The following is a 60,948-nucleotide window of genomic DNA, read 5'->3' as shown; positions in this document are numbered from 1 at the left end:
TCAAGGTCAGATGAGACCTGCCAGTTGGACATGTACACCTGACAGTCCTTCCATTAACCGAATATAACATTCCTTTTGAGATATATAACTTTGTGGTACTATTTCATAGATATCTATACACTTGTATGCAAGTTATTTTCTTGAAACGAGAAAAATACTTTGAACCCCCAATCCTAAACAGTTAGGATAATTTCCCTAAAATCAACCCCCACCTTCCTATTGTGGTATGGAACCTTGTGGTATAATTTCATAGCAATCTATGTTTTCTGATAAGGTATAAACATATTTTTTATTTAGTAAAAACCGTCATAAAGGACAATTACTCTAAGAAGTAGTCGGACAATTTCAGCCACGTTTACTCAAAAGTTTAGATCTCGTCTTATTGAACATTTTCTGCTTATTTAGGTTTCCATTTATCTACTATTGTTTCAAGATCATATTTAACAAAAATGATAAAATTTGTCATATATGGATAAAACTAAAAGAAGTCGTCTGACCATTTTGATGTGAATAGACAAAATGTAGATCTCATCATTCCTATCATTTTTCCTTGTCAGGTTTTCCCTATTCATAGTGGTTTTCAAAATAATAAACATGTATGTAATTGATGTAAAATAACATCTGCATTTCTTCATTAAACAGCTGAAAATATAAAACAAAACACCATAACTTGCCATTCCCAATTTTTATTTCTGTATCATTTAGACAAGCACTCATTTTACTTCTTACAAACATTACACAACTTTTCATAAAACAGTCACATTAATTTCTCTTACAAAAACACATTTTTTAATTAATAGTTCATGCTTTTAAAGCTGTTAGACCATTTGAAAACCTTGCAGGTACTGTAAAATTGAATTTGGTTTTAAAACTTCTATTCACCTTAGTATTGGCTGTAATACTTGTTACTATACATAATTAAGACTGCTGAAAGCCTGCAGCAAAAACAACAAAGTGATCTTTTACGTTGATGAATAAAAAAATAACGAGGTTGAGAATGTCAGATGGGTTCAATTACTACACTGTGGATAGAGCACTATTGATCACTCACCCATATAAAATGTTAGCATGTTCTATGAACAAAAAGTATATAATTCTATAGAAAATATTTAGTTTTCATTCAATTTTGTTTGCAAGTGCTCTTACACACCTTATCCTGAAAATTTACACAATCACTGGAGAAAAATGTCACCCAGGCACATATGCTTCACATCTAATCCATGTACCCATAATTATTGTTCAATATAAAACACGTCTAGCACTGATGAACAAGTCTCAAATTGACTGATTACCACTAGTATGTAAAACGGAGGTCAAGGCCATGTGACATATGTGTTGACTACAAATTCTACTCACAACTAATCCACATATCAAAATATATATAATGTTGGCTTATCATGCATACTACTGAAAACATGGATAACCAGATTTTATATAATATATATAACCTTATATTACCCCTTCATATTGCGGTCGAGGTAAAAAATAAGGCAAGAATGTGTCCCTAGTACATGGATGCCCCATTTCGCACTATCATTTTCTATGTTCAGTGGACCGTGAAAATGGGGTAAAAACTCTAAGTTGGCAATAAAATTACAAAGATCATATAATATGGAACATGTAAGTTTCAAGTTTTCTGGACTTCAACTTTATCAAAAACTACTTCAACCAAAAAGATCTGATCGTGAACTACCTCCAAACATGTTTCTTATTATGTGTTACAGTGGGAATAGGAAAAGAGGGGCGAAAGATACCAAAAGAAAACTGAGGGTATTTTCAAATAGTTACAGCTACTGAAAAACAGGAAGTGGTACATTTTTTTCTCAAATACCATATTTTAATTGCCAAGACAAAATTGATGCTTAATGTACTCTCATTTACACTGTATATCTTCTATGATGACATGAAAATATGTTTTTCTTTTATAAATTAAAATCTATAATTCAAAAAAGATGTTAAACTAACTTATCATAATTTTTTATGGATTTTCCATCATGGTATCAACTGCATTCTCAGAAAGAGTTATCTTATCAACCAATTACAACAAGTAAGATATTAAATTTCTGTTTTTATAAAACTCAGATCGGGACAAAAGTTTCAAATAAATGCTTTATAAATCTATTTTACACTGTATATCAATGAACAAATGCTTACAAACATTGTTTTAACTGCCATTTATACAAACATTACAAAAAATGTACGATACATATTACAAGCATCCAGAACATACAAAATTTAAATACAAATATACTTTTTAACAACATAATAGATGCTTCCTTGTCAAATGAAATCAGTTGTGTATACATTTTCTTGAAATATTATTTTTTGACAAGTAATATTGTCTGTGAGTATTTTATTTCTGTTCTTTTATTTGACCATAATTCTGTTGAAAATTGGTAGTTTGGTACAAACAAAAATTAGTAAATCCACAGAAATCAGTTTCAAAATATAAAGTTTACATACAGCATACAATTCAACTTAAGGTGGTACCCAACACTTTCACTAAAATTAATTGGCTCGTTTAATTTCATAAAATTTTGTCAAAGTATTTACTTTGAGACTTTAATAAAAATTTAAAAATTTAATTTTTTTTGAACCAACCGTTTTGTCAGAAAAAATACACTGGTTATATAGCAATTTGACAAACACCAATTTTGATCATTGAGAAGCTTAGTATTTCTTTTACAACACAATGTAATTAAAACATTTAGCTGACTTTACAGAGTTATCTCCCTGTATTGTTAGGTACGGGGCCAAAATTAAACGAGCCCAATTAATTGTTTTTTGTCAGAAAAAATACACTGGTTATATAGCAATTTGACAAACACCAATTTTGATCATTGAGAAGCTTAATATTTCTTTTACAACACAATGTAATTAAAACGTTTAGCTGACTTTACAGAGTTATCTCCCTGTAGTGTTAGGTACCACCTTAACCTTAGATTTGTTATTATTGGGTTAGAGTAATCAAAAATACCTGTAAAAGAATAAAACTACTGGAATGTTTTTGGCAGAGGAATGACATTTTCTAAAAAAAACATGTATTTTCATTTTATAAAGGCAACAGTTAAGAATTCTCCTTTTTCAGAAAATGAGCATGATAAAAGTTCCATAATTTTTTTTCAACTTTTCTCTCCAATTTCAAGCAAGTAAGTTGGACCATAACAATCATGAAATTTTAATAAATTCAGTAGATGTATTTCATTACTGTGTTGAAAGTCTTTTGTAAAATTCAGAATGAAAATAGGGAATATGTCAAAGAGACAACAACTTGAACAAAGATTAAATAACAGCCGAAGGGTCTTCAACACAGTGCAAAAATCCAGCACCTGGAGGTTATAAATATGGTTTAACATTGTAAAGATGCATTACATAGATATAAAATTTCAGGAAGTCATCAACTAATTTGTACAGAACACTGAACGTTCATTTGTTGTAAGAATGGCTTCTTAATCTTCTATTAGAATTTGTAAGAATGGCTTCTTTATCTCCTATTAGAATTTGTAAGAATGGCTTCTTTATCTCCTATTAGAATTTGTAAGAATGGCTTCTTTATCTCCTATTAGAATTTGTAAGAATGGCTTCTTTATCTCCTATTAGAATTTGTAAGAATGGCTTCTTTATCTCCTATTAGAATTTGTTTAAGTATAGTCAATTGCTCTTGTGAAAATTTTAAAATGACATGAAAAAAAACATGATTGCAATATTTATAATTGACTAATATAAAAACAAAATAACAGAAATAGCAAAAGACAGCTGTCATCTTAGCATATGGCACCAAACGCTAACAACCAATTTTTATAAGGTATAAAAACACAGGGAAAACATAGGCTATATAACTTCCTTTGAAAAATAGAATACATTATATATATATATATTCCTATGTTTGTACATAGAAGTACTGATTATGATTGTTAAAAGTAAAGAAAGAAAAATAGATACAGACATTTTGATTTTTGTGGAGATTTGATAGCAAACAATATAACACTTTTACTCTGATAGTATGAATACTGAGAAGGAAGATATATAATTTTGGAGATTAATCTTTTTGGAAGTTTATAAAATTAAGAATGGAAATGGGGAATGTGTCAAACAGACAACAACCCCACCATAGAAAAAAACAACAGCAGAAGGTCACCAACAGGTCTTCAATGCAGCGAGAAATTCCTGCACCTGGATGCGTCCATCAGTTGGCCCCTAAACAAATATATACTAGTTCAGTGATAATGAACGCCATACTAATTTCCAAATTGTACACAAGAAACTAAAATTAAAATAATACAAGACTAACAAAGGCCAGAGGCTCCTGACTTGGGACAGGCGCAAAAATGCCGCGGGGTTAAACATGGGACAGGCGCAAAAATGCGGCGGGGTTAAACATGTTTATGAGATCTCAACCCTCCCCCTATACCTCTAGCCAATGTAGAAAAGTATGTCTTTTTATAGAAACAATTATGATTTATAACATAAGCCACACATTTGATGTTCACTTTTTATCCAGAATCACTTCTTGAGATCATTTGAGATATTTGGAACAAATATTTAATGTTGCAAAACTACATATACATGTACTGATATGATAAGTAATCATAAATTAATTGTTGTAAGCATAGTAAGATTAAGATTTTTTATTCTTAAAATATTAAAATTTTTATAAAAGTAATATACAGTGAAACATGTGTAAATGAATCCTTCAATCTGATTGCCATACATGAATAGTTGTTATTTAATCTCTAAATACTGATAATTTATCAAATTAAAACACAATTGTCATTTCGAACCTTCCAAAATTAGACGCTTAAACAAAATCAGATACAATAAATCAAACTGGTGACTACAAAGAGAGATAAAATTGAGAATAGAAATGGGAATGCATCAATGTATATTTCACCAAATGCATACAAAATGCATGTTAGTTTACTTGTATAAATTTCTCACTTCAAGTCTTGCACATGCAGGACATTAGAAACATTACAAAAACAGGGTGAATGTAGAGTGTAATCCTCATACCATTAGTTAAATTAAAATGTCTAACATATACATATATATCTTGACAGCTAAGCTATCATAAACAATAAACACTAAAGCTACAAAACAACTATAATTGTGACTAGTATTGAACCTATTACTACATTAAGTAGTTTTTTTATTCAATTTTCATACTTTATTCAAGATAAATCCAGGCAAGCTTAATTTTCATAACCTTTTAATATTGTATAAAAAGGATAGTCATGATAGTAGAGCAGTCAAAAATTGTCACAAAGTTCTGTGAAAATAGTCTTTTTAAACATATAAAATAGATGAAACCGAATTAAAAAAAAATATATCTAAAGAAGAAATTAAAATTCCTAAACATATCTAATATAATATCTATTCATAAAGTCCAATAAGATACATCATATATACACCAACTAACAATGCTCCTATTTCTTTTATAGATTGTCCTAGCTTGGTATCTTCCAACAATTCAGGAATGACAGATACTGTTGCAATGTATATAAAACCTCCTGCTGTGAATGGGAGGATCCATGCTACAGCTGCATCACCTCCTCCTTCAGCTAGAAGACTACAAACTGTACCCATCATAGCACCAATTGCTGTACTAAATTGTAACAACATTGCCTGTTAAAAAGAAAAAAAAAATTTAACTTGTAGGAATTTTTTTCTCACATTAAACATTTAAACAAAATTTTAATATCTTTATACAACACAAGTTAAGTCTATAGTCTCTTAGTATGAAACTGTACTTATGTTTTCATTTTTAACATACTATGAGGTATGGGTACTGCTAGTTAATGATCTATAGTTTTTAACCTCTATGTTATTTGGTTTCTGTAGAGAGTTGTCTTATTGACAATCTTACCACATCTTTTTTCTTTGTATTGATTTACAGAAATAAACGTGTTTCCTACACTGATTTTCAATGTATCTTTTTTATGCAGTTCTACTTATTCCATCACGTCAATGTGCCTGTCCCGAGTAACTCAGTAAGGAACTTCATCAGTGGTCATCATTAGCCTGATTAGTTATGTTGTAATTTTTTTTAGTTATTTAGGGTTTTAGGTGTTGATCTAAAATCTTTCTTAGTCTCTTTGAAATTCAATCAAAATTTGTAAAGCTTGACACTTTGAACAGACACTTGTCTTCATGTATTGTTGACTAGAAGTTATGATTTTTTTTATGTTGTTGAGTTGCTGTCTCATTGATGCATACTGGTACCCCACAACTCCTTTTATTGATAGTTCATCTTCTGCACCATCTTATAGGTATGCAGTTCAATTATTCAATAAAAAGATGCTTATCAAACTATAAAACTAATCATGCTAATAAAAAAAGAATTTAAAAAATCAAGATAGACACATGGTGAAGTTTGTATAGTTTTTTATCATGTTTATCCTGCATACAAATTTGAGACACTGCACACGTTAAAGTGTTAAATGTTCACGGATTTCAATTTTGCCAATTTCAGTAAAACAAAATGGAAAATACATATTTCTCCTCAAGTCAATCAAATCTTTACAAGAAAGATCAGAATTAAGCACAAGAAAATGGAAAATAAAATCTAAAATTTCAAAATTTAAACTTTACAACTTTATATATTAAACAATATTTTCATAAACTAAATGTATCTTACATGTATTTTACAATATACATGTATAATACAAAATACATAAAAATTATAAAAAGATAGAATACACCTAGCTTAGTTATGTTTTATGCCTGTTCTTAAGATGTATCATGGGTATGGGCACTTCAAAAATTTTCTTTTTACAAGATAAAGCATTTTTGGGGTTTTTTTTCACAAGTAATTCAAATATATGACAAAAGTTTATATGATATTGTTTAGATGTACTTTTGTAGTTAAATTAATAATTAATTAAAAACATTTTGCCAGAAAAGACATGAGATGTACAATTTAAAAATTAATGGTATTATGATAAATGTGAATGAACGTGTATGTTGTGGTTGCAGAGCATATTTTGCTACTGCAAAGTGCTTTTTATGTATATTATAAAAAGCCAGAAATGTTCAAATATAGGTATACTAAGGAAAGAATCAAAAATAGAAAGCAAAAGGTACCTAAAAATGAACTCAAGAATGAAAAGATTGGCTGAATTATAACTAAAATTTATATATAGAATTTTACCAGTATACATGTATGTTATCATTTAGACAATACAACAAGCTGCATTTCTATGAAATTCACAAATGTACATATGGAGCCATAACACTTATATACTGTACCTTTCTCTTTGTGCACCCAGACTTTACTAAGATAGCGAAATCTCCAATTTCATGTGGTATCTCATGTAAGAATATAGTTATAGTGGTAATAATTCCTATATTTCTACCAGCTAGAAAAGAAGCACCTATGGCCAAACCATCTGTGAAATTGTGAGCAGCATCTGCAGCAAGGTTTAAATAACCAGCAACTTTTATGTCTTCAGGTTCTGAAAAAAAAACATGAAATATAGACAACAATTATTTGAAAACTAATAGATATGCAGTTATAATTCAATGTTACAGCAACTTTCTATTATATGAAAACAACGAGGTCCAATTAGCCGGCATGAAGGAAAAAATAAGAATCAGAAAATTCAACTTTATATATCAATATATACATTTTGTAGAACAATGGCTTTTATGCATATGGTCATGATGGTGTTCATGATGTTGATTAAAAACTACACCATTCCAAGCGCTTTTGTTTTCCACATAATTAATATTACCAATAATTAACAAGTTCTATGTCAAATCCAAATTGAAACTGATACCAATAGTATATGTCATGTATGTACAATTTCAGAGAGATCCATACACTTACTATGTGTACACACAATAAAAAATGCAAGTTAATGTACGGAAACTACAAAAAATATTATTTTTACCCCTTTTTGGCCTCTAATTCCCAAACAGTTGGTGCAATAAACACCAAAATCAATCCTAACTATTCTTTTGCACCTCAGTGTCTCAGTGGTATTGAACCGTCTTGTAAAATATCATAGACTATGATAGAGATTCATACACTTAAACTAAAGTTATTGTCAGGAATTACATGTAAATATATGTCTTCTGATGACCAAGCCGAAAACATTATACATGTACATGTATTACGAAAGCAAAAAATATTTTCTGCCATATAAAAAATATTAGACATGAAGATCAGGCCTAAATTAAAATATTGTTTGTTTGCCCTTTTCCGACCCTATGTTATGAAACAGGGTAGGTAGGTACAATGTAGGTAAAATATTTTATTTTTTTCCCAAACAAAATAATTTGGCTCGGTATATTTTTTGTCATGGGTAGGCAGTTAGGTACAATATTTTATTTTATAGATACAAAATCTGCATAATGTCATTTTTGTCTGTTTTGCTTTTGCTAATAAGTTTCTGGGACTATTAGTATAATAGTCCCAGGAAGTTTTGAAAAAAAATATCATGTAGAATGTGAAGTTAATTCATATGCACAACTATTTTGTTTTCAAATATCAAAATATAGAGCTGTGCCGCATATTTTCAACATGTATATGCCTGGAACTTTGAGAGTTCAGTTTAACTTGCACTAATATTCTGTACTACGTACCTTGTACGCTTACCTCTACTTAAAGGTTTTCTGTAAGAGATAACTTTGTCCTGGTAAAATATGTCCGGGCAGACATACATTACTAGTAGAAAAAGTCCCTAGAGTGTTTAAATTTTTGTGTGTGCCTGGGTTTCCAATAAAAATGCTTCAAGACTTGAACTCAATTGTCACGTATTCTACATCGCATTTATAAATGATCTGTTTGGAAAACTTGGGCGATTTTACTGCCAAATATTCTCCTTGTCACCTTTGGTTCATGTCAGATATAAATAATATAGCAATGCTGGTCGAAGGCATCGTTAACATAATCATCCTGATCTACAGATCACAAAAGGCCATCCTTACATAGCATAAAACGTCCGTTTACAAAAAAGTTTGTACACACGTTGAAAATTTTGTATTAAAAGAACTTTTTTGTAAATGAACCGTCCCTGCTTTTCAAGTATAAAGATACAGAGTAACGTACGTCATATCATGTTTTCAAAGCGTTCAACATCGATTTCAAACAAATGCTTTGAAACTCTAAATGGAAGTATTCATGTCAAACGCTCACGTGATACCAAATGGACTAGACCTTATACGGTAAAGAGAAAACCTGAGGATTCCGGTAAAAAAGTTTTGAGCGGGAAATACAAATATAAGATTTTTGGTAGGAAGGAAAAAACAAAATAAAATAAAATCTTGCAGGTAAATACAAATAAAAGATTTTCTGGTGAAACGAATTTATAGGGTCGGTCGGTAAAGGGCAAACAAACAATATTTTAATTTAAGCCTCATGAAGAAGGGAAAATGCACAAATTGCCAATAAATGATTTTTTAAGCATATGAATGAAGTAATATGTCTTTCAACATACATGTAGTTATATAAATAATGTCTACACATAATGAAATTTAGAGATATTCATCTTTTAACACAATTTGAATACATTTTAATAAGTTGATACTAGTTTGTTATGGATGTATTGAATGAATTTACAGTGGTAAATGTTAGCAATGCCATTGGTACGAGTTACCATTGCCATTGGTATCAGTTTGAAATTGTACGAGATAACGATAATTCAACTGGGGCAACGTTAACTTTTAAATGTCATACATAGGAATTCGATATTAATCTACCTGTTACTTGTTTCTCTTCTGTCTTTTCAATTTTCTTCTTTGAATCTTTAGTTTCTTTTCCTTTTGCATCTTCGTCACCTTCACCTTTCTTTTCGCTTTTGACTGGCTTTGGTGGTGCATGGCTGTGAGCATGTCCTCCCTTTACATACCTCACAAATTTTTCAACCATCAGGAAAACAACGATTCCAGCAAGGACCCATAATCCAACTGTCATATCGTGACCATGCTCATGTCCTCCTTCTCCATGAGAATGCCCATGAGAATGTGAGTGTGCGTGGTCACTGTCTCCATGTGAATGGGGCGATACTGCATGAGGAATTAGATGTAAAAATGCATCACCAAGAAGACCACCAGATGCAAAGCTGAGGAGAATTTTCAGTAAATTTTGATTTTTAGCATCATATGCATTTTCTAATGGAATGAACAAAAGAATTACAATTGGTGAAACACTGATTAGAGCTGTGGCACCACAAGCCTGTAACCAAAGAACCAACCCTGTTGATTTTTGGGATGACTTTGTAGGTGCATCATGTGTGTGTCCATGATCGTGTGCATGGTCATGTGTATGTCCATGATCGTGTGCGTGTCCATGATTGTGTGTATGTCCATGATCATGTGCATGTCCGTGATCATGCTCTACGTTTGCTTTCTTTGAATATTTAAAGGATGGATTGGGCTCATCTTGCTCATCATGGGAATGAGCATGTCCGTGGCCGTTGTGTGCGTTAATGCCAGACCTCAGTAAAATTGCAGACAGAATAATAACAAAAGCAATTGAAAATAAACTGCGATGGTTCCTTTTAGCCCTGTTCATCTTCTAATCATTCAAAAATCTGTTTTCGTATGTTCGAAAGTAGACGTGGCTTTTTGTTTTGGAAGGGACGCAACTCTTTGCCGGCAAAATTTACTGTTGCTAAATTATGTCTTCTCATCCCGGAACAGTTTCCAATTTAAGTTTTAAAATACGATCGGAACTTCCTATGTTTATGTTTCTTTTAATTTTTATACGACTGCAAAAAAAAAAAAAAAAAAAAATTGGGTTCGTATAACTTCTATTCCATCTCAATCCTCAATCTTAAGGTCTATTGGCACAAATTGTCCCAATCGGTGCGGTTTTCCTCTCTGGTGCGTTTTCCATCTAATTTTATCATGTTTTTATCTTTAAAATGGCTATTTTTTAACAAAAGAATAAAATACCAACAATCAATTCTAATGTATAAAATTGTAAATGGACTAACACCTGATTACTTAGCAATGCTAAATATTGTTGTTGTGCAATTAGAATCCTGCATCTCAACACCACAACTTACGATCTGTCTATAATAAAGATCTATTTGTTCCAAGACCAAATACAAATTTTTGTAAAAAAAAAATCTTTTCATGAAAGTATATGGCTTCAGATTTATTTCAAAAACTCCAAATCCCTATTAATATGTTTTATCTACAGACCTCCTGATATGCCACAATCGTGGCCTAGTCACGGAATTTGAAAAGGAAGTCGAGAAGGCAAACGAATTAGAACTAGAAATGCTAATAGTGGGTGATATCAATATAGATTTTACACTGACATGTGGTATAAACTATTTCTGTCAGTTATTAACAGGCACGCTCCTGTCAAAGTAACTTCAAGGAATTAAACATATAAGCCAACCAGATTAGCTTACAGATGAGATAAAAGACGCCCAAAAGAAAAGAAACCATTATCAAAGCAAGAGGGATTGCAATGGAAAAAAAATCGTTATTGGCGCAACAAACGTACTAAATTAATGGAAACATCTAAACAGTCCCATCTCAAGCAAGCAATAGAAAAAACAAAAAACCTAAAGAAATTTGGGCTTTACTCAAATATTTAAAACCCAAAACCCAAAATGAAATTCCATCTACCATGAATTTTGACAATAAATAGTACGATAATATGCAAAATATATGGTTAATCATTTCAACACTCACTTTACAACAATAGGTGATAAATAATATCAAGCAAATAAATTAAATGATTATAATGTTCAAGCCGATAAAATACCCGCTGGTGTTAGATTTACGATTCCGTTTATTAAACTAGACGAAACTAAGAAATCACTTTCTAAACTAGAAGCATCAAAAGCAACTGGACTTGATGAAGTTGGTCCGTTTTTCATTAAATTGTCATCGGAAGCTTTAGCCCCAAGTATAAGGTATTTTTATCTATATCTGTCAAAATATTATTTGTTACATAGTGTGCTAGTGACCTAATACGGTATAATATATGGGGTCAGTAAATTCCATATGGGGTGAGAAGCTCGAATCCCCATATGGAATTTACTGACCCCATATATACCGTATTACGTCACTAGCACACTATGTAACGAATTTATCTTACTGACTGTCTTAACGTGTAAAATTTAGACTAGTGACCTATCAAAGTGAGCAAGTTTTCAATACAGTTAGCATTAACATGGATTATTAGTTACATAGTGTGCTAGTGACCTAATACGGTATATATGGGGTCAGTAAATTCCATATGGGGATTCGAGCGTATTTTCGCTCCCACCCCATATGGAATTTACTGACCCCATATATACCGTATTACGTCAATATCACACTACGTAACGAATTTATCTTAACGACGTCTATCTTAACGTATAAAATTTAGACTAGTGACCTATCAAAATGAGCAAGTCTTCAATACAGTTAGCATTAATATGATGCCACAATGACAACTTGTTAGATTTAAATGTGTTTTCTGAATTTATTTCACTTTATCATCACTTTCTACGTCTGTTGAAACCTTTTAAGATTTTTTATCAGAAATAAATTCATAAAATACATATAAATCTAACAAGTTGTCATTGTTGGCATCTGTTTTTGTAGGATCAAAGGAAGTGGTTTCTTATCCATGTTAATGCTAACTGTATTGAAAACTTGCTCACTTTCCCATGATAGGTCACTAGTCTAAATTTTACACGTTGAGACAGTCGGTAAGATAAATTCGTTACATAGTGTGCTAGTGACGTAATACGGTATATATGGGGTCAGTAAATTCCATATAAGGGTGAGAGCGAAGGTATATATGGGGTCAGTAAATTCCATATTGGGCGAGTTCGCTCTCACCCCATATGGATTTTACTGAACCCATATATACCGTATTAGGTCACTAGCACACTATGTAGCTAATAATATTATTAATGAGAATGAAACTGAAAGATATTTAATGTGAATAAAATCATTTACATTATTTTATTATATTTAATTCAAATACTAATTCCTTTATGCAATAGAGATGTTCAACCCATATAGTTACCTACATTTTGACTAGTACATGCAAAATAATGGTACTTTGAGTACACTTTAATCTTAAGTTTAAACTGGTTGTAAATTGATAAGCCACTAATCAATTTATGCTTTTACAACACTTAAAATCTGTTACAAATTATTCAACCTTTGCCAACGAAAAGGATGCCATTTTTTCCATACAATTTTATCCATAAATTTCAAAATATTGGCATATGTTGAATGAACCATAGATGTAGTACACATGATATTACATCTATGAATGAACCTATGATGGGATGGCTGCTGTTAGCCTGACTTCGTGTGTACATTACATAGGGCTAAACATGGGGTAAACTATACAGACTGAGTCAAAGAAACATGATGGATGTCAAAAAAATAATTTTTCAGAAAAAAATTACCTTTTATTATTTTCTATATAAGTGTTGCATTTTGTCAGTTACAATGAGAATGTTAGAAGGTTGGAAAAGGGAAAAAGATAAAAACTCCATGTTACGCATTTTCTTCTAAGGGCTATCTACTTCTATTTTTTAAATTTCAAATGGCTCAAAACTACCAACTGTCCATTTCGATTCACCTTTAACGTGTAACTGTATAAAATAGCTGTCGTGTCTGTATTCAGAACAACCACAAATTGTTTATTCATTTAAATTTAATTAATTATATAATTATATGCTTGAGTGAAAACATCAACAAAAACTAAATTTTAATGACAAAACTTCATTATCATTCAAGTCTAAATATGTACATAACGTTTTCATAATTAATTACCTTAATTATATTTCTTTTCACATTATGATACAAGATGAGAACTAGTTTTATTTATATTTTGGTAAGTACTTCAAACTGTAAAGACGTTGATTTTTTAAGATGAAGTTTTTTTTCTTTAACGCATATAGTAAAACAGCCTTTATTTGGAACTATTTTTGGTGAAAGAGCTATACATGTGAGTATGCATTTTATACAAGTCGTGGTGTTTTTTCTCTTTCACGTCATCAATTGCGGTTTAATGCAGTCACGAGTAATGTAATTGGCGTTTAAGAAACATGTAAGGTTATTGTTCGTCAAAAAATTAAAAGACCCTTGTACTTGTATATAAAAGTCTTACATGTAAACACAAATAACACAAATTTTCAGTTTCTACGGCTATTGTTACAATACGTGTTTTTTTTTTTTTTTTTTTTATCATCAGCATCTGCAACAATCTACGATTTTTTGCCAACCATTTCTTTCAACCCTTAACTAACCCATGCCTGCCAACTGTCTCTATTTGCGTGGGATTTCCCCAATGAAAACTCCCAAATGGAGATTTTGTAAGAGCAATTTTGTCTACTTTTTTAAACAGTTAATTTTACAATTGTTTTAGGCAGTTAAAAGTATGAAGAGGCCCAAAAAAAAAACTACATCACCATACATTTGAAGCCCCCTCTTGACGTTTTTGTAACCATATCTTCGAGCCTAAAATTATATACTTGTACATTACTTCATGCATGTTTTTGTGTTGATAGATTTTCAGATGGGTCCGGCTGATGGACGCCTACGGGTGCGGGAGTTTCTCGCTGCATTGAAGACACATTGGTGGCCTTCGGCTGTTGTCTGCTCTATATGGTCGGGTTGTTGTCACCTTGACACATTCCCCATTTCCTTTCTCAATTTTATTACCGAGTTTATATGTATTTTATTCCAAGGGTTCAATCTTCAAGTACGGTTGACTTTAGAAGGTTTTGACAGATTGTTTCCACATCACTTTGTTTTTTTTTCTCCATGTTTAGTTTTCACAACTTTTAGCTCTAAACGTTTTAGGGCACTATCTTTCAAAAGCCACGTGTTGCTCAAATTTGATTCTTTCTACATGTTCTTCCACCGCCAAATTGGTGGTTAAATAGTGGCATGATTTATTAAAAACGGACATAATGATGACATAAGTTTATGTGTTTTCTATTTATAATATCAATTAAGTTCCTACAAGTGTTTGACTAGTCATACACTATTTTAGGATCTTTAGCTTCATATTAAAATCTGTTATTAATTTTTTGTTTACTAAATAAGAATAAATCATCACTTCTATTTGAAATATGCAAAGGTATGTTTTTCATGAAACACAATTCGTCTGCCACGCTTAATACAAACCAGTTTTTTCTTTTGTAAAACATGATTATGATATGTATTCTTTCATCATGACAACCCCCTCCCCTTCCTCGGCAAAACTCAGTTCGTCAATTTATGTTCTGCTATCTCTATATTGAATTTTTGTCATTTTGAAATAAATAAATTCTTAGAGCCTTTTCTTTATCTTTACAAAAAAAAAACAAAAACGCTTATTCTGTAAAATTTTCATGAAAATGATAATTTTTATGAAATTATATGATTTCCTTATTCTGTACATCGTTCATTTCTGTAATCAGTATTGCATTCTATTATTCTGAACAGTTTCTATATATTTGCATTTCATTATGCCCTATTGTTTATCCGTTTTTGGTTATTTCTCTCTATCCATTAATTTTTCTCTATTCTGTAAACCCAAACTATAGTGAGACCCTCATATATATATATATATACGCTCAAAATAATGGGTCTCCTCGGAAACTGGTAAATGCCAATTTGGAACTAAGAAATGTCAACTTTGAATTGAAAATGACATCTATTAGTATCAATCTGATGAGTTAAACCTTTTTCGACTGATTTTTGTATAGTTCGTTCTTATGTTGTACTCTTACATCACTGTCCCAGGTTAGGGGGAGGGTTTGGATCCCGCTTACATTCTTAATCCCGTCACATTCTGTATGTATGTGCCTGTCCCAAGTAATTCGGTGGTTATTGTATATTGATGCATGTGTTTAATATTTGTTTTTCGTTCCTTTTTTTGTATATAAATTAAGCCGATAGTTTTCTCGTTTGATTTTTTTTTACATTTATCATAGATAACTATGCGGTATAACAATTATTCATTGTTGAAGGCCGTACGGTGACATATAGTTGTTAATTTCTGTGTCATTTGGTCTCTTGTGGATAGTTGTCTCATAAGCAATTATACCACATCTTCTTTTTTAAATCAAGTTAGAAATTTCGAACTTCAGCTGAAAGTTTTAAGAGCAGAATGTTTCGGCGTAAACAATCTGTTGATTACTTATTTGCACCCCACCTGATACGCTAGAACCTGGACTTCCATGACTGTTTACTAAGTCAATGCTATGTCATTTGGTCTTTTGTAGAGAGTTGTCTCATTGGGAATCATATCACATCATCTATTTATCGGTATTGTTACACAATCTTTTAGACTCATTGCCCTGATCTCCATGGATCTCTGGGTAAAACCACTTACACATCATTTTCTAAGGTCGCGTCTATGTTTTTTCTAATAGTAATAATAGTATGTTTATCGTTTCTTTAATTACAGGAAGTTTTGTCAAATGAGAAATACATGTAAATTGTTGTCAAAGCATGACATCTATGTTAAGCATGTATATGTTTAAACATTTGACACACATTCACCTTTACATGGAGTAATAAAAACGGATGTTTATTTGTCATGAAAAACACGCGTGACACTATTTAGGTACCTTTCCCAGATCTCTTGGGTTCACCGTGTTTTTTGGTTGGGTATTTTTTCAATATTTAACCACTGTTCTGTCTTTGTCCCTTTTTTCGGGATAACATATCATGTATGTGACAGACAACAATCGCGAGTCATTCCAAAATAATATATTCATTTCCCAATGAAATACAAAATTTACGACAGCACTTGCTTCATACAAAATGTGATAGGGTCACTGCCCCAAATCCAATTACAAAAGGCTCTAAATTCTTATATATTTTCAAACATGTGTGTTTTTCTTGGATTGATATTTTTTTGTTTTCGAGTTTGGAATCTTCTAACATTGTTGATTTTTTGGCCATTTGCAATGGTTTTGGTTTTCTATTTAAAACTCTTTGCAACTTTAGCTGAAAGTGTATAGATATAAACTATTCGGATCAATGTACAAAGTTTATGAGACTCTTTCCTGTAGACACCAACACCTTGTGAGAGGGTCTTGTGAATTATTACACAGTTTTCATGCCCACCTTTTGTCAAATGAACTTTCAATCACAATCATACTGCTATTTCTTATATTCTATTTGTTTCTGTTACAAATACGTGACTTGGCGTTAAATACATATTTTTTTAGATCACGACTTAACATACTTACCGTATGTGTAATGTTCGTAGATATCGAGAAGTTGTTCATATATACTGACCAAAAAATGCCTCAAGAGTTTGGCCTAATGTTTTGACTGACCACACAGTAACTGCGAAGATGCCAACATATTTCACTTTCATGATCCACGAGGGTCTCATTTCTGTATTTTTAACTTTTCTTGGCCCTTGTTTTCAATTATTTATTTTTCCACCGTTATTCACTATTCTTTATACTTAAAAATCCCTCTAGTCTTTATTTGTTTTGCATTTGATTCTGTATTTTATTTCCATTATACTCTATTACATAAAACCCATTCATACCCTCATACTATAGGAAATACTACATCATGTATTTAAACTATTTCCCTTCCTTCTAACTTATTCATATTATGTATTCATTAAGTAGCGATCTGATTTGTTTCTAGATATGATAATTTCTATTGTACATAATCATCTAATTATAAAGTTTCCGTCAACAATTAAAATTAAACGGTAATGATATACAATGTTGGCCTCCATAAAAAGTAAAAATCTAAAACTAGAAAATGTTATGTATGTAAGACTTAAAAGTAAAATACCCTTTTAGGGATTTTATAACCCTAAGTTTATTGATTTTATATGAGATAATATCTCTTTTGTTGCATGTTTTGTGTTTTAAGTCTTTTTGATGTAGAATTTCTATGTCTATACCAGAATTGCACAACAATCTTGTCGCCGCGACCATATCTCCCTGACGACTGCTAGTTATTTCATTAAATCTAAAGTAATTTTCTTTTACGGTTACATTCTCAAACAGTTGTTATGCCTACGTGCAGTTTCCCGAGGAAAAAAAGAGGTTATTCTAGTTGATAATATTTATAATAAATAGTGTTACCCTTTAATTTTTTCCCTAAAGACAACATTCAAAATTGAAATATTTGTATTCCAGATAATTGTAATTTCAAGAGCAACATCCCAGTGGCATAGACCATATCAACAATCGTGGCCTACACATCCTCCTCAAACTGGACTACACCAACAACAGTGGAATAACCCATCGCCATATTGGAATAATCAACACCAACAATGGAACCCACACACAGGTTCATTTCATCATGTTGCTCCTGTTAAAACAACAGCTATAGTTCCAACAACAGAACCACCAGATAACCCACCACCAGCAAAAGTTGTGGTTGTCCAAGCACCACTTCCTTCTAATCAATGGCAAAACCCCGGATGGTTCTCTCCTACAAACCAATTCCAAAATGGATGGGGACAATCACAAGGTCATAATATGCACCAGCCGACAACGGGAATAAATAGACCAGTACAGATACGGCAACAACCCATGACACATACACTACCCAACCGTATGAATAATCAACAACTTCCCCAGTGGGGACACCGCCATCAACAGCAATCACAGTGGCAACCGCCTAGATCGCGCCAAAATCCCACATGGGATACATCAAATCATCAAAATTGGTACCAAAATACTAATCTACCGGCATGGCAACCAACTACACAACAAACACCTGTTCATCGTCGTCCATCATGGCCGCAACAAGTACAACGAAATAGAAATAATCAAAATAATCAACATCCCCAATTTAGCTGGCAACCTAATAATCACCAAAGACTTACAGCGGTCCAAAGAGTCCAATCACAGCAACATAGACAACAACCGCCGCAACAAAGACAACCACCACCACAACAAAGACAACCCCCACCACAACAAAGACAACCCCCTCCCCAAAGTCAACATGTGCAACCACAAAGATCACACATGAGTGTTGACCAAAATCATCACCAGAGATTACCAGATACACCAACATATCATGAAACTAATGGTGTACATCAGAATGAACCACCTCATGGAAATCATCAACGCTATAGTCCCAATGAATATATAAGTACTACGACACAAACGCCTTACGTAGAACAAAATGCTTTACAGTCCCCTGAGCACCCATTAGCAAAAACAACAACAACAACTCATCCTGATATTCCAGCAGAAAGAGATTATTACGTTCAATCACAGCTAGGACCACCCGAGACGCAGACGAGTGACCCAAGCATTAGAGTACATAAACATCTTACTAATGATGCCTTAAATCATCCACCAGTATGGCCAGTGGATCCGTATGAACACCAAACAACAACTGCAACCTATCATCCAAATGATGCCCATCATCCGGGTCACGATCCGAGATATGACCCTTCTTCAAAACAAAAACCACAGACGGAACCTTATAGAGAACACCACAACTACCAGCCTCATTTACCATATAACCATGAACCTTCTCAAAAACACACCAATACTGTGACTTCTTCACCTGTCCATCCACCACATGATATAAGACAACCGCCGCCTGCGCAGTCACCGCAAGATACAGGATCACAGTTGCCTACTAGCAGACAAGACTCCAAATCACCAGTATTTCATTACCGTACAAACAGAATTGAATCAACGCAACCTCCCCACCAACAAGATGACATTGGACCACCATTATCTGCTTATCCGCCGAATGACTTAGGATCACAACCGACTCATCATCAACATGACACGAGAGCACCATTGCCTGCTCATCCACCACATGACATAAGACCACATCCGGCTCATCAGCAACATGACATTAGACCACCATTACCTACCCATCCGCTACATGACGTAGGATCACAACCGACTCATCATCAACATGACATGAGACCACAATCGCCTACTCATCCACCACATGACGTAGGACCACAACCGGCTCATCAGCAACATGAAACGAGACCACCAATATCTACTCATCCGCCACATGACGTAGGACCACAACATACGCATCAGCAACATAGCAGGGGACCACAATCGCCTACTTATCCGCCACATGATTTAAGATCACAACCGATGCATCATCAACATGGCATGGGACCACCAATGTCTCCTCATCCATCAAATGACGATGGATTGCAACCGACCCATCAACAACATGTCATAGGACCGCCACTGCCTACTCATCCACCCCATGGCGTAGGATCACATCCAACCCATCAACAACATACAATGAGACCACCATTTCAAACTCATCCTCCACATGTTGTAGGATCAAAACCGACGCATCAGCAACACGACATGAGACCACCTATGCCTGCTCATCCACCTCAGCACGTCGGACCACAACCGACGCAACAGCATCATATCTTGGGACCACCATCACCTATGCATCCACCTCATGACACAGCATCGCATTTTTCTCATAAACCATATGAAACAGGACCACCGTTACAACCTCATTCACCACATTACATAGCACAACCATTACCTCCGCATCAATCACATGAACTAGGTGCGCCGTTACCTACGCAAACACCACAGGACACACAATCATTATTTGGACTTCCTCCAAGTCCATTGAAACACGTCAAAACAGATGTGATCGTTACCCCATCAGAGGTGAGTAATATTAGATTTTAGCGCATATAGTATGGTACAACAATTGTGTTAAAGTATGTAGATTTACTCCGGTAATAATTAGATATATTACATAATAATCATGCAATTACTTAATAAATACGGGAAAACAGAGTTTAAAGAGACAATTTTCCTGAGTCATGTATCAGGAGTTTTTGTATTTCTATACTTTCACTATCAGAGGCTATGTTGATATCAGAAGTGATGATAATTCTAAAAAACATTGCGTGTTTTAAACTCAATTTGAAAGTGTGTGCGTATTTTTGTTGTAATTCTAAATCTTTTTATAGTGGAGTTTTTGAAAATGAATAAATGGATTTTTTTTTATGAAAAATATTAGGATAAGATGTTGATTAAAAAACATATTTAAAAAAAATACCAAATTCCAAGGTAAATAAAACAGAAATCCATAAAACTAGCTAGCAAGGCCAAATGTTCCACTATATTAACCCAACCTACGAAACATTATATGAAAACAACTGTCATATCCATGACATGATGCAGGTATTTCTCGAGGAAAATGGTGGGTTAATCTGGTTGAATAACATTCCATATATATGATATTTTCTTATAGTCTCCTTACACAAGGATTCAGATAGAACATGGGACACGTCCCAAAACAATACTACCAGACAGAAGACACCAATATTAATATACCACAATCTACCATTTGAATCTTGTCTTGTTCTGTCAACGAAATTTGGAAAATAAGTTGCGGAACGTTGCATCTATTTGTCATATATGAATATTCAGATATTCATAAAATATCCTTGCTGTATTTCAATTTAGTACATGTATAAAGCTTCTCTTCCTAGCCAAAAACAACAAATCACATCCGATAAACGCCATTAATGACTGACCCGTGTCAAAAGAGAGTCATATCTCTTGCACGCAAAAGACACCCTTGTAGGTTTCGAAAAGGAGTAGGCTAATGCTGCTACAAGGTAGCACTCTCACCCGCAAAGTGGAAAGGGATTAATATCAGTTGCAATAACTTGTTTCCCAATCCACTAAACATATATACATGTTTAAACTAAAAGCCATCACAGAAACGTCACCTCTTTGTTATTGTTATTTGTATTACACTTTTATATTTCAGTTGAAGTATGGAGTAACACATCCCGATGGTTCTATCACAGAAGAAATGTATACCCTTGTGGCTTCTCGTGTTCAGCGTATAGTGTCATATACTACAGATTTTCTCCATATAATGACTTCTTACATATTGTTTGATAGAAACAGGGTAATATTTGCTTACTTATATCATTTTTCAAGTCTTAAAAGAATGTGACTGTCTCTTTTAAAATAACTATGAAAATGTCAAATCTTGAAAAAAAACTATAGGTTATTTGTAGTATGCTTAGCCAGTTTTGAATGTGTGTTTAGTAAAGATAGAATTTATTTATTCAATGTATTCCAAATATTTTGCTTGATTATAGCATTTTCGATTTTTGAACTGAATTGTTGTAATGAATGTAAAAAAGGCTACAGCAGTATACCGATGTTCAAAAGTCATAAATCGATTGAGAGAAAACAAATCCGGGTTACAAACTGAAACCGAGGCAAACACATCAACTATAAGAAAAAAAACCACGAAACATCAGAACACTGAAGTGCAACAAAAAACAAACGACAATAAAACATACATAGAAACGAACTATTACATAACAACTGCCATATTCCCGAATTGGTGCAGGACATTTTAAGAACAGAAATGGTGGGTTAAACCTGATTTTGTGGCTAGCCAAACCTCCGCGCTTTATGGCAATATTAAATATACCGCTAAAATGACAACATTACATGATGGGAATACAGTACAAACAAATCCAAAAACACCCAAGAAAGAGCCATGCGTAAATAAATAATATAATAGTACATTTCGACCTGTTAACCACAGAAAAACAACGAATAACTAAAGATAATAGTTATATTGTAATAGGTTACATTAGCTCCCAAATAATTGTATCTTTTCAAGGAAATAAGATTTTGTCTTGCCAGCGAATTACGTCACAAAACAAGAGGCTGTCACAACGACAGCAAACCGGATTTATTAATATTTATTTGTGTCCTGGCAATATCACAAGAACCATTACTGATGAATGGTGAAAGTGAAAATCGTCAATATCAAATTTGACCTCCATTTTGTCATCAGTATCAACATCTTAAAATTTGAAAAGCTTAGATTGAATGGTTCATGAGTAAATGCAACAACGTGAATTGAAACGCCATTTCACAATCTTTCAAGAACCATAACTCCTGAACGGTAAAAGTCAAAATCGTCATTATTGAACTAATTTGCCATCAGTAACAACATATAAAAATTTCAAAAGCTTTAGTTGAATGGTTCATGAGAAAATGCACGGACACGACTGGAAACACCATTTTTCAATCATTCAAGAACCATAACTCCTGAACGGTAAAAGTCAAAATCGTCATTATTGAACTTGACCTCTATTATGTCATCAGTAACAACATATTAAAATTTGGGAAGCTTTGATAAAACAGTTCATGCATAAATGCACGGACACGACTGGAAACACCATTTTTCAATCTTTCAAGAACCATAACTCCTGAACGGTAAAAGTCAAAATCGTCATTATTGAACTTGACCTCCATTTTGTCATCAGTAACAACATATTAAAATTTGGGAAGCTTCGGTGGAACAGTTCATGCGTAAATGCACGGACACGACTGGAAACTCCATTTTTCAATCTTTCAAGAACCATAACTCCTGAACGGTAAAAGTCAAAATCGCCATTATTGAACTTGGCCTCCATTTTGTCATCAGTAACAACATATTAAAATTTGGGAAGCTTAGGTAGAACAGTTCATGCGTAAATGCACGGACACGACTGGAAACTCCATTTTTTAATCTTTCAAGATCCATAACTCCTGAACGGTAAAAGTCAAAATCGCCATTATTGAACTTGACCTTCATTTAGTTGTCAGTAACAACATATATTAAAATTTTAAAAGCTTTGGTTGAACGGTTCATGAGTTAATGCACGGACAACATTTGATTGCCGCCCGCCCGCCGTACATCCCCAAATCAATAACCGACATTTTTGTCACAAAAATCCGGTTAATGAAGTAGAGATGCAGATCTTATGAGAGCCTTGGTGGTACATGTCCGTTTGTTAGGCTTTATCTGATCTTAGAAATTTTTCACCAAAAACCAGCGAAGAAAACATTATTATCTGATTACTTCAAAGATAAAACTACACTTGTCATATCCATAATCCTATACCTATACATAACCGATTGCATCCAAGTTTTTAACCAAAAAAATGGTAAAGACACTAGACATCTGACACCTTAAGCATTTCATATTTCAGAGGACATTTGGGATGCGGTCAAAACGTATTCGGGATATCTGTTATGCTGGTATGCTTGATCAAGATTTGGTGGATTCTTATAAAGTGGTAGTCAATAAAACACAGCAAGTTGTCGTAAGTTTATGAAAAAAACACCGTAATTAGTTTTGATAAAAAGCAGGTATTTAACAGTATGTATCATCTTGTGGTGTAAATTAAGGCAACAATAGAGTACCGAATCTCATACACATACAAGGAAGACTTCGGTCAGTGTTCAAAAAGAAAGCTGATGGTATTGCGCGAAGGCCATCAGCAGTGGGACAGGATATTAATCCTCCACAGCTATGCATGCATCAACAGCCATTCGAATCCATGCTCAGTCATTATATTACACTCTGAAATATGACACAATTAATAAAATTTAGATTAAACTTTCTGATATCTGTAATCTTAATTTAAGTCTGCGAAAACGTGTAGCTTATGAGTTGAGACATATACATATTGTATCGATCAACTAATTCGTGATTGCCACTGCGCAAACATAAGTAGCGTCATGTTTTTGCCATTTGTTTTGTTTAAATGGAAAACAACTATCATATTCCTGACTTGGTACAGGCAGTTGCAAAAAATGGTGGATTCATGTTTTATAACTAGTTAAACCTCTCACTTATATGCCAACCGCATACATTTTTTTTTTATATTGACAACATTGTTAACCAAAACAAACAGACTTAATAGGTAAAAATGTCAAAAATAGGGGTATAGCAGTCAACATTGTGTTTTAATCTTAAACATCAACAAATATAATAACCAAAATAATTGGCATATTGACATGCTATAGACAAAGCAAAAATGAAAATATACAACAACTTAAAAACAGGGAAGTTTCCTGAAAAATAATCGATGAACCTTATAAAACCAATTATTATTATTATTTTACAGTATCCACATATAGAAGGAGTATCTAAGGTATTTTTCTACAAAGAGGAGGAACAGATTTTATTCAGTGACGTGTTACGGGAAGCGGGTCATTACGTGGCTGGTTCATGTGGCCGTGATCCCTTTATATTTAGAGTGTCAAGAATAAAAAATCCTGGTAAGTAATGCTCATACTTAGTCCATGCAAATTATATTAAAAAGTTCACGGTGTCGAAGATCTAATGAATAATACGTCATGTTTTTAAATGTGTTTCTCCCTTAACACGAGTTCGAAATTATAAGAAATATTTAAGTATATAAAGCCCAACAATTTGAAAGATGGGAACCTTGGTTATTTTGGAAAATTATGGCACTTTACAGATTTTAAGAACATAATTTAAACTGAAAACTTTAAAACAAAAGATCAATGTCAAATTTCGAATTATGGAATTATTAAACACATTGACCTTGGGGCTTGTGATACCCCTGGTGACTTGTAGTCCAACGACTGAAACGTTGATTCAATAGCACTGTTACAACACAAAAGTGTGTGATAGTCAAACATAATGATTATGTGATTTCAATACATTATTTCCTGACACCTCCTTAATTATGACTAAACATAATTTTCTCACATTTCAGTAGGTGATGTGATGAAAAAGGAGAGACATGTAGTATTGAAAAAAAATCATTATAAATATTAAACACACTATGCATGAATAGGATGTTTGATTAGTTGACCGATGTTGAAATCTGAAAAATCCAATAAAAAGATACAAATCAATGTAAAATAAAACTAAAACTGAGGGAATTTATATGACCTCTTTAACGCGCGAGATCGGTAGCCCCGATAGTTTCAGCGCCTCCTGTTGTACAACACACACCATCCGACTGATTTTGATTGAGCTTCCAGTGCTTAAATTGAATATATCAGTTGTTTAAGGAGGTAGACCTAGGTTAAGGGAAATTACTCTTAAAATCATCAGTACGTTTGTGTCAACCATTTCTTCAGAATATATTCTAAGCTTCTAGGTTACATAGATTATTTTCAATCTGTTTCAGGTAAATGCTTAAAAAAACATTGATGAAACTTGACTTTAACAAACACATAACTGATTTAAAGAGTTATCTCCCTGAACCAAGGTCTACCACCTTAGGTAGTTCTGCATTTTACTTCAGGGTCTCAACAAGCTAAAGTAAAATGTAGCTTAAAAAGGAACTGAACAACTAATTTTCGGTTGAATAATAACCCAATTATAAATTACCTGTGTTATTAGAGCATATGCAGACTGAAGATCGCATGGTTTTCAGTCAGTCTGTTATACAATAGCATAATACCAAATCTAATTTCACAGCTTTCAATATCAAAGTGTTGTAATACCAATACTAAACCACTGACTTGCAATTATAAAAACTTAAAATCAATGACTGAGGTTTAATATAAACAAAGAGTTCATTACCAATGAGTCAACTATCCACCAGAGAGCAAGATAGATACCAGAGGCGCATTTAAACTCGTATGTCAAAAACAAACTGACAACGCTATATGACAAAGAAGAAAAATATTCAAATACAAACACAACCAAACGACGAGGATATAAAAAACTACAATGCACTTCACGAGTCTTCAACATAGGCAAAATCAATACCTTTGTTCAATTGGTTTGATTGATGATTGAGTGGTTCGTTGGGGACGTGTTGCCAAGCAAAACACGTGCACTATTTAGCATCATGAACATGCACGAAATAATTTCAACTAGCCATTAAGGTCAGTTAATAAATCGTGATCTTGCTTTCTGAATTTTACTACTATCCAAACTAAAAGCAATGAATGCCTATCCAACTACATGTATCTTGAAATATATTTATTTTTATTTGTATGTACTAGTACATACAATGAAGATTGGATGGGTAAAATATCAAAAATGTCAAGCAATATTTCTTTTCAGATATACATGTAGGGAATAAACTGATACCAGGTTCAGCATGTCCATTTGGACCACCATATCATCAAGATTACTACAGTATTGCTCGCTGTATTAATGCAACATGTCCAATGAGTTATAGCTGTAATACACATTATGACGTGTGCTGTCCTGACAGTAAGTTGTACATTTCAACGAACAAATAACACAATTGTATGCCCCATTGAAGAACATTTTGTTTTTCGGTCTTTGCGCTCGTTTGTTTGTCCGTTTGTCCTTTCGTTCATCCATCTGTCCCGATTCAGGTTAACGTTTTTGGTCAAGGTAGTTTTGGATGAAAATGAAGTCCAATATACTTGAAACTTAGTACAGGTGTTCCCTATGATATAATCTTTTTAATTTTAATGCCAAATTAAGAGTTTTGACCCCAATTTTCAGGGTATAGCTGAGCATAGAAAACGATAGTGCGAGTGGGACATCCGTGTAACATAAACACATTATTTTTGCTACTCGATCAAAAATGTAAAATTGTAAAATATTTATACTTTTCATTTTTTATTGCATATTAATTTGATATGATATTACTTGGGCTAAAACAAATAATTGAAAAGTAAGTTTTGTTGTATCGTTTTATCACACAAATTAATGATTACACACACATCAAAAACACATTCAAAGGAACAGCGGTTTGATTATTGTTCTTTGTCTCTAAGTAGTGAGAGATGGTCAACAATATGGAGCCAAAACTATTATTCTAATGCTATTTTCATATGGCTCCTAGCAACCGTTCGAGTGGTATTTTTTTCTAGAATCGATCACGCTAAATCTACAAAAGACTATATCGCACATATGCATGTATCAGCACAACAAACCACAAAGAAATACTACAAAATTAAATGCCAATAACTTCCTATTGTATAATAAATTAAATTGAGAATGGAAATGGGGAATGTGTCAAATGGACAACAACCCGACCCAAGAAAAGACAACAGCCGAAGTCCACCAATGGGTCTTCAGTTTGAAAGTTGTAGTTGCGCGTTTTGTCTGACTGCTGTACACGAGGTTCTGAATAGCGAATGAGGGAACAATACTACAGAAAAAGAAGCCAAAAACAAATAGAGAATTATTGGTTGTAAAAATATAAACACTTGAGAATAATTGTTTTTTTTAAATATAAAGAATAGAGAATAATGGGCAAAAATATAAAGAATTGAACATGATAGGCAAACATATGAAAATTAAGAAAAGTGAGCAAAACAATAAAAAAAAAAAAAAAAAAGCCCAAAAGAATATAGAACTCACACCCTCGTACATATCGAACAAACACAAAATCGTTATATTTGTTTTGATTATAGAGCATACATGTACCATAGAAAGACTAACACTTAGGAGATAACTGTATTGTATTTTAAGCTCCGACGGCATCAATTGGGGATTTGATGGTCGCAAATTAAGTTTACTGGCGACGCGTTAATTAGAATTGATGCCGTCGGAGCTTAAAATACAATATTGTTATCTCCATTCTAATGAAACTGACAGAAAACAACGTTAAAACATGTATTTAAAATCTGTTATATGCCGTCTGCCCTTGCGCGTACGTCCCATAGCATCAATTGTAAGAAAGTGACGTTATCCAATCAAAATGAACGTTACAAACGTTGTTGCATTAGAATATGTGGTGTACATCATATATTTTCGGAACATATTACAATACCAAGAACAATATTAGTTTATTTAAGTTCCAATGTCATAACTTATATTTTTTTATCCAAAGCTGACTAATCAATTTAAATCTATCTTTCAATAATTTCATTAAATTATAAAACAAATATATAAATTTTCTTTATCATTTTAGTGCCAGTGTCAACAAATTGCTATTCGTTTTCTATTGGCCAAATTTGTGTGAAGTACATGCCAGGCAGAAGGATAATAGTAGACTAAAGGATACCAGCAATATTCATACAATAAATTGAATGAATTGAAATAATAGCAAAAGTTAAGACATATCTTGGTTTGTGGTATTACACGATCTTTAAGGGACTACTTTGACACTTTTGTGATGAGCTTAACATAATCTTGTGTTAAATTATTTCTTAATAATTTGTTTAGTATTCGTATATGTATTATGGACAATATGTTTACTTGTAAAATTAGGTTTTTGTTGGAATAAAATATAAAAAAAAGTATTTATCTATTAATAATAAACACACCCCAAGGTAAATTTAAAAAAGAAGGCGGAAGTTCATATCACTGTAAAATGAACTGAGGACTTTTCAATCAACTGTCATGCCCCTGCTAGCTTAAACTCCCACTTGTATCTTAATTGGTTATAAACATGCTCGGTCCGTTTTATACAAATATCGCACAAAATCAGGAGAAAGCAGCACTAATTTGGTCCATGTATGACTTTTAATTGCATGTCGGAAATATGAGGACAGTTTTTTAAAATACGTTATTTTACTTTGATTTTTGACAAAATCCTGTACTATGCGTACATTTTTTGTTTACGTCTAATAGTTTAAGAACAGAAGTCTTGATTCTTTTACACCATTGAACGTATCAGTTCATTAACAAATCTGTCATGGTATACATATGAGTAAAAGACTAAAATCCTGTGGATAAGCTTTTTAATCGTTTTCATTGAGGGACTCCATTAGCATTTGTTCAGCGCGATCCTTATCAAATTTTGTTACAATTTTCACGTTTGGTTCTTTTCCTAAAATTTTATTCCAGTCAACTACCATCTGTGCACGTGTCAGTTCCCCTTTCAATTCAACATCTGCGTACACTGTTTTAGATTCCATTATTACATTTTCGTCAAGAGCAATCGCCATTAAAAACTGATCTGCCATTTCATAATTCTGAATCAATCCTTTATTTATATTTGGAATATAATATTTGTTCATCGTATATTTCTCAAGTTCTGCCAGGTATTTAATTTTATTAGATTTCATATTGAGAAAATTCTTGTACCAGTCCTAAAATTTGAGAAAATTAACATTATTTTTTCAAAAATATATTAAGCAACTTTAAAAATCATGCTACCATTCCGGTATTTGAACTCGCATGTTGACAGGCTATTGATACTGAAGATTAACAACTTAGACCACTCAGCCACCGAGTCATGTAACCAGTATTATATTGAATAAAGTAATCAGTGGCGGATCCAGAGGGGGGTTCCGGGGGTCCGCACCCCCCCTTTATTTTGGCCGATCAATGCATTTGAATCGGGACATATGTTTGCACCCCCCCTGCACCCCCCCCCCTTTGCCCTGGGCTAGCACCCCCCCTTTCGAAAATTCCTGCATCCGCCACTGGTAATATACGAACTAAAGATGATTCATCAGCAATATGATGTGCTTCTAATATTGCATTGGTAATTGTCTACTATTCCGGAAGTCTAAAGGTAAATGCTGTATTTATAAAATTGAGAATTGAAACTGGTAGTGTGTCAAAGAGACAAAAAAACCCGTCCAAAGAGCAGAAAAAGGCCACCAATGGGTATTCAACACTTCGAAAAAATTCCTGCTCCCAGACGTGTGCTTCAACTGGCCCCTAAACAAAAATATGTAATAGTTAAGTGAAAATGGACGTCACACTTAGCTTTGAAACATATAAATAAACTAAAATTTAAAAAAAAAACACGACTGATAAAGGACAGAGTCCTGACTTGGGACAGGCACAAAAATTTGTCGGTGTTAAATATGTTTTGTAAGATCTCAACGATATGTGTTTTCTATCATAACTTTTCTTCATAGAGGGTTGTTGCTAATAATAAAGCTATTGAAACAAGGGTTTCAGTGGTAAAATTGAAATCGACCTCCGCACGTTTTTCAAAAGTCATGAGTAGGGTTACCGTTATGGAATATCTGTATCACATTCACGTCCTCTATTCCTCGATATAGGAACTTCTTAGAAAGAAAGATAAGAAGTTAGCAATATCCTTTAACTCTACTGTCCGCTATATAGATGATATTTTTTCACTAAATAATTCAAAATTTGGTGACTATGTCGAATGCATCTATCCCATTGAACTAGAGATAAAGGATACAACAGATACAGTTAAGTCGGCCTCATATCTTGACTTACATCTAGAAATTGACAATGAGGGTCGATTGAAAACAAAACTTTACGACAAAAGAGATGATTTCAGCTTTCCAATTGTGAACTTTCAATTTCTAAGTAGCAACATTCCAGCAGCACCTGCATACGGTGTATATATCTCCCAATTGATACGATATTCCCGTGCTTGCATTTCCTATCATGATTTTCTTGATAGAGGGTTGTTCCAAATGGTGAAGATGAAATAATCTCTTCGTAAATTTTACGGACGCCATCACGAGTTGGTTGACCGTTATGGAATAACCGTTTCCCAAATTATATCGGATATGTTCCTTACGTCGTAACTACAATCCCCTTTCCTTTCATGAATGTGACCTACCGAATTAGACTATTTAACGGATTTGTTATCTCATAAACAACACTACGGGTGCCACATGTGGTGCAGGATCTGCTTACCCTTCCGGGGCACCTGAGATCACCCCTAGTTTTTGGTGGGGTTCGTGTTGTTTATTCTTTAGTTTTCTATGTTGTGTCATGTGTACTATTGTTTGTCTGTTTGTCCTTTTCATTTTTAGCCATGGCGTTGCCAGTTTATTTTCGATTTATGAGTTTGACTTTCCCTCTGGTATCTTTCGTCCCTCTTTTGTGACATCCCTAATATACTTATAATCGAATTTGCACTTACCGTGAGCAACATAACGGTCGCCACTGGTTGAACAGGGCTTACTTTCCTGTTCAGAGCACCTGAGATCACCCCAATACCGGTATTGTGTTGTGTTAGTGTTTCAATGCTCCTCAATGCTCTTCAACTTTGTACTTGTTTGGCTTTATAACTATTTTGATCTGAGCGTCACTGGTGAGTCTTGTTAAGACGAAAAGCGCGTCTGGCATATTAAATTATAATCCTGGTACCTTTGATAACTTTTTTCATCATCTTTAGTTTTCTATGTAATGTCTCGTGGACTTGTTTCTCTTTCGTCTTGCTTTACTTTTTATACAATGGCGTTGTCGGTTTCGTTTCGTCATATGGCGCTTTGAATGTTCTGTCTCTATTTATAAAAAAACATTGAACAACAACCATTTTGCAATGTGAATTCGAATTTCGTTAATTGACCAATTCAACAATTTATCAGGATGTGAGTATTTGTATAACAGATTATTTTGTATAGAACTGAAAATTCAAATTACCCAAGAAAACGAATTTTCATCACAAGTCTCCCATCCAAGTAATGTTTTAGGACAACATAAATCATGTAGAACTTCTCTTGCTGCTTCTGGATCTACGTGAAAATTAAATTCTGCTGACACTGTAACGTTTCCTTTTCCTAAAATGTAAATGTTAACATCGTTTAACGGCATAATTGATCAGGAAGAGAAATTGTTTTAGTAATGACCACTAAATATTTCAATCGACCAGTATCTATCAATTGAAAAGTTCAATACGTTATATACGGACCTGTTCAGATTATATTGACCGAGGATCAATATAATATAACGAAATGATATTGACTCGATGTTACTATTTTTGGAAATGATATTGTACAATATTATTTTCTGAATACTCTCAAATTAATTTTTTTTTAATGTAACAAGTTCCTTACATACATCCATACTCTTTTTTTTCAGTCTTTAAAACTAATTTTAATTATGTCTAATTCTAATACTGCATAAATTATACATTAAAAAAAAGACATCATGATTAACCCAACCACATGTTTGAACCTGTGACATCCCAAGTCAGGAGCCCTTTGGTTGTCATGAATTTTTAAAATTTGTGTTCATTTATATGTTTTGAAGTCGATGTGACGTCCATTATTACTAGGAAACGTTTATGTTTAGGGGCCAGCTGAAGCCGGCATCTGGGTGTGGGATTTTCTCGCTGTGTTGAAACCCATTGGTGGCCTTCCTAGGGCTGTTTTCTGGTCGGGTTTTTGTCTCTTTGGCACATTCCCCATTTCCATTATCAATTTTACTTCATATTCTATAATACTCGCACCATAATAATTTCCTCCCATGATATAACATTTTTCCAGTTGCTGACCAAACATTTTATCTTTTCTCAGTGCCATCGCCATGTTTGTCAACGGCCCAATGCATACAACTGATATATCACCTAAAACAGAAACAAAATAATAATAACCTTGTATGAAATTGATTTTTCGTTTAAATCATTGAAAAACGAGTTCAAAACAATGTTCAAAAATATATGGACATATAAATATAAACCTGCGAGCAGATCTAGAATATAAAAACTTAAAATTAAAATTTGTGTTCTTAAAATTATCAGTAAAGCGTACCAGAAAATTGTTTAGATAAACGAATCAAAGCACTGACTCCGTCCTCCTTTTGAACCAAAGAAAAGTCTGGAGCATTTGGGTCTGGAGACTCTCCAAATCCATCGGAACCATGATATCCGGAACATCCTTCAACCTTAAAACCGTTTAGAGCTTGGTTGCATCCGACATATATTGGGATCTGAAAATATATGGTTTTATCATAAAGACACAGTTTTTAAGGAGAGTTTGCTTTTTCTATTTTTACCGACATTTGTCACGGTTTTTGATTGCCCCGTCGGTTGATCCGTCGATAGATTTGTAGATACAGAACAATCATGCATTATTGTTCCATCCGTATAGTTTCCTCAAGTCAATCACAAGTTTGACCTATACTTATTTTGTAGACCATGTAGAATATGCATTTTATGACTATAAAGGGTCTTTATTCAATAGTGTCATTTGATAATTTTGGGCTTATACAAAAAATATTGTCCTGTCATTTTGCTTGTTTGAACTGGTGCTAGATTATTTATTTCTTTATAAATATTGTAATACCGAAAATTGGCGAATAAAATTGATAATTAGTTATCGGATTGTTGCTTATCTGTTATATAATAGATTTACTATATACCAATCTGCTTTATTTTATCTTAGCTATATGTAAGCCATGCAATCATTTGTTAACTTGGATCAATTTATGATGCAGCTTTTTATTTGCTAGGAACATTCGACTAAAATGTACCTGAAAAATCTCTTTGGTGCCTTCTACTTTACTACAGTTAACCGTTAATTATCCATTTGGTACTCTACATGGTAACACGTGACGTTTTTTTTTACAAATAGGTGTCAATTTTAGCAATTTCCTAGGATTAAAGGCAAGGTGAATATCAATTTTAGACGATTTTTTAGGTGACTACGCTGTTGCATTCAAAATGATATTCATATAGTAAAACATAAAAAATAAAACATTGTAATAAGATAATTGCTCGGGTAATTATTGCTTTGAAAATAGTTAAAAGCAGAAAGTGTTAGATTATTATTGATTGGCCCTTTGTTTCTTAACGTTCAGTGGCAAATATTTCATGCTTGTCAGTCAAGACAAGAATCCTTAACAATACACAATGTAGGTACATGTATGTCCTGTAATAGAGGCCTCCGCGATAAAGATATAAAAAATTAAGATACCCACTGGAAAATTAGGGTATATTAGATAGGAATAGAACATTTGCGTTGCAACAGGCCACTAACGAACTCGTCAAAGAGTTGTTGCAAGGGATCTCGGCTTATGTCTCTCTCTTATTTACATTATGAGGCGTCACGGAAATGACGTCCTTTTCTGATCGGACGTGGCTGAGTACTTGTGCATCCAGCAAAACCAAATGGACGTCCCACCTTGGTGAGAGATTAAGTGCCAGTATGAAGAAGTCGATATTTACCATAGTTTTATTCCCCAGTCACTCTTAGGGACACATATAAAAGAAAACTACTCAATTTTGTTTTGCTACTTTTGTCGAGAAAGTAAACATTTATAAATCAAAATCCTGTTATGGTTCTTATATTTAGGATAAGAATTGATGTTTATAATAACATTGCAATATAAGACGTAAATGGAAAATAAAAAGTATACGAAAACAACTCATTGGATTGCACTTACATCTAAACGATCTGCAAGCTTCAAAATCCGCAAAACATTTAAAGCAACTTGAGGTGATCTGGTGTTACCCATCACTGTAGTTATAGCAACGACTTCCACATGACTAGACGCCAAAGCCATAAGTATAGCTTGGGCATCATCGAGGCCAGCATCTGTATCAATAATAATCTTTTTCTTCATGTTCACTTTACAGTCAGGGACAACGTGTTCTAGCTGTAAATTTAAGAAACAAATGTTATATGTCAATAATAATTCGGTTGATCAAATAATTATATATGAATGGGGAGATGTGGTATGAATGCCAATGAGACAACTATCCACCACAGTTAACATTAGCGTTCGGTCGCAATCATATGCCATCGTGTGTCCTTCAATAATGAGAAAAACGTATCTGTATAGTAGGCTATAAAAGGCACCGAACGCTAGGACTTATTAAAAAAAACACATTTGATATTACCCAAGGACAACCACTATACTACATGTTCCCAACTTTGGACAGGCTCGTTATTGATGGCCGTACGGTGACCAATAAGTTAAAATTTTATTTCGTTTGGTCTCTGGTGTACAGCACGACATAAAAATGTAAAAATTGATTGCATTTGGCTAAATAAGTTCGCTGATCTGAATTGTATATCATAACAATAGTTAATGTCAAGAAAATTTAGTGAAACATTTTTCCAAGTGTTTGTAGGATAAATATTCAGTGATTGCTCAAAACAATTGAATAACAGTTAAAACAACGCGGGGAGTGATTTAAATGCACTGCATGAAAAGTAAAACATCATTGTAAACCGAAAAATTCCAAATAGATTTCCTAAATCAATATAATTGTGAACGCAACTGGCAGTGGAGGTTAGTAAATTGCTACTCCAAATGGGGAAATTACAATTAGTATTTTCTCGTTTGTTAAAGATCTTTTAAACATTTTGCCAACGGGTAACTATTAACTATCAACAAATTTTACAGAAAGTCTTTTCTAAATCCAGTTTAAGAACATCGACAACACAGCCACATCATGTTAGTATACAATATTACTCTTTTATAATTTCAACAGACTGGAGAGTTTCCATTGAAAAACTCCATGGAGACCAATGTTGACACTCCAAACTACTTGTTACCAAATTACAAAAAAAAACGTTATAATTTTTTCGGGAAGTAAAATGACCATTCTTTACATTGGTCAGACATATTATAATAATACTAGACAATAACACGTAAATTTGTACTTAAAATGTATTAAATGTGTTATATAAAAGAAACATAAACATTTCTTACTTTATATATACTTTTATTTTTATTTTATAGAGAATTCACCGACTTACCGGCACGAAATGTGGGTATATTGGATAGGGAAATTTTCCCTTGCTACAGACTATCTAAGGGCCCCTCGGCGAGTTTTTGGGAATGCTCTTTAATCATGTTAATATGAAGAGTGCGTGGTATCGAATTTACTATCTCATTCGACCGGACGTGGTTAGGTATTTATACATCAATCACGGCCAAACCGATGTCGCACTTCGGCAAACAGGGATTTTTTAAAGTCGGTCGAGAAAAGTCCAGGTGATCATATGTCACTACCGCAGTCAACTCCTTTGGGTTTCATTTAAAATTTTAGATACAAGAACTGACTTGTGTCCAATAAGGTTATTCAAGACGACCCTCCCTCTCTCACACACGTTCTCTCTCTCTCTCTCATGTTTCAGATATACCTTTAGGTTTCGCTTCTTTGTATAAAATCTCTGTTGTACCCTCCTAGCTTCGGATGCAAGAACTTTTAATACTGAGTGTTCCTGGTGAAAGTTAATCGAACGCTGAAAAAATAAGAGTATCTATTAACCTTTCACCTTCTTTGTTGCACCAATTGCACCGTAACAATGCATAAAAATATAACAATTTAATTTCTTAAAATTTAATTTCAGATTTCTTCATTAGTTGAATTGAGGTAACACTTGATACATAAGAAAAAGAGACCATGTCCTAAAAAATCAGATAATTTTTTTTATGAAATAACCAAATTATCCGGCTTAATCTTTTGAAGATAATTTAAAATTAAGGTTCATGTGGACCTTGTAGCTAAAATGGCTGTGTTTACATCTCATGTTTTGCTCTGAATACAGACAAACCTGTACATGTAAAAATAAAAATTAAATTCAAATCCATTTTATTTGAGAAAATTAAAAACTAATTAAAAATAAATGGATGTTCACTTTAATAATGTTGGCCCCTTCAGTAGGAAGGACAATAAACAGCATGATACGCCCGTGAAAAAAAACTATAATAAATGTTTTTGGAATAACACAGGAGTTGTACAGCAAGTCATGCTAAGTATATCCTGACTCATTCCTTATTCCTGCTCAATAGGAAGTTTATATTAGAGACAGAAAAAAAATTGCTCACAATATTTCTTAATGTTTTTTTTTTACCAAAAAACTCAATAAAAATTCAATAACTCAAAAATGAAATTAAGAATCATCACGAAAAAGTGTACAGATCTTCAGACTTATATAACTAACAAGTATATGAAGTTTTATGCAGTAATTAAATAGTTTATTAGATACGACGCGATATGTGACCCCCCCCCCCTTTATTTTTACAAAAATTTAATAAATCTAAAATACAATTTTGAATCATCACCAAAAATTACACAGATCTTTAGATTGATATCTATAATACTAAAATTACGAGGTCCAATTTGTCAGCCGTCATCACGTAAAAACGACGAATCAAAGAATTCAACTTTATATATAACTAATATAGTACTAAGGTGTAGATTAAAAATTACACCACTCCAGGCCCTTTTGTTTTCCACGTAATTAATATTGCCAATAATTAAGAAGTTCCGGGTCGAGTCCGATACCGATACCAATAGTATATTCACCTGTTACCTATTACCTTATCTGTACGTTCCGCATCTGACAGGCGCACCAACAAACGGTGTATTCAGGATTAATATGCTATATACACGGGTCATAATCACAGGGTTGATACTACTAAATTGTCGAATTGTTACCTATTGTAGTATTTTAATCAGTAAAACTTTCTAAGATAACAATACGAATACTAAAATTCTGGACTAAAATAAGGCGTATAGGTACAGTTTTCAATTTGTTAGCGGGCATGACGTAAAACAGCGAATCAAAGCATTCAACTTTATTTATAACTAATATAGGACAATGCTGTTGATTATAAAATACTCCATTCCAGGACCTTTTGTTTTCCAAATAATTAATATTACCAATAATTGATAAGTTCCAGTTCGACGGGTTCAAACAGAAAGATTTGAAAGCAGAGAAAACTGTGTATCTTATAATCGGCATGACTTTATCAGATGACAATACTAATACTAAAATAATGCTTGCGCATAGTTATATACTTTAATTCAGTCACGGACCCGCGATATCACGGGTGTGTTCTAGTATATATATATAACCAAGAAGTGTGTAAAGTTTTTTAAGCAATAATCATAGATCGTTTTTTGAGATACGGCGCAACATGTGAAAAAAAAACACCCCCCTGTTACGATGTCCAGTAACTCAAAAAGTATTAATCTTAACTTTTCACGAAAATTATACAGATCGTTTGACCATCATAAGAAACAACTATGTTAAGTTTCGTGAAATTTAAATGAGTCGTTCTCAAGTTACGGTGTGACATGTTTACGCCGGACAGACGGACACCGGACATTTGTGTAGCATAATACGTCCCGTAAAAATTTTGACGGCCGTATAAAAAAGTGAACCTCAAAATTCAGTTTAGTATTAATGTTCTAAAACATAAATTGAATTGGAACTTTATCTAGGTCAGGCTATGCATTTTTTTTAAATGATGCACATGCAGGCTGTTACATGTACAGAGTAGTTTTAGCCAAATTGTCCACATGAACTGATTCGAAATGATCTATGAAAAAATATACAGACCTCAACTGTTTACTATAGCGCAACATAAATAAAACAAAATACCGCGGACGTTGTGATGATAACACAGCGACTGACCCTCGGACTGACCTGACCTTAAGTGTCTATTTATAGATTCTGCCATAAAAAATACTTACACAACTAGGTCAAATACTTGATCATAGTTAAACACATTTCAACGGTTCTTAATTGACATAGGGTTCTGTTTTCACACATTTGATCGATACTGTTGACATGGTTGAGTTAAAACGTAGTAATAGTAAACATATTTTATACTTACAATTAAGAAATTTATAAAATTTCTTCCATTAATTTTCATGGTACTCTCATGTCAAATGTTTCTGAAAGGCGGGTAATTCAAATTAGAAGAAATTCCTTACATCATTCAACTATAATTGTATGCGTAGGAAGTCATGCATAAAAAATAAACATTGCACTGACCTTGAAACCAGTTTTGATAAGTACTTTGTATCGTAATCGTTGGTAATAATAATCTTGATCATTCCTGTGTAATCAGTTTTCTTTTGTTATCAGTGATCATCAGTACCCGGTAAAAACATGGTGTAACAGTTGCTAAACGGCGGAAACGGAAAACGGAACGGAAACGGAAACAGAAAGAAATATTCATATGGACGGAATATAAAGGGGGGAATGCAAAGAACTACGAAAATAAATGACGACTGAAGTATAAATGAAATCACACACCAATTATGTTGACAATGTCACATTAGAGTAGGAGCTAGATATCAAACAAAATAGCAAACATGCAGTTTGGGAAATACATATAGCTAAAAAAAAATAAGATGCTAGAAAGAGCACGTGCCATTCAATTCATCTAGATATATGTGATATATGTACATCTTCCTATGTCTATCTTAAACAATAGGAACTCTAGAACATTAAAGACTTGAATAGTTCATGATAAAAATTTCTCTGTCTTCTTCCTGCAGGTTTTGCCCAAAACACAAGAGAGGATGAAAGTCTTCCGTCATTGAAGCCCCAGTCCTACTAGAGCACGATCGTACCACGCTCACCGCAATCTAAAATAAATTCAGATCGTGGTGAGGTCGTGGTGTGAGCGGCATGAAAATGTAAATTTTCGTTGCTTTTACGATGCTACGACGTCCTCATTACGCTTCTACAACGATCCTGCTACGATTATACCCCGTTCTCACCGCGCTTATTCTGCGACCTCACTACGCTTATCAAGATCTTCGTACGCTTTTCACGTTCTCACTACGACCATACCACGAGTTATCCGATTGTAACACGATCTTACCATGCTTCTACTGCGATTATAGCACGTTTTTACCACGATTTTACTGCGTTCATACCGCGATCTTACTACGTTCTCAGCAATAACGTCAACATAGTGTTCCCTATCAATACTGCTCCATTCATTCTTTTTCTGATTAATACGTAGATTTCTCGGAAACAATACAGTCATGCCACCAAAGTCTACTAGAACACGTGGTTGTGGTGGTAGGGGGGTTGATGTAGAGGCAGAGGGAGCAAAGAAACGATTCTTGATCAAGCAGAGATGTCGTACTGACCAATCCAACATAAATTACATCCTATTGCTGTTCCATAAAACATCCAAGTAACAATTTTATAAAAGTAAACCATTATAGGCAAAGGTGCGGTCTTCAACACGGAGCCTTTGCGCACACCGAACTTTAAGCTATAAAGGGCCCATAAAAATACTAGTGTACAACCAATTAAACGGGAAAACCAACGGTCTTATCTATATAAAAACGAGAAGCATGGTTGAGCCGTTAGAGCAAATGGATAATTATAACAGACAAACAAAATCTAGGGAGCTTTTTTATATATTTTATGTGAGAATGACAATGAGAATGATGGTCGTATTATGGAACGTAGTCAGGTCGTAAGAAGAGCGTGATGAGGACGGCAAGGGCGTGCTAGAATCGTACTATATATATGATCGTGATCAGCAGTTTGTATAGTCGTAGTTGAAGCGTAGTTGGGTCGCAGTGAGAACGTGAGGGTCGTAGTGAAGTCGTAATAACGTCGCTGTGAGATCGTAGCGCAGTATCTCTGAATAGAATCACGCTTTCGCTACGCTCTCGCTACGATGGTACAGCGACCTTTGCTATCTTTCTACGATCTTAGTGTGCTCTCACTACGCTTCTAGTACGACTTGATTTTGCCACGACCGCACCCTCATTGTTTTGAACATGTTCAAAGTTGGCCACGCTCATCACGATCTTGAAGACCTCACTACGACCGTGATGCGACCTTAATTACTGCGATCTAAACGATCGTACTACGATCATTGAAATTAGTATTTTTTTCTCAGATCGTAGTGCGATCGTGGCCTAGTGGGACTGCGGTATTAAGGTTAATCATTACTTTTAAAGGCTACTTACTATAACGGAAATATTAACTTTTTTGTAGATCTTGTTTTGATGATTATTTTTGTTTCAATAGTTTCTAGCTATAGGTTATAGTTTTCAAGATATTTGGCAACAACACCAAAGATTGGTAAAATCAGCGAATATAAAAAAGAAGATGTGGTATGATTGCCAATGAGACAACTATCCACAAAAGACCAAAATGACACAGACATTAACAACTATAGGTCACTGTCCGGCATTCAACAATGAGCAAAGCCCATACCGCGTAGTCAGGTATAAAAGGCCCGATAAGACAATGTAAAACAATTCAAACGAGAAAACTAACGGCCTTATTTATGTAAAAAAAAAAAAAAAAAAAAAAAAAAAAAAAAAAAAATTAACGAAAAACAAATATGTAACACATAGACAAACGACAACCACTGAATAACAGGCTCCTGACTTGGGACAGGCACATACATAAATAATGAGGCGGGGTTAAACATGTTAGCGGGATCCCAACCCTCCCCCTAACCTGGGACAGTGGTATAATAGTACAACATAAGAACGAACTATAAAAATCAGTTGAAAAAGGCTTAATTATCAGATGGAAGACTAGATAATAACGAGTTGACTAACGATTTCGACGGACATTATGACCTCCTTGTAAATCTTGTGTTGCTGATAACTTTTGCAATTAATAGTTTTTAACTATTTCTATATTTTTCTATACTATAGGCAAACATGGAAAGTGGTAAAATGTGTCATATAAGGGCAATAATTCCTATTAGAATTCATTTGACCGTTTTTACGTGAATGAACATTAGGTAGAGCTTAGCTTTCTAAACATGTTTTTCGCATCAGGTTTTCGCTATTCATAGAGGTTTTCAATAGACAACACTTGCATGTCATTCCTATGATTTAATTTCAACCATGTCGGTTATCTTGGCCGGTAAGTAGGGTTACCCAGCCCACTTTTTAAACTAGATACACCAATGATAATTGTTGCCAAGTTTAACTAAAACTGTCAAACGACTTCCTTTAAGAAATGTGCTTGGTAACATTATGCCCAGTAGTTTCAGAGTAGATTTTTGGAAAAGTTAACAAAGCCGAAAACGGACGACGGACGTCACGTGACATGAAAAACTCGCTTGGTAGGGCCAGATCAGATTTAAAAAAAAAAAGACTCTCAAAGTATACCACCACTAATGACTAAAACCAGCAAAAAACGAACCTGACAGAGCAGAAACACTGAATGAACAATTCAATTTATATAATTACATTAACTAAGAAGACATCAACTAAATATGTACCACTAGATTAACCGTTATTTCCAAAATGAAAAGACATAATAAATTAAGTAGGACGAGAGAAAAAAATTGAATATGGACTCAATACATCAAAATTATGAAGGCCAAGAGAAATAAGCCATAGAATGTCTAAAACATATATAATGAATTAGAAGCTAAAAGTTTTATCATTATTCGCTAATTTACAACAATCATCAATACCAGCTGAATACCTGATGAATCATTATGGACAACAGCGTTCGTACATTTGTGCTACTTATTCTCTCTAAGATGCTCTAACATATAGTATGCTCCAACATAATGCGTAACCGGCTGGATTATTATAATATCATCAATGCTTTTCGTAAATATTACAGTTGCAACTTTGTGCTGTCATCACCTTTAGTTTATATGTTGTGTTTTGTGTACTATTGTTTGTCTTTTTGGTCTTCTTTTGTGTTTTCAGTCATGGCGTTGTCAGTTTATTTTCGACTTGTGAGTTTGAACGTCCCTGTGGTAACTTTCGCCTATCTTTTAATATTTCAAATAATAGTAAAACATCATACCGAATGAGTGAGACTATTTTCCATTGTAAAAATGAAAAAAAAAAAAATCATGGCTATTTGAGACGGACTGATTTTTTAGAGAAGAATTAAGAGGTATGATATTTAAAGCAGACTGAGTGTAGACATTTAGATTTTGAAAGGCCTAAGACATGACTACGACTATCTTGGTTAGGAAACTGTGCAAATCGTATATCTATGTAGGCTACTAATTTTCCGCAACTTGTTTCACATCAATTCGTATTTAATTGGTTTACCAAACAGCGAGAAAGGTTTGTATAGTGAGTGATTTTGTCAATTAAATTATTTTCAACATAACTTTGATAAAGATTATATACTAGTTTCCGGGTTTTCGTATCGGTTGTTGTCCATAAATCATTGTCCCATTAGGTTTCTTTATAGTTTTCTTTCCATTATACACGAAAAGTAACAATGAAAATCACTAATGCATAACAACGCAACAAGATACACCATATCAAAATTCAAGACAATTAAAAATGAATTAAAAGAAAAAATCGATGAAAAACATTTCCCCCAAAATGTATTACTGCATAGCCTATCTATAGAATCGAGGCCAATGTCCATCTTTTTCGGTCATATGTAGATTTATTTTTGTGCTGTTGGGTTACTATCTTATTGACATTTATTCAACTTTTTTTAAATAAGAAAAGTCGAACCGATTACTGAATCACATAAACGACGAATGCATGATCTAGCCTGGGATCTTGGATTCCAAAATCATAGTCTCATCATGATATGTCCTGCTAATTATTTCAATACTTTATTACTTTATGCTCTAAAATCTTTTATTTTTGATTTATTCCTCTGTTTTTCTTTCTTGAAAACATGTGTTATACTTTATAAAACAAGCCTATGTAGATGAGATACCAAAAAGAAACGATGTCAATTTTTTCAGTTTCCGTTTTCCGTTCCGTATTCCGTTCCGTTTTCCGTTTCCGCCGTTTAGCAACACCCGGTAAAAACATTCCTACATATAATCATGAAGAAAATGATTGTCATATGATAGTCATTTTCTTACATATTTGGTTTTTTTTTTTAATTCATTTTAATTTTATTTATACTAATATATATATATAATAACATCAACAGAATCAATTTTATTACATATCAGTAAACTTCAACTTTTTTGATTTTTTTGATTTTTCAATCATTGCATGTCAAGCTGATGGATTTGCTTCTGAACAGGCATTTGTTTGGTTGCTTAACGTTCAGCGGCTATATATATATATATATATATATATATATATAAGATGTCATACATGTTCAGGTCTCGAGGTTCAGGTCTAGATCAAAATCAACAATTAATACAATAGGTACATGTAGGTCATGCATGTAATAGTGGCCGTCCGGGATAAAAGTGGGAAATTGTGACTGCCACTGGAAAATGAGGGTGTATTGGATAGGGACATCAAATTTGCATTGCAGCAGGTCACCTACATACCCTTAAAAGTGTCTTACAAGAGTTCTTAAAACATGCAGATCGAGAGACTGGCGCTCTCTCTGCACGATGCATTACATTGAATAAACTTCGCCTTTTTTCTATACTTAGACGTGGCTATTTATACATCCTGCATAGCCAAACGGACACCCCAAAGAGGCAAGAGTTTAACTGATTGTTTGAAGAAAAACAAGAGTGATATTATTTCTACTCCTCATTCACCTGTTGGGTGTAACTGATTTTTTTAACGTGTAGTTTTGAACTTTAAATAACAGTTGAGGAAACAACAGAAACTTATACAATTCTTTCTGTCGAGAGCAGCTTCTTGTGTTGTATATCAATCAAACCTTTATTCATAAGTACTTTTAAGCTCAGTTCCATCAATTGAAAGCTTATATATTAAGAGAAAATTGGTCTATCTTTTTATAAAAGTCGAGGAATATTTTTTTCGATATTGTTAAAAAGGGCTGTGTGTCCGCCATATCGATATCCAACGTCGTATGTAGACAGTCGTATCATTTACGAGTTGGTTGACCGTTGTCGTTTCACAGATGATATCGGATATGTTCCTTATGTCGTAACTGCAATCCTCTTCTCTTTCACGAATGTGACCTACCGAATTAGACTATTTACCGGGTTTGTAATAACATTAGCAAACAAGCTTATTTGATTTTTTTAAATTGTTTTCTTGATTGTTGGTTGCTGATTACAATGCAGCTACTGAAACAAGATTTCATAATTTAAGGATCGAAATCAACGTGATTGGGTTAACCTTTATGGAAATCAGTCTCATGGAGGACATACAATAGGTTTCAACTGTCGTTCCCATAATTCCACAACTTCGTGTCCTCTTCTCATCGATGTGAAATCATCGAATGCAATTGAACATCCAATGTTTACATGATATGGGTATCACAACTAGTGCCACAAATTGAGTCGGATCTGCTTTACCTTCCGGAACACCCGAGATCCCGGTTTCAGTGGCATTCGACTTTGTAACCAGGACTTGTTTTCTCTCAATCGATTTATGATGTTTGAACAGCGGTATACTACCGTTGCCTTTATTCAGTCTTGTGATTTAAATGATACATTTTAGTTGTAATTTGGTCGTAAAACTACGATTGTTTAAGCTAGGTTCACACTGCCGATCAGATCAACTCGATGATCCCGATTGTCCAAATTTCCATGACCAAGTGTGACCAAATTCTAGATCAGGCCTGTTTACGACTACTACCCGACTGCTATCCGACTGTACACGAACTTAACTCGACCATTCACTAGTCATTGATGACTCCATCACGACTCCAACCAGACCACTAACTGAATATTTACTCGATAATTCCGACCAATTCACGATCTTAACTCGACTAGCCAGACCAAATCAACTATACTCTATCTCAGCCTAATCTCGGCCAGACCAGATCGTCTTGATCGTATAGGGGTCGTAGGGATAGCCGGGCATTGGTCGGGTATGTACAATCTCAGTATAAAAAAAACATCTAAAAATTCTCAACTCTCGCTTCTGTCTGTCATTCAACTAAACAGAGACGAAGCCATATCTAGAAAAATGCGCTAAAGCGAACTTCTGAACGTTACACTAACAAAAAAAAAAAAACACACACACACATCTGGTCTTACATGTATATATAGTTAGTCCAATTTTCTTCATAAGAGTTTGTTGTTTCACGTTTTTATGAAGATTAGACCGTTGTTTTACTGTTTGACTGGTCTAACACTTGCCATTTTAGAGGCCCTTTATAGCATGCTGTTCGACATAAGCCAGGAATCTGTATTGAAGGTCACACTTTGACCTTTAATGGTTTACTTTTACAAATTGTGATTTGGACTGATAGTTGTCTAATTGCCACTTATACCACACAGTCTTATATAACGATTATCTAAGTTAGTCGGTGTCATATTTTGTTTTCACCTTTTATTTTCAATGATTTTGCTAATGAAAGGTAGAGAGCAAAAACAAACTTCCTTTCTAAAGCGGGTAAAATTTTCGAACAGTTTGTCATTCCGGCGGATGGTTTATCTGAAGGCAATTCGTTTTATGAGATCTGATAATAATGCAATAAAAAATTGAAAACAACCTGTTTAATAATTCTATACGTCCGAAGCGCTTTTCTGGAATTACCTTCATTAGGAACGCTCAAAGCCAAACCGCTGAAGAGCTATATGGCAAAAATACCTCAAATAAATAGCCAAATTCATGTTAAGTCAACTTTGCCCGAGGGAGTTGAAAACTGAGTTTCTTAATAATTTCAAAATTTATAAACGGACTATTTTAGAAAAGTTAGTTAAATCATTTCAGTACTGAAGTATTTACTTCTGAGCTGATGATACCGTCGGGGGACTGATAGTCCACCAGCAGAGGTATCGATCTAGTAATCATTCAATGGTAAAATTTGAAAACAACACGTTTAATAATTCTATGAGTCCGAAGCTCTTTTCTGGATTTACCTAAAGTCAACTTTGCCTGAGGGAGTTGAAACCTTAGTTTCTTAATAATTTCAAAATTTATAAACGGATAAAAAAAAAGTATATAAAAAAGGTGGCCTTTTGTACAAAATAATAAAGTAAATGAGTATAGTTGTTATTCTTGAAAATTTAAATGTCTGTTTCAAACGTTTAATTTGCGATTTTCTTTTCTAATAGACGTACAATACAATACAATGTTTTTTATTGTCAATTTTGACGCCCAATAATTTGAGCAGTACAATTGATTTCAATTTCATACAAGTGATTACATATTGATTACATTGATTATTTAACAATTAAACAAAATCAAGTCTTTCTCAGCAGAATAATATCAACAAGGAATAATTGATAATATGTATAGTTTTACAATATAATATAAATGTACAAACTACCGGATGACTAGATTTAAATTTATCTTTTTGAATAAAGAACACACTTAGTCTAATAAACTTACTTTTTAAATGATAACATTAATATCCTCAGTAGACATTAACCATATTAATTTTGATTTATTTGGTAGACATTTAAAGTTTTTGTTAACCGTATTTAAGTAACTTATATATTCAGATCTTTTATTTTCTAAAACAGGACACTTTGCGAAAATAAATATAACATGTATTATATACTAATGACAAACACTGGGCTACAGACTCCTTACTTGGGACAGGCACATATATGATGAAGTGGTTGTAAACAAATTTAAAATTACCAACAACACCCCTTCCCTCGCCATACCTAAAAATAATTGCATTGGCAAAACACAGGAACAAATTATTATACAAACCAAACCAATCTTCAGTGGGTCTTTTTTAAGAAATGTAGGCTTAAAGTCATATGAAACGAGTGACTGGTGAAAAATAATGTGTATCCAATTCTTGAACCAATGCATGTATATATCATAAACTTAGTCTTCTGTGTTATCGATTTTATCATTTTTTACGCAAATACATCGTAAATTCGTCTTTTTTTTTTCTCTCTGTCTGTTATAATTTAACAAATATGGCAGCTCATTACATGCCGTATTATGAAGCCGATGTTTACCGATTGTCACCTTATAGTAAACAATCAACAAAAAGCTTGGGTATTGAGCACGTGTTTAACATGTACGATCAGATAATTGTTTATTTTAATGACAGATCCATGCGTATTGCGATCAACGGATCTTTACGAGGAGGGTCACGCTTAGGTCACTATGCATACGGAAATATGTCGGCGAATTGCTTTAAGCAATTAAAAAAAGTAAATTTTTGTGTGGACAAATTAAAGAATTTTCTTCCGAAAAAAGTATATGTACCTAAGTTATATAATGCAAACTATCCATTAAGTTACAAAAACATATGCATATTTTTTTAGGTCTTTCCACTTCTCCGTGGAAAGACCTATTGGATTTCTTCTGATTATTATTTTTTTTTTTTTTTCTTCCGCCTAATTTTTTTCCTTCGCTGTTTTTTTGTTTCGCAAGATGTCGTTTTGATATTTGGAATATGATATCGAACAGGTAATACGCTTTTGAAACCAACTCTGCTTAACTGAATACTTTCCCATATAAGAGTTATCTCCCCGAATACTGTTTTTCTTGTGGCCACTTCTCCTTCGCAACCGTAAAAGATTACGACAAATTTATTTTACCAAATTGCTCGTTATATCCTCAGGATGTTCTGTTTCATTTTGACCGAAGCCGTATAGAGATTCCATATGAGAGTTAGTTCCCCTTTTGTATTTGAAATTTTGAAATGTATTTTAAACTGGAAAACCATAAGTAATAGAGACCTAGGGTCTTTTGATTTGAGATCCTTGGTCCAAAAAAATGAAAATTAGGTCAAGGTCAAAGGTCAAGGTCATATTCTAAATTTTGATTTTGGCTTATTTTCACTCATTTTCATTAACCTTATAAGATATCGACAAATTATTTTTACTAAATTGTTAGTTGCGACATGTCGTAACATAATAATTTTGGTTGAAAGGGTGCGTAGACAATAAATGGGAGGTTTAGCCCCTATCACATCTAAAATTATGCGTAAAGTGATATAACTTATTAACCATACATATTAGAGACCTAGGGTCTTTCGATTAGAGATCCTTGGTCCAAAAAAATGAAAATTAGGTCAAGGTCAAAGGTCAAGGTCATATTCTAAATTTTTGATTTTGGCTTATTTTCACTAATTTTCATTAACCTTATAAGATATCAACAAATTATTTTTACTAAATTGTTAGTTGCGACATGTCGTTACTTAATAATTTTGGTTGAAAGGGTGCGTAGTCAATAAACAGGAGTTTTAGCCCCTATCATATCTAAAATTATGCGTTAAGTGATATAACTTATTTACCATACATATTAGAGACCTAGGGTCTTTTGTTTTGAGATCCTCAGTTTGTGACCTTGAAATTGAGGTCAAGGTCAGAGGTAAATTTGACGTTCTAGATTATGACCTTTGCTTAAAATTCATATCTATACATCATAAAGCCATAGGAACTGACATTTTAGACTGATTTTTAATATTTTAATATCAAAATAGATATTTACTGGTGGAAAGACCTTCAATTGTTCTCTGAACAATTGGTTTTTAATTTTTAATTGAGGTTTCATATGACTTTAACATTAATTACATCATAGTTCAGCACATAAAATGTTGGCTTTTGTTTTAGGTGTGACGATATTCATTTCGGAACACATACATAACATTAACATTAAAACGACTTGGGCATATTAAATCTAATAACACAGTACTATTTAACTCATATTGTATTGTGTAAAACTTGCTCATCGTTTGACGTTAAAAAAGCTTACCTATGCTTTGATGTACCAAAATATTAGAATTTACTTCTCACAAAAATAAAAATAAGAGCGCAAGCACTTGTTATTGAAACGGGATGTTACTAGCAATTGACACTTTCTGTAATTTTTTCTGAGATAACGCAGAATATTGTGCACACTTCCTTTTATAATGTCCCCAATATAAAAACCTTCCGGAGAATTTATGTTTAAGTTTTGAAGAATTGTTTAAAGATAATGTTATCAAATCACTATCAGATTTAATTAACCAAAATAAGTTGGCTGATGCCAATCAAATTTGTAAATATATGAAATAAGCATTTGAATATATATATAAAAAAAGAGATGTTGTATGATTTCAAATTTGGCAATGAGACAACTATCCACCAAAGAAGAGACAATCAGAGAGACAAAACAGAGATTAAAAATTTAAATATATTTTAGTTTATAATTTATATCTTGGTACAATAATAGTCTTTTGCTGTTGTTCTTGAAACCCCCTAACACCTTAGTCAGGTGGTGGTGAGAGGGTGATGTATAATCCTGACTATTGAAAAAAAAAAAAAAAAAAACTATCCACCAAAGTTCAAAGGAAGTCGATGTAAGCAATTACAGGCAACCGTATTGGCATCAACAATGAGAAAACCCCAATTTTAAGTTAAAAATAAACCTTAGTGTCAGCTTGCCTACCATAATAATGGAACTTCAAGTACTATACAAAAATATGCTCGTAGTTATAGATACAGCATATAATTAATTTTCTCTTATTATGAATTATGTTTTTTCTACATTAATTGTCATGTTGTATATATATGACATTAATGTTGTAGTACACTTGGATTACGCAATGTCATATTTTTTATGTTTTTTTTTTTTTATCCAATGCAATATTTGATTTGATCTAAGATCACCAACCGAAAATGAGTAATACTAGGTCTGTTATGATATTGTAATTATTATACTATTTATGTTGGCCTGTTAGTTGTTATAATCTTATAACTGTACAGTTAAAAAATCACTGGAACAATCACAGAATGATTGGAACTTTCCATTTGACTTACATAATGATTCAAGAATTATCCTAATAAAAGATGCGTAATTTAAATTTAAGCGTGAAAATTTCCCAGTCTACAGCACTAAACATGCTAAAACCACAGACTAACTTTGTGAAATTATCATAAATACTGAAACGTAGTATTATTTTTCAATTTTTAGAATGTTTACCACATTGCCATTGACTTCTGTACTATCTATCTGAGGTAATACTGTAGCTCCTATAAGTTATCACTAGAACACACCCGCGAAATCGCGGGCATTCAGAGCGGAGTTAAAAGTATGTAAAGTGTTGTTAGAAGTTTTATACCTCCTCCTTCATTTCCAAAATTCCCAATTTTTGGTTTTCTTTCAATTTCAATATGAACATACATTTAGAATGTTATGAACATTTAAGTAAGGAGCCTGTAGTTCAGTGGTTGTCGTTTGTTTGTGTGTTACATATTTGTTTTTCGTTCCTTTTTTGTACATAAATAAGGCCGCTAGTTTTCTCGTTTGAAATTTTTTACATCGTCATTTCGTGGCTTTTAAAGCTAAGTATGCGGTATGGGCTTTGCTCGTTGTTGAAGGCCGTACGGTGACCTATAGTCGTAAATTTCTGTGTCATTTTGGTCTCTTGTGGAGAGTTGTCTCAACATGGCAATCATACCACATCTTTTTTTTTTGTAATCAATGAATTTTGTAAAATATTTAATGAATGGAGAATTTCAGAAAAGGTATCAAAAGTTCACATGAATAATTTTAGCGCTTATCTGTATATTACTATATAAATAAAGTGTATTTACTTTCAATTCTTAGTTTAGTAATCGATCCATGGTGGTCAATTGACATATTATACAGACCCTCTCCATTTAATAAACTCTGAACAGAATTAAAATACACTTTATTCGTACTATTTGTTTGTTCAAAGTATACAGAAAAACGCAAACCGGAAGTATAATCTGACTTAAAATTTCGTCCAATGACGGGACAATATCCGGATGCCTTTTTTCTCGTTTTTCTCCCAAAATAACTCAATCTGAATAATCATATGAATGGATGACAAATGCGACTATGCACTGTACATATAGGACACAGAGTCGTGTTGATTAATTTATTGTGGAAAGAGGAGAAGCGACACCAAAAATGAGGTCTTCTCGTTTAATAGTATAGATATATTATCAGTGACAGGAATACTTGGTTCTGATGTGTTGTTTTCTGGAATGTAAGGACTACCTGGAATAAAGAATATCATTAAAAATTGAATATAGTGGGATTTTTTTACCAAAGTTCAGAGGTTCTTTTTACAAAATTAATATTATTATGACATTAGTAAAAATGAAAATGTTCATTTTTTTGTTTATTTTGTTTTTCAGTAGTCAGGCTTTTACAATCCCTGTACATCACCACCTGACTATGGTGTTAAGAGGTTAGATATATAAAACAAAAAAAAAACGAATAATTGACTACATTTTTTTCTTTTACTGTGAATATTGGTATATGAATATCAACATTATAATAAAAAGTGGAAAAGAAACAATTACACACACATACACACAATCTTGCACTTGCGTTAACATAGGATATATCATTTTTATATTGTAAAGAAAAATGTTATCTTTGTACAGATCTGCTCTTTATCAACTATAAGTTTCATTTTTTTATTTTATATGATTGGAATCAATTTTTGTTTTACTTATCAGTAAAAATGTAAGCTACCTGGGGCCCAGAATTAAAAAAAAGTGTGGTACTCATATTTTCTTATTTTTGCTAATAGCCCTATAATACTTGGTTTCTTTTCATACAATTTACATTTTAATTTTGTATATATAGTTCTCTGCAATAATAATCATCAAATCATCAACAGTAAACTCTCATCATGAAGGCCAAGAAAAATGTGTTTCTTGGATAATGTAAAGTTCACAAAATTTTTGTGAAAAAGATTGCCATATAAACTGTGTTATTGGACATTACCACATTTTATATGGCAATCTTTGCGTTGCGCATGGAGAATAAATACTCCATGGTTTCATCAAAAACCTTACAAAAATACAAAGCTTTAAGTTTAACTTTATACAAGAACGTATTAGTTGCCTTTATTCTATGTAAAAATTTGAATTGAAAAGTTCTTAAATAAGTGTCTTAATTTTCTTAAAATAATATAATATTCTGACCAATCTGCAATTTCAATACATAGTAATGCCTCCCATTTTTTTCTGCTGGCAGTTGAACATTTATGTTCATGCCTTACCAGTATTCTTTCTCTTGAAGGGGCACTAGCTAAGAGATGTATAAAAAATCTAATATCTTTTTTTTTGGTCAATCAATAATGAAATGCAAAAAGTGAAATAAGAATTAGCTTTTACCAGCCAGTATGATTTTTGTCAAAATAAGCTAAAAAAACATTGATTATGAATTATTCACTTATTCAACCTCATTGAATCCGTATTCTTGTGAACTTCAATTTAACCCCTTAGCTTGAGATGAATAACACGTGAATTGTACGTGTAAAGTTATCTAAGAGAATGTCAACTTTGAATGTGAAAAAAAGATAAATCATTTGATTGACTGATTCGATCCACAAAAATTCCTTCTTATACAGGTAAAAACGATGATAAACCTTTATTTTTAATCCATAATATGAAATCAAATAGACCTAGAATAATCCAACAGCATGAGTTTGCTTAATCTATTTATATCATAATTTTATTTACATCGCTTATACATATGGTCATCGCATGACTTTAGAGGTCAACTCGATAATTAATTAGATGGCGTCTGGACTAAAATACACACGAAATGAAGCTACGTATTTTCATGCTCGTGCCCTGCTTATTATCTATTTTATACTTTTAATAGTTTGGATAAATGTTTTACATTGTTATAAATAAAATATGAAAATTTGATTAAAATCGGTGACCATGAATTTGACAGCTTGTGTCCCTTTAAGACTTTTATTGATATCAATTGCAGTTAAATTTGTCTTAAGTGACATATACAAAAAGGATAGGACATATCTCTATTTTATACCACAGTTAGAGAAGACATTACTAAGTTGAAAGACTAATGATTTATCTGTTTGTCCTTTTTGAACACTGAAATATGTTTAAACTAGTCACAGTTGAGTCCACATAATGGGCACTTCTATTTTTTACTAATTATTCATAATGTTATAAGATCTCAAAAGACCAAAAACATTTCTTTTTGCTTCATTTATTGTCATGAGCTAATCTTCCTTCTTCAACATAACTTGATAAAATTCATAAAACTTTTGTAAATGAAATACATATAAAATTTGTAAATTCAGAAATTATTGGGATGTTTTTATTATTGCGAAAAAATGCGACAGTGTTATAATTGCAATAATTCAAACTCCCATTTTAATTTTTTTTATATGAATCAAACATGATTTTTCTCAACATTGCAAAGATAAAAATCGCATTTTAGTCTAAAATGACAAAATCGCAATAATAAATGCATGCAGTAATTTCCGATTTTACAGATATATAATTACATTAGATGTATGTTTCATTATAATACTTTATTCTTATTGGCTAACTGTACATCACGTGTTATTCCGTAAGCAGTTGCATTGCTCAATACAACTTTTCATTCATGATAACACGTGGTCCAACAATAAAGTGCACAGGTGAATTAAATAAAAAAATATATAAAAGTCGTGTTTTCATGATCATAGCTAAAAAATGTAATTATAAGTATTGAATGCTTCTTTTTGTAACTTTATAGGGTTGTAAAAGTGTTGACCGTGCGCACATTTTTAGAATGAAGCGCTTCCGCGCTTCATACAAAATGTACTTCGGTAAACGCTTTTACACCCCAATAAATTTACAAAAAGAAGCATTCAATTCTTAAATGAAGATATAAAAAGACAAAACCATTTCCTAGTGGTTTATTTAATATCATGAGAAATGTCTTTCTTCTTCAATATAACTTGATAAAATTTTGTAAAACTATTGTAATTGAGATACATTAAATGTATGTGTACAGTCGGAAACCCGGTTGAAATAGAACAAAAGAATCGAAGCTCTTTGTTAGAGAAGGCGATAAATGTGTACTATTTTATTTACTATAGTGACAAAATTTTTTTAAAGTTAATAGAAACAAACAAAATTATAATTTGCTTCTCAATTACGAGGTGTTTTATTTTAAAAACACCATTTGCATAAGTTTTCAATTTATCTAGTACATAGTTAAGCAGAACCATTAGATTTCAAGTCGACGACATGGGTATCTTTCAAGTTGGATGAAGAAAATGCATAACCTCCGATTTTTTTGAAAAAATTACCATGGACGGAAAACATATCAATCTATTAGTTCAAAAATTTTCGTGTCTGCCCTTCCATTATGTGACTCAACAAAAAATTCCAAAAAATTGATAACAATATCGAAAAGAAAAAATCGAGTGCACCTTTTTATGTCAGGGCGTGTTTGAGTTGAATATTTTGTCTTGATATCGTACAAAGTAAGATTATTTCATACATCGTCTCGATTCAGATTCTATTATTTTTATATATCAAAGCTACAGATTGACTTTATAACACAAAAAAATAACAGTACTGAAAGATGAAATATGGGTCAAGTGAAATACCTATCTAATGAGTCACAAAAACAGAGAAGGTGTGTTCGAATAGCTAATTTTTTACTGAAAGTACTTGACGACAGTCTTTAAAGTTGGATGATGAAAATGCATATCTTTGAAAAAATATTATTTTTTTGTGTGTGAAAACTAGGGTTTATAGTCTTTATACACTAAAAAAATCTAGTCTGCCCTTCAACGACATTTTTAATTAGAATTTTTTTAAATGTTTATCAATTTTCGAAAAAAAAAACCACCTGACAACCGATCAGACAATAGTTTTAAGTTGAAACAATGCGACAAGATCATTAACTGATGTTCATTAGCTAGTTGATACATTTGTCTTTTAAAATACAACTGACATATAAGGATCGTAATGGTGCAATGTGGATAAATTTATCGGTTTCAATGAGCAAAATTGGTAGCGCATCATCCCTACAATGGCTTCCATTTCTACGATTGTGAAAATGAACTGGCGTAATGGGGAGATAATTCTGACGAAGTAGAGTCCTGACTGTGTAATATGAAGATTACCTCCATTTTCCTTTACTAGTTCTGTAGACAAGGAAAACATCCACTCACAAACTTCTACACTGTAAAATAAAGTACCAGTAATTCATTATTCAAATTCCAACAGAAGCAAATCTAATACCATTAAAATATGTTCTTAATGATAAAAAGATGCATTTATAGAGCAAGAAAAAGCTGAACTGTGGAGTACTGCTCTCGTTTAATAACCATGATAAAGTGTTCGGTGCATGATAGGAATTTTATACGCTATGTTTGTGAAAATGTATCAAGTCTCGGTCACACCTTATCGGATAGCACGAACGGACAACTAACGGATGAAAATAAATTTAAAGTTGTCCGTTAACAAAATTGTTATCCGTTGGGAGTCCGTTGATGTACTGACCGAATAAAAAGGACGTGTAACGGATGCACAACGGACACACACCGGATATGCAACGTACGAGAAACGGACACGTACCGGACAGAACGGATGTCGAACGTACATCCAACGGACGAGTACCGCATAAAACGGACAAATAACGGAAGCGTACCGGATAAAACGGATGAACAAGATATACGGAAAAATCAAAGGCAACAATAATAAAACATGTAAATCGCATAAATATTCAAAATGTTTCTGTGTTACTGGTTTTGGTTTGTTCTTCAAAACTCCGCCAAAAGGCAGTGTCTGCCCTGAATATGAACTGCTTGATTGTGAAGACGTGCCTATACTCTAAGATCGATTATGAAGAAAAGAATTCATGAACCTTAAGAAATCTGTCATACCAATAATTAGCATTTCTGACGCAAAATTTTCAATTGGCATTTATCTGTTTCAGATCCGTTCATCATCCGTTTTATCCGTTATTCGTCCGGTAGAAGTTTGTTTCTCATCCGTTCAGCATCTGTTTTATCCGTTAAACGTCCGGTAGAAGTCCGTTGGTGAATTTGTCTTCCAGACTTCCAACGGATATATAACGGACACGTTACGGATACAAAACGGAAACGAAAAGGACGAGTACCGTACAAAACGGACGACTAACGGACGTTCAACGGACATTTTATCCGTTGGATGTCCGTTCAAAGTTTTGAACATGCTCAAAATTTTCCACCTTTAAGAATTTGTATATGTATTAATTGTCAGGTTGTCTGCCTTTTAATATCATAAAATATCAGCTGAGAGTCACAATATGAAGATTTTTGTTGATTGGGCAGCGATTGAGATCAAAAATGCTTCTTATTGTGTTGAGCAGCTGATATTTTATAATATAAATATGTAACCCGAATAATCCAGTCGTTATGGCTACTTTTTAAAAAAGTCACTAAGGCTGTGGGCAGGGAGTCCTTAACACCTTGATTTTCTCCCAATTTGTAAAGTTGATTATGTTGCATGATATATATTTTTATCGGGGAAAAAATTGATATGCAGCAAAGATTGGCAGTTTTTAATTTGTGTTGCTATGTGAAATAATGGGAGGTAAATTCAAGTATAAGAAGGAGAGCTTTTTCAAATAGTAAACAATTTAATTCAGATGCATAGTATTTCGTCAAATGATAAAGAATATCGTAGAAACTTACTAGAAATTTATAAAAGATATACAACATGACATACTGAAATCTGAAAAGGGGTAAAACCACTATACCTTGAACAACTCAGTTTAAAAAGGGGGTGGGGGGGGGGGGGTGAAAATGCTACGAAATTTAGATTATATTTATCTGGGGTCTACAACCAAAGGATGATGGGAAATGCAACTAACTACTTTTTCAATTTGATTGTAAAGTAAAATGGCTGGGGTTTTTTGGGGGGATTTTTTTTTTTGGCATCTCTGTTCAAACGTACGTTGGTCTAATATTTTCAGGTTCTCTTTGGATTGCCAAATAATATTATAAACACCTAATTGAATGTTCAAATTATTTTGCAGTGATGTTCTGTATGGAAGGAAGACTGTCATAAAATCTAACAGTTCCGGATGGCCCGTTAAACTAATTGCTTAACATCAATAACGATGTAAGATTCAAGTGTCTGATCCCGCACAAGTTAAGCCAGATTTTCCACACTATGTATATACAGTGTCTGGCATTGAAAAGATATCAAACGGATGTTTTATGGAATGATTCTCACGTACATATGACAATCATATGCATAGGAATGTGGAGCTGGACTCTTTCATTCAACAATTTAATTTCCAATATAAACTCCAAAAAGACAAGAGCATAGAAATGTACATCAATGAGAAACATTCTTTGTGAATAAAATCCTTCCAAAACTTAAATGTGTCATTAGTGTTGCATTATTTATCAGTAGAGATAATTAGATTCCAGTCAGATTGCCCAACTGAAGGTTTTTGTTTGAAATGTTTTGTAAATCTTGGCTGTTTTGCAAGACAAGCTTGGCTGTGCAGGTTGCTCGGCCGCCCCTTTCAGTATGAGACAATATTTTGTTTATTACTAGTATATACTAAATCACTGACGCAAGACTTAAGCGGCCCCCCTTTTTTGGCAGTTAGTGCGAATCACCTTAGGTTTCAACCATTACATGCCAAACCGGGGGAGGGGGAAGGTTTTTCATAATAATAATACATTGAGATTTAACATATACTTTCCTATATGTAGTGTTTCTTTAAAAGTATTGCCAACAAAATTCCTCAAATTTGGGATCATAATCTATAATACTAAAATTACGAGGTCCAATTTGTCAGCCGTCATCACGTAAAAACGACGAATCACAGAATTCAACTTTATATATAACTAATATAGTACAAAGGTGTAGATTAAAAATTACACCACTCCAGACCCTTTTGTTTTCCACGTAATTAATATTGCCAATAATTAAGAAGTTCCGGGTCGAGTCCGCTACCGATACCAATAGTATATTCACCTGTTACCTATTACCTTATCTGTACGTTCCGCATCTGACAGGTGCACCACCAAACGTTGTATTCAGAATTAAGGTTCATGTGGACCCTATGGCTAAAATGGCCGTATTTTCACCTCAAAATTTAATCTGAGTACAGGCAAACCTGTTCATTTTGAGAAGTTTTAAGGCATAGCATGCCCTAGATAAATAGAATTCAAATGCATTGTATGATTTACAAAATTCATAACTTAACTGAATTTTACCGTACACTTTTTTTCGTCCCCGCAGAAGATGATAAAATTAACAAACAGTTGAGTTACCTTGATATGGCCCACTCAGGTACACAGTTTAAATAACCAACTATTGTCAGGTTTCTATTGTCCATCTCATGTCCATGTCAAACAAAACAGCTCACTTCAATAATTACCTGTAGGGAAGTTCTCAAACCTGTTTCCCAACTTAGTTTACTTTGGCAACTTCTGGAGGAATGAAAAAAAGTGCACGGCAAAATCCTGGTAAGTTTTTAATTTTCTAAAACACAAAACATATTTGAAATTTATTTATCTAGGGCATGCTATGCCTGAAATTTTTTATAGATGCACAGGTTTGTCTGTACTCAGAGTAAAATTTGAGGTGAAAATACGGCCATTTTAGCCATAGGGTCCACATGAACCTTAATATGCTATATACACGGGTCATAACCACAGGGTTGACACTACTAAATTGTCAAATTGTTACCTATTGTAGTATTTTAATCAGTAAGACTTTCTAAGATAACAATACGAATACTAAAAATCTGGACTAAAAATAAGGCGAATAGGTACAGTTTTCAATTTGTTAGTGGGCATGACGTAAAACAGCGAAGCAAAGAATTCAACTTTATTTATAACTTATATAGGACAATGCTGTTGATTAAAAAATACTCCATTCCAGGACCTTTTGTTTTCCAAATAATTAATATTATTGTTTCAGTTCGACGGGTTCAAACAGAAAGACTTGAAAGCAGAGAAAAACTGTGTATCTTATAATCGGCATGACTTTATCAGATGACCATACTAATACTAAAATAAGGCTTGCGCATAGTTATATACTTTAATTCAGTAACGGACCCGTGATATTACGGGTGTGTTCTAGTATTGTTTAAGAAAAACACCTTACCCCTTCATAAAAGTGCAAAGTTTTCTTCAATACACGTGCATGGTTAATTCGGATCACATATTTTCTATTCCGATATTATAAGAATTCGAAGGTTCATATCATTTACAATATCAATCAACATTTTTCTGTGATTTTTTTTTACTACCAACGTTTAACCTCGAGGTTACATTGTAGTAAAAAAAATCCAATAAAAACGTTGAATGTAAATGATATGAACCTTTAAAGTCTTATATTATAGGACTCATGTTTTTCAAATATAATGTGTTGATCAATTATGTTATGATGATTTTAATAAACTTCACATTAGGTTATTTGTCACGTATATTGATTACATTATATCGAGTTGTCCCAACGATACACTTGTCGGTGTGCTCGATCATATAGTCATTCATATAGACAAAATGACCCAACTTTGAAAAATTCTTGTGACGAAACTACATTTCGGAACACGTTAAAAATTGGATACTCAGAAAGCTGCATTATTAAGGTTTGATATATATTTTTTTAGAAAAAAAAAAGAAAAATATGCAGTCAAATCTGGCATTTTTTTACACACCCCTATGTTGAACAATAGATTGTTCAATTAACAGCATGTTTGCAATTAAAAATTCATATATTAACAAATTTAGCTTTAGCATATACTTTATTTAAAGTGGTTGTATAAACGTTTTATAATGGTTTTTGTTTTAAGAGATTTTCATCCCTATGCATATCGGTTTTTATGCGTAAATTGTCTCACCTTTTTTTCTACCTTTTCTATCTCTTTCATAAGAAGAGTGATTTTTCTATTGTTCTAGTGTCACTGGAAATCCCACTGTATAGATTCTTACATTGATACGAGTGGATTATCGGATTTATCCAATCGAGATAGTTAAATGATAAATTTTAAAGTCCGAGCCTCGGAAAGGACTTTAAAATTTATAATTTAACTATCGAGATTGGATAAATCCAATAATACAAGAGTAAGCATCTCTTTCTCTAATGATTAAAAAATACATTTTCTTTTTTTGTTGACCGAAAATCCCCTTCGAGTGCCTTTCACATTGCACGAAGTTGTCAATTTCATTAACACCAGGGTTGCGTTCAATATCGTAGCGGCTACGTAGTGCTACGTAGATTTTGGCTATTGAACGTGTAGCTATAGACTAGTTGTTACATAGATATTGATAGCAGCTACGTAGCCGCTACGTAGCTGCTACGATATTGAACTCAGCCCTGTTATGACAT

General features: G+C 33.1%; 3 protein-coding genes across 5 annotated transcripts; 1 reads left to right on the top strand and 2 right to left on the bottom strand.

Annotated features, from left to right (window-relative positions):
• Positions 1-670: 670 nt before the first annotated feature.
• On the bottom strand, positions 671-10,608 carry LOC143063728 (protein catecholamines up-like). Its single transcript, XM_076236064.1, has 3 exons — positions 9,700-10,608; positions 7,246-7,451; positions 671-5,622 (listed from the first exon to the last, which is right to left on the bottom strand). Exons 1-3 carry the CDS (start codon positions 10,511-10,513, stop codon positions 5,371-5,373), a joined length of 1,272 nt encoding a protein of 423 aa, XP_076092179.1. The 5' UTR covers positions 10,514-10,608; the 3' UTR covers positions 671-5,370.
• A 5,657-nt stretch (positions 10,609-16,265) lies between these two features.
• Positions 16,266-29,029, top strand: LOC143062046 (uncharacterized). The gene is made up of 7 exons (XM_076233895.1): positions 16,266-16,277; positions 18,075-20,564; positions 21,682-21,825; positions 23,918-24,031; positions 24,839-24,992; positions 26,764-26,916; positions 28,595-29,029. The coding sequence occupies exons 1-7, from the start codon at positions 16,266-16,268 to the stop codon at positions 28,678-28,680; spliced, it is 3,153 nt and encodes a 1,050-aa protein (XP_076090010.1). The 3' UTR covers positions 28,681-29,029.
• Positions 29,030-29,349: 320 nt separating this feature from the next.
• Positions 29,350-39,239, bottom strand: LOC143063727 (nucleoside hydrolase-like). 3 transcript variants are annotated; one of them, XM_076236063.1, is made up of 7 exons: positions 39,087-39,239; positions 36,441-36,542; positions 34,732-34,944; positions 33,099-33,276; positions 32,798-32,914; positions 31,990-32,126; positions 29,350-29,717 (listed from the first exon to the last, which is right to left on the bottom strand). In XM_076236063.1, exons 3-7 carry the CDS (start codon positions 34,909-34,911, stop codon positions 29,367-29,369), a joined length of 963 nt encoding a protein of 320 aa, XP_076092178.1. In that variant the 5' UTR covers positions 34,912-34,944; positions 36,441-36,542; positions 39,087-39,239; the 3' UTR covers positions 29,350-29,366. The 3 variants fall into 3 exon arrangements, with proteins under 3 accessions (XP_076092178.1, XP_076092176.1, XP_076092177.1); XM_076236061.1 differs by lacking the exon at positions 39,087-39,239 and adding an exon at positions 38,926-39,073; XM_076236062.1 differs by lacking the exons at positions 36,441-36,542; positions 39,087-39,239 and adding an exon at positions 38,926-39,031.
• Between the last annotated feature and the right edge of the window lie 21,709 nt (positions 39,240-60,948).

This window comes from Mytilus galloprovincialis, chromosome 2 (genome assembly GCF_965363235.1).
Source record: "Mytilus galloprovincialis chromosome 2, xbMytGall1.hap1.1, whole genome shotgun sequence".
NCBI classification, from domain to species: Eukaryota; Metazoa; Mollusca; class Bivalvia; order Mytilida; family Mytilidae; genus Mytilus; species Mytilus galloprovincialis.
Note: the sequence above shows the minus strand (reverse complement) of the source record. Positions and strands in the feature narration are given on the sequence as shown.

Coding starts and splice junctions, on each gene's coding strand:
- LOC143063728 (XM_076236064.1), bottom strand. CDS start 10,513: ATGAACAGGGCTAAAAGGAACCATCGCAGTTTATTTTCAATTGCTTTT. Junction 7,452..9,699: donor AGAAGAGAAACAAGTAACAG/GTAGATTAATAT, acceptor TTTTTTTTTCAG/AACCTGAAGACATAAAAGTT. Junction 5,623..7,245: donor CTGGGTGCACAAAGAGAAAG/GTACAGTATATA, acceptor TCTTTTTAACAG/GCAATGTTGTTACAATTTAG.
- LOC143062046 (XM_076233895.1), top strand. Junction 21,826..23,917: donor TATTGTTTGATAGAAACAGG/GTAATATTTGCT, acceptor TTCATATTTCAG/AGGACATTTGGGATGCGGTC. Junction 24,993..26,763: donor GTCAAGAATAAAAAATCCTG/GTAAGTAATGCT, acceptor ATTTCTTTTCAG/ATATACATGTAGGGAATAAA.
- LOC143063727 (XM_076236061.1), bottom strand. CDS start 38,964: ATGAAAATTAATGGAAGAAATTTTATAAATTTCTTAATT. Junction 32,127..32,797: donor CATGGGAGGAAATTATTATG/GTGCGAGTATTA, acceptor TTTACATTTTAG/GAAAAGGAAACGTTACAGTG. Junction 29,718..31,989: donor ATGAAAATTCGTTTTCTTGG/GTAATTTGAATT, acceptor CTCAAATTTTAG/GACTGGTACAAGAATTTTCT.